The sequence below is a fragment of the Electrona antarctica genome (assembly GCF_951216825.1).
Source record: "Electrona antarctica genome assembly, chromosome: 6".
In the NCBI taxonomy this organism is placed as follows: Eukaryota; Metazoa; Chordata; class Actinopteri; order Myctophiformes; family Myctophidae; genus Electrona; species Electrona antarctica.
The window spans coordinates 18,041,352-18,113,440 of NC_136811.1; the positions used below are offsets into that span (position 1 = coordinate 18,041,352).

The 72,089-nt window shown below is 43.0% G+C and overlaps 2 protein-coding genes across 2 annotated transcripts; both read left to right on the forward strand.

Annotated features, from left to right (window-relative positions):
* Positions 1-9,726: 9,726 nt before the first annotated feature.
* c4b (complement C4B (Chido/Rodgers blood group)) lies at positions 9,727-36,803 on the forward strand (the record flags this gene model as incomplete). The annotated part of the gene is made up of 41 exons (XM_079502845.1): positions 9,727-9,824; positions 10,516-10,705; positions 11,297-11,489; positions 11,914-11,984; positions 12,068-12,156; positions 12,285-12,373; positions 12,539-12,626; positions 13,246-13,369; positions 13,620-13,761; positions 14,767-14,879; positions 15,022-15,183; positions 15,332-15,502; positions 16,015-16,206; positions 17,822-17,968; positions 18,796-18,928; positions 20,115-20,192; positions 20,528-20,743; positions 20,856-20,967; positions 21,213-21,283; positions 21,382-21,521; positions 22,347-22,562; positions 24,070-24,124; positions 24,312-24,401; positions 25,163-25,375; positions 25,466-25,541; positions 26,060-26,249; positions 26,352-26,471; positions 27,578-27,746; positions 28,631-28,842; positions 29,621-29,782; positions 29,904-29,963; positions 30,144-30,231; positions 30,502-30,685; positions 31,404-31,494; positions 31,618-31,692; positions 32,441-32,543; positions 33,317-33,406; positions 34,265-34,351; positions 34,453-34,536; positions 35,493-35,625; positions 36,479-36,803. 41 exons carry the CDS (start codon positions 9,727-9,729, stop codon positions 36,618-36,620), a joined length of 5,259 nt encoding a protein of 1,752 aa, XP_079358971.1. The 3' UTR covers positions 36,621-36,803.
* Positions 36,804-43,271: 6,468 nt separating this feature from the next.
* On the forward strand, positions 43,272-54,333 carry tnxba (tenascin XBa; the record flags this gene model as incomplete). The annotated part of the gene is made up of 14 exons (XM_079502846.1): positions 43,272-44,388; positions 44,534-44,662; positions 44,795-45,862; positions 45,966-46,088; positions 46,280-46,423; positions 47,306-47,425; positions 47,786-47,941; positions 48,423-48,535; positions 49,470-49,602; positions 50,394-50,545; positions 51,281-51,377; positions 52,505-52,666; positions 53,082-53,245; positions 53,800-54,333. The coding sequence occupies 14 exons, from the start codon at positions 43,272-43,274 to the stop codon at positions 53,896-53,898; spliced, it is 3,777 nt and encodes a 1,258-aa protein (XP_079358972.1). The 3' UTR covers positions 53,899-54,333.
* Between the last annotated feature and the right edge of the window lie 17,756 nt (positions 54,334-72,089).

Sequence of the window (72,089 nt, forward strand, 5' to 3'; positions counted from 1 at the left end):
TGTGTGCGCTCGTGCGCGTGTGTGCGCGTGCGCGCGCGCGCGCGCGCGCGCGCGTGTGTGTGTCTTCAAATTCGACACACGCGTTCCACACCCCCGCAGGGAGTGCAGTGCTCGGTCGGACCCACGGTTGTCCAGAACCACCACAAAAGGCTCTGGTCAGGCTTTGCCAGTGGGCCTAATCAGCCTAAATCCCCTCACCTGTGCAATTTCCAGCCTCTGCCTCAGCCAATTGATTGCCATGGCAACCTCACACCTGCCATTTGATTACTTAACCAGTCCACATTTCAGGCACAGGTAGACAGAGAGATACAGATATCTCCATATATTATACAGTTTGGGCACAAAAGGGACACAGACAGATAGGCTAGTTAAAACGGGTGCTATGACAAGTTGACAACGGATAATATTAGGTTCCCAAGTTGCATCGTTCTCAAGTAGGCCGGTGGCCGACGGGCACATACAGGTCTAGTCTAACTATAAATGCGCTACGTCTCTGTCTGTCTGTGTGTACGGTTGTAATGCATGTAAATTTGCCCCACCGACTTCAAATTTGACACACGCGTTCCACACCGCTACAGGCAGTGCAGTGCCCGGCCTTGAGTCGGTTGCATACACCGTTGTCCAGAAACACCTAAAAGGCTCTGGTCAGGCAATAAATGAATAAATAAAAATAAAAAAACTGTCTCAGTCGGGGGAAAACCTCATGAGTCCAAATCTATTACTTTCCAGGATTAAAATTCAAAAATAGCAAAAGTATCAGATCTACAAGCTTGTGGATCGGCTACTTTTGATGCTTTTCAAGTCAGAATATGGAGATGAGAGGTTTCTGCCCGACAGCCAAATAGAAAATGTAGAATACATTTTAAGTGAAGGTAGAACTGCAGGTATGATAAACCTCTTTACAGTGAGGATATATAACAGTGTATAGCTTGGGGGTCCCAGAGCTACAAATCCTATCAAATGGGGGTCTGTGTGGCCTAATGCATATTAAAACTGCATGGGGGTATATCTTGAAAAAAGAAATAAAATAAAATATGAATAATACAATAACAAAGGTTGAGAATGACTGGTGTAAGCGTTGATGTGATGTGGGACACCATCACCATCCATTTGACATCCAGCTGCCGGTGGCTTCCATTGTGGGGAGCGGTTGAGTGTCATTGAATCAGTGACTCTCTCTCACGCAGCGCAGCGCGGAGCAGGAGCCCAGCACAGCGAGGACGAGGGGCGGGGGAAGACATTCACAGTCATGGGCAGCCCACTGATGTGAGAAACATTGATCTGCTCGCCTCTGCCTTTCACTTCGGGGTGACTATTTGCATATTGACCCCCCGGGCTGGGCCTCCTAGATTGTCTTTCTGGAGACCACCGGGCTGGGGGGGGTGGGAGGGTATGTGGGGGCTTGGGAGTGTGGGGGTCCAGACTGCCTGCTGCCCCCAGCTGACCTGACCTTCACTAGCAGCCACAGGGAGGACAGGGTCTGGTCTGTCCATCATCATGGTCATCAAGTAAAAACCTGCAGCCGCTCCAGTCAAAACCACCGGTGCAAAAGTAACTCGGTGCTTGGGTTTACAATTATGAGGCCGTATTTCCATTTTCTGCTACTTTACCATTTATCTCCATAACTGAGCGTTTTTTTATTTTTTCCTTTTTCTCATAAATGTAATGCCCTACTTGATTATACTACAGTGTCACACAAATGCATCAAACGTAGCAGATTGTAGATCTGCTACTTTTGCTATTTTTGAATGTGAATCCTGAAAAAGTAACAGTTTTGGATGTATGAGGTTTCCACCCGACAGAGACCATATACTTCTACTTCTACATTTATACTACTCTTTTGTTAAAAACTCCATTACATTAAATGTGATGCCGTTAGTTATGTTGTACATTGAGCTCATCAATATAAAATATAGTCAACAGATAATTCTGAGAGTGTATACTGTACAACAATAAGTACACTCTCAGTGTAATACATGGATACATTACCACAGAGGATACTGTGGTACTAGGTACGTAAGTATAACAATGTTTATCAATCTGCATATTTGTTATTTTCCCAAACACAATGTCATATAACCACCAGGACCTGAAGTTTGAGACAGCAGAGTACGTATGTTGTTTTATACAATTTGTTCCATCAAATACAAATAAAAAGTAGATACTCGTTTGATGTTTAAAAAGTGTCTCAGTTCAAAGCAGAGACTCGACATCATGATGGGTTGCAGTCTAACTGTGGTGATTGAATGACAAATGAATCCAAGATCATGATTAAGGGACATTCTCAGTCTACTACCACCACACGAGTTCACCCAAAAACGACTTATTTTCTATCAATTACACACCTACAGTATATGAAGCCTTGAATTCATGGATTTAAGCCAATAATTTGATGACCGGCAAAGTCTCCAGTATATAGCCACCCAGTAATCAAATTATTGGCTAAAGAAAGACAAAAATAAAAATCTCCATTAATTCAAGGCTTCATGGGTGTGTAACTGATAGAAAATAAGTAACTATTCCTTTAAGAATAATATCAAATATGATAGTAATGTCTCAACAAGATAAGAAAAAGCATGTCTATGCATTCATCTTCAGTAGACTTGACTACTGTGTATGTCGTAATTTAATTAATTACATTTTCTGTTTTTTCTATTTTAATTCTTTAAATGTTGTTGTTTCATTACACAGTCGTAATGCTCTGTCTCAATATTGAAATGCTTAATGTTTTTTTGTAAAGCACTTTGAACTGCCTTGAACTATGCTATAAAATAACTTGCCATGTCATTTGCAAGCATAAAGAACAATAATCTTGCTACATTCCATGTTAATACACACCGGAAACACACCAAAACAACTAATAATGTGCAGTGATATTCATTTCAGAAGAAAAGTTCTCAATAATAAGATAAAACCAGGCTTGAGTCACCTCATCCACAGCTACATAGATGCTGTAAAATAGTGTAGATTTAACTCTGAGGGTCCATCTTTACCCTCAGGGTTAAATGGACACTCAGTATTTTGCAGTGCCATTGGCAGCAGTTTTTTTTTTGCATCTACAATGAGGGGCGTGTCACTTGTCAATTACCACGGACCATTAGACACGAGTGTGTCACAGCTTACGTTTCATTGGTCGGCTCGTCTCCCATCAGTTCAATGTTAAGCACTTAAACCCTATATACACTTTGTTGTATAGTCAACTAGCACAAAAAAAAGCTCACTGTCTGCAAGCTCACGATGCACCACAACGTGTTGTGAGCTTGTAGATCGGCTTTTTACGCCGAATGTTCGCTTATCATGAACATGTACAGAAAAGGGACGCCGGTTCATGTGGGTTTAATGTCCCATCAGGTCCGGTCCGGTCGGTCGGCCGGTCTCCCCTCCCCCTTTTCTCACCCTCGTCTCCTCTTGTGTGCTGTCCGGCTGGCTGTGACCTCCCGACCCCTTGACCCTCACTCCTGACCCTTGGAGACATTCCCACGCCACACCCTTTTGTGCCCGCCTTTCCATGGTAACCCGCTGGTCACTCCCCTCCACAGCTTGCGGAGATCGAAGCGCGCCAGGCGTTAATTCACCCCTCCCTGGGATCAGTGTAATGCAACCTAATTTGGCCTAATCCTAAATCACAAGCAAGCAATGCCATTAGGCTATTATGTCAATATGATAATATATAAATATATATATATTTTTTAAATGACAAACAAACTGTCTGCATACAACAACAGAGATTTGACGAGCTTTTGTCTATTTTTCTGGATTTGGAATTTGTTGGTGTCAAACCTAAACAGAAGCAACAACTTAAGACCAGTTTCAGATCCTTGATTATTTTACCACCTTAGTTTATGTACTTTGTCGTTGCGTTGGACGTATAGCAAACTAGCAGATCTATAAGCTTACAACGCGTCTGATGACAATGCATTGGTAGCTATTATTTGCTATAATTGAAGTTCTTTGTAAATCTTCTCTTCATTTGATTTGATTCATTGTAGTTTTGTGAATTCTTTTGAAACGTGAAAAATATTCCACCTACAATGGCATGCCCAAAATAGGGACGCCGGAAAGGTTTGAGAACTACTGAATTAGAAGGCATTTGTGGAATCGGCCTCGGGTCTTACTGGGTTAACAGACAGACATATTCTGTTGCCAATGTTCCTGATTCGGCAGCCTCTCAATGTTGCATAGCCCGTCGAAACCATGGAAAATATTACGTTTTAAGTTATCTCTCCACCTGCCATGTGCACTTCCATGTCTCCTTCTTCTCTCTCTCTCTCGCTCTCTCTCTCTCTCTCTCTCTCCCCCCCCCCCCCCCCCCCTGCACCCCTCTCTCTATCTGTAGCAGCTCCCTCCTTCCCCGCCCTCTGTCACTTTCACAGTTAATTGTAGCAAAAGAGATTTTCTCCATTGAGGCCCAGTCTCTTAGGTAACCCCAGTGCTGCATGAAATGAGATGACAGAGAGAGAAAGAGAGAGAGAGAGAGAGAGAGAGAGAGAGAGAGAGAGAGAGAGAGAGAGAGAGAGAGAGAGAGAGAGAGAGAGAGAGAGAGAGAGAGAGAGAGAGAGAGAGAGAGAGAGACATGAGAGGGGGACATGGACAGCCAGACGGGACACGCAGCTCTCCAGGACGGACGCGGGACACTGCGGGCTGTGCAACGACATGGGACTATATTATATTAGTTAGTCTAAAAGTTAGGTAGTAAAACCATTTTGTTGTCACATGTGCATAACAGAGCTATAGAGAACAAACCAACGCTTCTTCCGGATTATTATTGAGTATTATTGACGGTGCTACGAAGATGTAAGTATGAACATGGCCTCTGTGCAAATACAGAGTCATTCATTCATATGATGTTAGAATATTCAAATTACTATTGTTTGTTGAGAAAAAAAATTGTTAATCTGATGGAGAGAAACCTATATTTCTATCTCCCAAGGCACCAACAATATATATTTTTTCCTAATTTATGTTACAATCGTTTGTTTAAAAATGTGCTTTTCTTTGCTTTTAGCTTCCATTTAATTCACTGATCATATTGAATTTGACATTAAGCCCAGTGCTCAAGCAGCGAGGCAGAATCTGTAGAAGACATGAATGTATATATATTATATTATATATAGTGATGATTACAGTTTGTAAGTGTAAACCTTACAGCATGTGATATCTTCAATCTTCATCTCAGTGCTTCCATCCATTGCAGGACTTTTTGACAACCGGGGGTGAATCGATGGCCACGTATGACTCCCTCCATTCATCCCACACACCACAGGGAGTCAGGGTTTGATTGTCCAAACGCAATTCTTGTATTGCTTGATGCATATTCAGGAGTTGTGGATGGACATCATCCCCCCGGCCCTCTGCTAGCCCCGGGCCGACAGCCGCTGCTGAAATGACACAAGGACCATGATGGATCACACTGTGGAAAGTAACTAAAGTCCATTTACTTGAGTACTGCACTTACGTTACACATTTTGAGGTGCATTTACTTCGCAGAGGCAAATATTGTACTTTTTTATCCGACTACAATTATTTGGCAGCTTTAGTTTCTATAGTTACTACTTAATACAAAACTCAAATTAACAAATTAATTAAGTTTTATACTTTGGCTATTCAAAAATAGCAGCTCACAACGCATTGCGATGTGACACATTGTGAGCTTATAGATCTGCTATTTTCAAAAAGGTTTGGCACATTTTGAAAGATCTGATTGTCTTTACTTTTGGTGCTTGATGCCAGTAATATTTTACTCATGTAAAATGTTGAATTTATGTTTATATTGCGATATTATCTTGTACTTAAGTAAACCCATTTTGGGCGGGAACCCCTTTTGGTGTTAGCATTGTGTTATGCTTTAGCTATTGAAAAATAGCAGATCTACAAGCTCATAGCGCGCCACCGAGTGGCGCGCTACGAGCTTGTAGGTCTGCTATTTTTAAAAAAACAAAGACATAGAAACATAGATTTTTCTGAAAACTGTCAGGATGTAGAATACATTTTTAGAATCTGATCTCAGGTCAAAACTTTGGAGTACCTCTTCCACCTAATGGAGGGCCTACTCATGTGAATGGATAGAGATACATACTGTAGCAATCATTGACATTAAGCTATCAATTGAAACGTGATGTCACATTCTTTTTTTCCCCCGTTGTTGTCCAGCAGAAACCTCCTTATTTATTTATCTCCATATTTTAACTTTTTGTGTTTTTTTTGGAAAAGAATGCCCTGCTTCTTCTACTTTTGCTACTTTTGAATTTGAAAATTAACAGTTTTGGACATGAGGTTTCCACCTCCAATATGCTGGGTTATACTATTTTTACTACTTTTTTTTTTTTTTAATGTTTCTTTTTGTGGCTTTTATCTTAATTTTATATATTTTATGGAGGGACAGACAGTAGGCTGACAGGAAATGGGGAGAGAGATGGGGGGAAGACATGCAGTAAAGGCCATAGGGATCGGGAGTCGAACCCGCGGCACACTGCCAGACTGGATTACCAGCCAAGGTGCCTGGACCACTGAGCCATGGCCCAGGCCTTAGAGCATAGTTTTAAGCCCCTTTTTTCAAAACAATATATTTGTTATGCCAATGAATTCCTCCCTATACATGTGACACACCTGCCAGTGAGGAGACCCCACCGGGAGGACTTAAAGCTTCTGCCGTACTCCTCCCGTTCAACATTCCCTATAGTGCCCACAGACTCCATCCCCAGCCCGTAGGATTAGTGATGCTAATCTTGGGTAGAAAAACAACCTAATTCATGATTATTTGACCCGCCACAACCCACCTTGCCAAAAAAGTTGTCGTATCTTTACCCAATCTGCGGATTACAGGTCAACTTGTGCATTACTATTTGACCCGCCCTGACCAAAAATTCAACATTTCTTGCCGCTCTGGCCCGCGCGTAACCCGCAGGGAGCCGCGGGTTACAGATCAGCCCGTGCATAACTAGAGTACATTGACAAAGATGACCCTGGCCTGCCCGCCTGGCCTCGCTCCCCCGAACACGGACAATTTTGGGTTGGTGATCAATCTGGGAACGCATTTCAATATATCATCGCTGTCGGGCAGAAACCTCTTATCTCCTCATTTTAACTTTTTTGTGTTCTTTGGTAAATTAATGTCCTACTTGCTCATACTACAGGCCACACAAACATAATTATGAAAAGTAGTAGATGCACAAGCTAGAAATGTGGCGCGAAGGGACACGTTCTGAGCTTGTAGATCTGCTACTTTGCTGTTTTTGAATTAGAATCCTGAAAAGTAACAGTTTTGGACAGATGAGGTTTCCACCCGACCAAACCGGTTTCGAACCCCCCTAGACTGTGCACATTGGTGGACAGGTACTTTACCCCTAACCTGACTCCGCCAGATGGGGCAGCAGAGAGTACACTGGGTTCCCCCCTCCTGCTCCCATCTGGGAACTCTCAGGCAGACTTGATGCCCGGCCACAAAACGGCCTGGCCAATCAGCAGCAGCTAGAAGCTAGAAGCTGCTGCTAGAAGCTGCTAGAAGCTGCTGCTGAGATGGGAGCAGGAGGGGGGAACCCAGTGTACTCATCTGGCGGAGTCAGGTTACTTTACCCCTGCACCACCCATGCACCCATGTCATGCTACATGTTTTACATGTGTTAATACTGCAGGATTTCTACTTGATTAATCTCCCCAGATGTTCACATGCATGCGAAAAAATAATCTCTAGAGTTGCAGAAGGCACGGACAGATCTCTTGGTACCATCTTGCATTGTTTCTAGCTGACTTTGTCTGAGCACTAATCCTGTACAGTTAACTTTAGCGGCAACCTAACTACTTTAGTCCGAACAACACACCTGTTGACTGGGGTGCCTCAGGGGTCTGTACTTGATCACTAACATGATAGTGTTGTGAGCTTGCCAAATATCAAGTTCAAAAATAGATACAGTACACTGTGTGACACATGAATAAACATGCTAAAACAAAATATTTATACAAATATACACACATATACTGTGCAGTGTGTGCATACCATTTTCACACTGCACATAAGCCTACTGTTGTTGCTATTTTGTTTTTGATAATTTCTTTGTTGTGGGGTATTGTTGCAGCTACAGTGTTGAGGTAGCAACGTGAAATCATTAAAGAAATAAAGTCTCTATGTCTCAGATTTCTCTATCTTCATTATTGCAAGTTGAGGTAGAATTTGTGGGTGAACTAGGAAACAGTGACCCAGTATTTCTGTCAGTGGTGGTGGCAAAAGTACACATATTTAAGTATCAATACTGCAATGTAGAAATTCTTCATTAGAAGTAAAAGTATTTAAATTTGACTTGAGTAAAAGTACAAAAGTTTTTAGCATCAACTAAATGTATAAAAATCCTTTGAAAATAGCCGAATTTGAAATAGGGCTGAAGTGGCTAGTGCATGTTTTGTAATAATAATCAAAATCTTTACAACATAACTAGTAACTAAGGTTTTTGGATGTTTGAATTGGAGTCTAATAGTTGCCTCTTAGATGAAGTGGAGTAGAAGTAAAAGTACTGAAAATGGAAAACACTCCAGTAAAGTACCTCAGAAGTGTACAGTACTTGAGTACATTATGCACTTGGTTGCTTTCCACCACTGATTACAGAGCCATTTGGTTTGGTAAGAGTAACACACTGAGCTGTTTCCTTTCAGCCTGTCTGGGTTTGGCAGGAAGGCTCATGGTCAGCAAAGCTTGGCACTTCTATATTTGCTCAATTCCCTTTGACCCACAATCAGGCTACTATACAAGTACAAGATGAATTCAGCATGAATGAAGCTTTCAACGTGCATTAACTGTGTAGTCCTGTGTTATAAATGTCACAGTTAAGACATGTAGCAGTCTTCTTTTTTAAATGTTCTTGTTTTCTTCTTTGAATGCAAAGCACTTAGACTTTCTTGTTTGCATTATTGTAATCTGTTTTCTTTTCTTTTCTTTATTTTCTTTTTTTTTATCTCTAATGTAAAATGCTTAGCTGCATGTTTTATTTGAAAAGGGACTAAACATTTCATAGGTGAATCATTTGCAAATCACCCAGTTGTCCAACAGGGGGCAATATGGATTTCCTTCATGTCACATGATTTTGGGGAAATCGAAATTGAAGGGATTGTGTACTGATTGTGAAATGAAAGACATGCAGCCCCCAAAACAAATCCTGTATGCAAGGCACAGAGACCGTCTGGCCTGAGACTAGATCAGTGATTTTAGAAAACAAAAGCTTGTGCACATTCAACACCAGTAGTTCTCAAAGTTTTTCATGTCAAGGACCCCCACATTAACATGTATTTTGATCAATACAATGTAGACATACTTTGTTGCAAGTAAGAATCTAGAATTCAAAATGTACTTGAGTAAATTTAAGTACAAAAGTATTGGTATCAACATGTACCAAAAGTAGCAAGTACTCATTATGCAGAATGTCCCATTTCCCATTTTTTTATTTCTCAAAATTGTACGCAAGTACAGTACTTGAGTAAATGTACTTTACTTTATAAAACTGCTAACCTACAGGTACATCTGTTTACAAAATTACACAACAAGCTATGCAAACAACAAACACAAACATAGTGTTGTGAGAGAGAGAGAGAGAGAGAGAGAGAGAGAGAGAGAGAGAGAGAGAGAGAGAGAGAGAGAGACAGACAGACAGACAGACAGAGAGAGAGAGAGAGACAGAGAGAGAGAGAGAGAGAGAGAAACTTATAAAAGCACAGAGCTAAAACAAACGCCCACCACATCACATGAAGAGAACCTTTCAGAAGTTGGACAGCATGGAGGTTGCCATTGGTCCGTTACTGGTCTTCATCTTCACCCTGGGCTGTGTGAGTGCACAGGACAGGTAAATGTCCTTATGTTATCCCTTTGCAGTCTATTGTGCATGGCTTGTATTCACACGCTTGTGCATTGTTGTTGTGTTGGAGGACATGTTCAGGTTAGCGCATGCAGGGAGTCTGGGATAAATACATGATTTCACATTTGAATTATTTAGCCTCATATTGTTTTCCTGTTGGGCTATAGTCACTATTTACATGCATTTTAATATGTCTCTAGTTCAAGCAAAAACCATTGAAGCTGTAGTTATGTCTGTCTTTGATTATATACGCTTCACTATCCATATTGAAGCCTCTAGAAGCAGTCTACCACACTGCTTTACGCTTCACTATCGGCTTTTACACTCGTCTCGGCTGGCCTTCTCTCGCCGTTTGTAGAAAATAGCATTGTGTTTTATTCATAAGGCCCTGTGCGGCAAGCTCCCATTGTATTTTTAAAGCCAGAAACTATAGGGGATATCTAACGTGTTCACAGACAAACAATACACTTGACACTCCACAAATGAACAATGAAGGGAAACCTGCCTTCATATTATATGCCTTTTATGCAACAGAAAAATGGAATAAACTCCAGAAGTCTCTGAAACTGGATAAACTGGTCTCTATTGAGACATTTATGGTATTACTAAAATCTGTCCGCGGCACAAAAGTGGGTCCCGGCCCACTGCGAAACTAATCTGTTTCTGTCCAAACGTCCAGATTCTTCATCTCAGCTCCCAATGTGTTCCACCTGGGGGTCAAAGAGAAGGTCTTTGTCCAGATGGGAGGGTCCCTCCTGGACAGAGCGGTCACCCTCTACCTGGAGGCAGAGATGGATGGAAGACGGATGTCTGAAAAAGTGACCACCTCCTGTTCTAAGGATGGGGAGATCAAGACAGTGGAGCTCATGGTATCAGAGACCACCCACAATGCATCATATGGACACAAACACACACACACGAAGGCACGCACGCACGCACTTGCAAAATTGCATATTGGATCCTACTTAAATCATTCAAGCAAAACTTCTTGTTGTCATCATTGTTTCTCATGATTGTCATTCATTATATGTATGAAAGGTGCTGACATAACACCCAAATATGATCAGTCAGCTCATACAGTATATGGAGCTTGGTGACATAAATGTGAGGGCCAAGTAGCGGCCCGAACTCTAGATGTGAGGGCCGCATCGGCCCAAACCTCTAGTATATCTTAATTGTGAGCTTACAGATCGGCTATTTTCGAACAATTTTGAAAATGCCTGTTATGACATGTCCAGAATTGGGACGCTCATACACATGGTTGAATTAAGAGCAGACACAGTGTCCCTACATGGCTTAAAAACAGTTAACGCACCGACCACATGACCACTTGTTTGGGGTTCGATTCCCATCTCTGTGTTGGATGTGTTGTTCCCATGTTTCTTTTCCCTCCCTCCTCCAGTCGCCGTGCCTTGTCCTTTTCAAAGTATCCACAGAAAGGTAATGTCTTGTCTGTATAGATAGACAGTGAGCAGATGTCAGAACTGGCCCCCTTCAGAGGAACCCCTCCCTACCTCATGCTGGTGGCAGAGAGTAACTCCTTCCCTGCGACCAACGGGAGACGAGTCAAACAAACCAGGGTGTTAGTGTCCAAACACAGGGGCTACATCTTTATCCAGACCGACCAGTCCATCTACACCCCCATACAGAAAGGTAAGGAAATAGAATGAAAAATGACGTAAGATGGCACAACCTCGAAACCAGTGTCAAACTGACTATTGGAAAAGGTTCCCCTATAGAGGGTCATTTGTATGATAGGATAGATAAGGGAGCTTGTATGTATACTGTATGTTGCTGTTAGGACAGTGTTTTGTATTCTAATGTATTTTTAACTTATTAATCTGTTAACTGTGAGAGGATCTCAATAGCAATAAGTCTCAGGACTTTCTTGAGTAATCCTCAAAATGCTGTACCATTGTGACTTCAAATAAATCCAATCAAATCAAAGGTTTGATCAATAAATATACAGTAGGCCTACAGTATGAGCAGGTTGGTGCCTTGCAGCCTCTGCCACTGGTGTGTGAATGGCTGAATGTAATGCACATAAATGCACCGTTTACCATTTTATTTATAATAGTAAGGTACAGGATATTCACTCTGGACCACACAATGAGACCACACCAGGAATCTTTCCACTTCTCTATAATAGTGAGTACAGTACATTTGTGCACTCTTTGGTTCACAGTTGTGATAATTTCAGTAAAGTTGAGCTGATCTGACATTTCTCCCAGAATGCGGCTGGAAACAGAATAATGGAGACCAATAAGCTAGCTAAAGGAGGGATACTGAGTGACTCGTTCAACATCCCTGATGTGTCAGAGTATGTTGATTACCTATAACTGCTCTGATCGCAGGCCACATTTTACCTTACAACACGACCGCACTGATCGTAATTTCTGTGTGACACAGTAATACAATGATATCAATGATGTATGGTTTGTTGTACAGAATGGGTACATGGAAGATCCAGGCTCACTATATTGACGATGATTCTAAATCAAACATTGCAACAAGAGAGTTCAAGGTCCAGAAGTTTGGTGAGTATAGACAGATTTGGTATCATCTTCACCACACACACACACACACACACACACACACACACACACACACACACATACACATACACATACACACACACACACACACACACACACAGTGAACACGTAGGTAACATTGCTCAATGTTTTGTCGTTTCCCGTCAGTGATGCCAAGTTTCGAGGTGAACATCCAATCAGAGCAGAGCTATGTGCTCCTGAACGCAGAGCGTCTGGATTTCACCATCACAGCCCTGTAAGCACATCTCCCTGCTGGGAAATATGACTAACAAAAAAAATGCCCCCCAGGGCAAAGGTCTCCACCAGGGCAGTTCAGGTTGTGGCCTCCTGGTGGCGCTATAATAGGCCAATGTGAAAAGGGTGCCATTTTTTCTTACGCCTTGGATGGCAATTGGATGATTTGAGGCATTTTGTTCCAAAAATGTGTTTTGCAAAAATCCACCTGTTGGTGGCGCTATAACAGGCCAATGTGAAAAGGGTGGATATATTCCTCAGCCTAGTAGGAACGTCTGTGAAAGATTCCATGTAAATTGCACGCTGTGTTCATGATTTGAGGCTTTTTGTTCAAAACGGGCCAATCCTGCAAATTTTGAAAGCCAATATTAGCCAATTAGGATGGAATATGAAATATCGGACAGATCTGTTTTGAGCAATATCAAAAAATGTGTTTTACAAAAGTCGACCTCCTGGTGGCGCTATAACAGACCGTTCTGGAATATTTGGGGCAGAGGTTCATCGTTGGCATCCAGGGAGTGTGTGTGCAAAGTTTGGCATCGACTGGGTTAACTGTTGGGCTGCTATAGTTTTATTCTCATGCCAGTGTGGACAGTGTTTAATAACATGTTTACCTCCAGGTACTCGTACGGTAAGAAGGTGAAAGGAGCCTACCATATCCGTGTTGGAGTGATAATACCAGGCTCCGATGAAGGACCAAAAGTAAAGCCTGTCTTCATCAGAGGACTGGAGATGGCTGGCTCAGTGAGGAAAACTAAACTATAAACACAAATAAATATCTACACACTGAAATCTCCTGTTGGTTTATGAATTAGTCTGAATCATGTTTATTATCATTCACACTGTATACATCTGCATGTATTGGAAACACGTGTAATCACGTGTAATGGGTAATGAAGGGAACTGTTTTTCTAGAGACTCTTAATCTTGCAATCTTGGTAGCCTGTGTTCAAGTGACTCCTCAATGTACTTCATTTTAAAACGTTTTTTACAGATCCAGCAAGGTGGAGCGAGATACAATATATCGACTGCTAAACTGAACGAGCATCTACAGAGACAAGTGAAAAAGGAACTGTCTGACCTGGAGCAGAGCGGAGCACAGCTTTTCTTGGCCGTGTCTGTCACTGATATCTATAGTAAGGCCCCAGGGCACAGCACGGCACAGCACGGCACAGCACGGCACAGCACGGCACAGCACAGCACAGCACAGCACAGCACAGCACAGCACAGGCTTCATACACACTCATAAAGAACAACTGTTCTGTGCTCTGCCTGTGTTTCATGGCCGCCCCAATGCTTTTCGAATGGAAGTCACGTGGTTTGACCAAACAGTTGTGTTTGATTGCCCCCCTCCCCCCATCACACACAACTGTTTGGTCAGGCTTCGTACACACATAAAGAACAACTGCGCTGTGCTCTGCTTGTGTTTCATGGCCGCCCCAATGCTTTTCCAATGGAAGTCACATGGTTTGACCAAACACTTGTGTTTGATTGCCCCCCCTCCCCCCATCACACACAACTGTTTGGTCAAACCATGTGACTTCCATTGGAAAAGCATTGAGGCGGCCATAAAACACGGACAGCACAGAGCATGTTCGTCTGATATGTGCGTACGAAGCCTCAAACCACGTGGCTTCGTACGTACACATAAAGAACAAATGTTCTGTGCTCTGCCTGTGTTTCATGGCCGCCCCAATGCTTTTCCAATGGAAGTCACGTGATTTGACCAAACACTTGTGTTTGATGCGGGGGAGGGGGGCAATCAAACACAAGTGTTTGGTCAAACCATGTGACTTCCATTGGAAAAGCATTGAGGCGGCCATGAAACACGGACAGCACAGAGCATGTTCGTCATGTGTGTACAGGGCCGGCCACAGCACAGCCCAGCACTGTCACTGATATCTACAGTAAGGCCCCAGGGCACGACACAGCACAGCACAGCACAATATATTTTGGTGTATTTATTTTGTAACAGTAGATTCCAACCTGGAGTCCGAGCCTCATAACATTCCTTATCTAAATCTACATAATTCCATATCTGAATCTACACTGTCAAATCCTTTTCATTTCATAGCTGACAGTTCGCACAGAACCATATGGAGCATATTCATAATGTATTTGTCTCTGCATTATTTCCACAGGTGGCGAACTACAAGAAGCAGACATTTCCCTCCCCGTCGTCTCACACCGCTACACCATTGATCTGTCTCGAACCCGCTCCCACTTCATTCCTGGCGTCCCGCTAGATGTGGTGGTAGGCATGACAAGTCAAAACAAACTGATGGGCTGGTGTGGTTGGCTATAAGACTATTCACCATAGGGAAGGTTCAAGGGTTCAAGGTTCAACTTTATTGAATGTTTCTGTGTGTGTGTCAATATGGTAATATTGTCGACAGGTGGTGGTGCGTCTCCCAAATGGTTCCCCAGCAGCTGGAGTGACAGTGCGTGTTAATGTGCCAACATCTGGGGAGATGACTCGTCAAGCAGAAACAAACCAGCGGGGGGCAGTGTTTTCCATCTTTAATCTCCAAAGTCCCACTTCCACTGTTGCTGTTGAAGTCAGTGCAGTCAACTTTTTATACAATGCTTTTAAACTCTATGCTTTATTTACTGCTGACAGTTTTGCTTCAGTGGCCTTTTTGATTCCCTCACTTCCTTTGTTTTATAATTATTACATTTGTTTTATTTCCCCGCTGTTTCTAATAGGTCACAGTAGATGGTCAGCAGGAGAGGAAAGTCATCGGACGAGCCCCTTCACAAAGCAACAGTTACTTGTACCTGAGCATCAGCAACGACATCCACTCTGTGGGCAAAGAGCTCAGTGTTACGTTCCAAGTTATTAACGGGCAGCCACAGGATAAAACTCTATACTACATGGTAAGACTGGTTAAAGGTAGGGTACAACAAACAAGGTTAAAACAACGTTTTTGTCAGAAGGTTAAAGTGTTTCTGGTTTCAGACTAATCATCGCTATAGAGTGTTTGTTTGTTGTGAAAAATACATGTTCAGGTGCATTGCAAAATTTCAGCCAATCGGAGAGAAAACCATCAGCTCCATTTTTACATAGTGTTCCAGTTCCAATTTTGTCTGCTCATATCTTAGAGTATACTCTAAGGCTCATATGTGTCATCACTTCCAATTGCACTTTGTGAGTTCTCTCTCTTGATTGGATACAATTGGTACCCCGAGCTGAAAAGAGACCCCTTTTACTGATCAAAATGTTTTTTTTCTCCAAATAGTTTTGTAACATGTGAAATGTTTTTTCTTCTAGAATAATTTATAATAAACGTGTGTGTGTGTGTGTGTGTGTGTGTGTGTGTGTGTGTGTGTGTGTGTGTGTGTGTGTGTGTGTGCGCGCGTGCATGCATGCATGCGTATGTGTGTTGCAGGTCATTAGCCGAGGGGTGCTCGTTAAACATGGCTCCCTGTCATCCGGACTGGCATCAAGAGAGCAGTTGCTGATCACAGCCGATATGATCCCATCCTTCCGTCTGATTGGCTACTACTATCACTCCAACGGTGACGTCATTGCTGACTCTGTGTGGGTGGATGTCAAGGATGAATGTGAGGGCAAGCTCAAGGTGAGAAGACTAGTTAAAGGACGACTTCACCCATTTTCAACCTATGTAATTGGTTAAAGATCATGATAAAATGGTAAAAACGAATTCTCTCCGTGTGTCATGGGAGGGCTGTGGACACTTCAGAAACCCACCTACCAGTGCCAGTTCTTTTTAAAACAAGATTACAATTTTTATTTATAATTTTGCTTCCATTATAGCATGCTAACTCTCCAGGAATATAAAGCCTGCCGTTTCAATTAGCTTTGATTCCCCAACGACAATGTCCACAGCCCTTCTCTGAGACACAGACCAAAGCACCCAAATTGGTATCATAAGTGTAATGGGCATTAGTGAGGAGCAATGATAGGTTGAAAATGGGTGAAGTCGTCCTTTAAGTACATTTACTCAAGTACTGTACTGTAATTTTAAGGTATGGGTAGGCTATGTTTTACTTGAGCCAAGTTGAGCGTTTCACTTAATACTTATACTTAATACTTCTATTCCACTACATCTCAGAGGCAAATTTGAGACTCAAGAGACTTAAAGAGTCTCCTCCTGAATCTCCTATTGTCCCGCTCATCAAATTATCGGCTCAGGAATGCGACAAAAACTAAAAAATCTCCATGAATTCAAGGCATGCTGGCATGGGGTGTGTAATTGATAGAATAGAATAGGCCTATAAGTCATTTTGTTTGGGTGAACTACTACTTTAAGTCCAAAATCTGGGTACTTCTTCCAACACTGGAAAAAGAAGATTTGGGGACTAATTGGAAAAGATTATGACCACTGTCAACAGTGGTCATCTGAATAAACACTCGGTATGCTTTTCCTGAAATGTAATGGTTTTGGTCTCTGTATACTGTATGCCTGTCTGTCTGTGTGTACGTCTGTAATCCACGTAACTCGAGAACCGTTCGCCCCACCGACTTTCAAATTTGAAGCCGCGTGTTCCACACCCCCACAGCGAGAGCAGTGCCCGGTGTCGATTCGGTCGGACCCACGGTTGTCCAGAACCGCCACAAAAGGCTCTGCCCGGGCTCTGGACAGGGCCCCTTCCCAGTGTCCATATATGGAGCTGGCCTGTTCTGACATCACAACACTCCATGTTTGGACATGCCTGACATCACAACAATCCATATTTAGGCATGCCTGACACAGAACTCCATATAGGGACACAGAGAGAACTCCATATAGGGACACAGAGAGAACTCCATATAGGGACACAGAGAGAAATAGAGAAATGTTCAAACAGTATATGGTAATAAAAGGGACACAGACACATGGGTGGAACGGGTACTCTGACACGGGTACAACAGGTATTGCATAGCCGGGTGGCGCATGGATCTCCAACTTCCATCGGTATCGACTCTGTGCTCTACCTGTCTAGTACTAAATTAAAGATATCAACAAGTGACTAAACCTAGCTGTGTTTGTTGGTGCAGTTGTTATTTTAGATAACTGCATTTTTATGCATGTGCATGCATGTGTGCTTACAAGTGTTCACGAACTTCACGTGGACATGTGGGTGTTATGCACACATTGATCATTATCAATGTGTGCATAATACCCACATGTAAAATGTATATTTTCATTGTCATTTTGATTTAATTCAGTGCTTGCACTCAAATACATGCAGGTCACTTCAAGTCAACATACATTTGCACCTGGGAAAATGGTAAAACTAAAGATTGACTTAGAAGGACAGAGGGCCAAAGTAGCCTTGCTGGCTGTGGACAAGGCCATGTATGCTCTCAAAGCCAACAACAAGCTCACCGCCAAACAGGTAAGCTATGGTGTCAAGTTCACTTAATGGCTAATCATGAAAGGCTCAGTGTATGCAGGTTGTTATTCCAACCAAACATCAGGTGACAAATATCCCATGTTTAACGTTTCCACCTATTTAAAAAAAAACATACAAGCTCGCAACCCTTCAAATCGATTGCAGCCTGTTGTGAGCTAGTAGACCGGCAATTTTCACTATGAAATATAGCTTGAATTCATACGCATTTGTGTAAGCTTGGATCCTGGGGAGAGACCACATTTATCCTTTTGCTGTTGAAGCAGCATGTCTATCCACAATTAAAATAATCATAACTCTCAACCAATTTTCAATAGTGATGCACAATGTTAGCAGTAGCATATCTATATCGGCCGATATTTCATTAAAAATGCAAAACCGATATTTCAGTTTTGACCCTGATCGGCCAACATCTAAATATTGTGCATCTCAAATTTTCAAGCAATTTCATTTGTTACAATTGTCATACTGTACATGTACAATAGACTGCAACAGTAATGATTATAAACCAACCAAAAAAAGGTCTCGGGTACAACTCTACTGTTTTGTCTGACTGGAAAGGCTTTTCTACACTAAATGGAATACATGCAGCCTTAGCAGTTAGCACCTGTGAAGGAAGTAATATTACACAATTAGTTCTATGTCATATATGGCTGCCTGAAAAAGTTTTAGCAAAAAATACCTGCAGTGTTCAGCTTGAATAAAAGCCTGCATATACCCTACCATGGCACAGACCTGATTTGAACTACACTGACACTGCACGCACGTGCGCACATGTGTGCGTGTGTGTTCATTGACTCTTGTGTGTCCAGGTGTTTTCCTCTATGATGTCCTATGACCTGGGCTGCTCATATAGCGGAGGATCGGACCTCGTTTCAACATTAAACGATGCAGGCCTCGCCTTTCTCTCCCCATCTGCGTCACAGCAGTCAGTAATGAGAAAGGGTACGGGTTGTATAATTCTCTGCATTATGTTTCACATTAGTATTGTTCACTTAAAGCTGCTAAAACTATGTGGGCCCTTCCAATGAACAAGGAGAATTGTGATAACAAGCCGCTGTGTTCCAAAACAATTCAAAAACAAAACATATATAACGAGTTTCAGTTTAAAGTTTAGATATTTGTCTGATATTATGTTTCAGCAATCAGCTTATAGTTCTTTTAGTTGAGACATCTGGCTAAAATTCAAGTACAGAGCGAGGGAGAATGAGTGAATAAATAGGGATTTAAGTGTCTCGATCAAGGACATTGGCTAGGGAAGCTAGGTATATTGGACTGAACCCGTGATCCTCCCCATACAGAAAGTTTTTTGTATTTTTTATTATACCTGTATATTTTTTATAAATATTAATATAATATTATATTATATATATGATCTTCAAACAGTAGGCTATTTATGTAAGCATGATATGATACATAAATAAATAGTCCATGATAATCTATGCGTGTAAAACATTTTTTCCCCCCTTGGAAATCTCCTTATGTCTTTTTGAAGCTGATTTGTACGTATAGGGGAAGTATTTACCATTACCATATTATGTCTTTCCCAGGGTTTGGTTGTGAATCACGCCCTACACGGAATAGGCGCTCGTTGGACCTACGACAAGCATTTCAAAACTTAAGTAAGTAATGCTCTGTTTTTCTTTGTGAAGCAAGGTTCCGCTGTGGTTCATAATGTGAAAACTGAGAACACAACAAACAAAATGTCGATAATAATAGGCGAGCACCAATATGAGCAGTAACAGAGTTGCAATGTTGCAATGCTGATGGAGAAAAGGCAAATTCAACACTTTGTCATACAACAAAGTGTCCTGCAACAAAGAATGAACTAGCCATTAAGTTAGATCATACCATGGCTGGGGCGACCCGATAGCTGAGTGGTTAGGCCTCACTCACACCTAAGACACACTTGTGTCCTTTTCTGTGTGTCATGGCCGCCTCAATGCATTTCCAATGGGAGTCACATGGTTTCATGACACAAGATTGTTGCATGGCTGCCCCCCCCCCCCCCCCCCCCCCATGATGCAACAAGGTTGTGTCTTCAAACCATGTGACTCCCATTGGAAATGCATTGAGGCGGCCATGACACACAGAAGACACAGGACACAAGTGTGTCCTGCGTGTGTCTTAGGTGTCAGTGAGGCCCTAGGACGCGTACCTCATGGGCTCAAGTACCTGACAGCGAGTTCCCAGTTCGATTCCGGGATAAGTTGGAAACATGTGTTCCATATTATTGACTCCATGTGTGACTGGTGTAGGCAAGTGTATATACATGAGGTTCAAAATATAGAGCTACAGTACACGGCCCACCATCGATCCGACCCTTATGTCTGAGCCATAGTGACAGGGCCTTTGTCAGAGTACCCATTGTACCCGTCTGTCTGTGTCCCTTTTGTGCCAATGTCTTTTCTGAGGTCCTCCTAACAATATCCATAGACCATTCTGCTTACTGTTATAAAAATATACACCGGCTTGAACAAAACAATAAACAAAACAAAATGTATCACCACCACGTATGTTTCTCCCATGTGTTCACTACTACAGAGTCAAACTACACTGATGAGACGATACAAAAGTGCTGTTCCAGCGGTCTCGAACGCATTCCCATGAAGCGAACGTGCGAAGAAAGAGCACAGAGAGTTTCTCAGCTCAACACAGACGCAGATGCCTGCACCGAGGCCTTCCTTGAATGCTGCCGCCAAGGAGAAAAGCTGAGAGAGAGGAGAAGGCAAGAGGTCGCTCAGAGAGATTTTTCAAGAAGTGAGAATGATTTGTCATATCACAGACGTTCCTTTTTAGTTTTTGCACTTTAGAGCTCAACTTGATAATTAAATGGAGTTTAATCACAGACCAATATCTCTTTGTCCCTTAGCTGCAAGTGAATCGGACATTGAAACATTCTTTGACGAAAACACTGAAAACATTCGGCGACATTTCCCTCCAAGCTTTGCATTTACAGAATTTGATGTAAACGGTGAGACAAGGTAGGATGACACTTTAAGTTACAAAACATAAGCAAAATGATATGAATACAGCAGTTTGTTAGTTGTAATATGAGTGACGTTGGGATTCAACAAGCTTCATTACTTTCACAGTTGTGCACCCACAGTAGCACTGCTTCGTAAAATAGTTTTAGTAAAGCAGTGCAGCAAAGGTCTAAAATATCAAGTTATTCACAATTGATACCAGAATCACTATTTACACAAGAAAAAAATTACATTCTTTTTAGTCGCTCTTGGAACTTGCCTGACTCCATCACCACATGGGAGATACAAGCTGTCAGTCTGTCTGCAACTCATGGTAACCATGAATTCCCCTTTATCATCATCAGTTGGATCTTTGAATCTTGAAATGATTCCCTGAAATTCACTGAATGATTCACCCCTGCATCTCTTCAGGATTTTGCGTAGCCGAACCCTACGAGATCAAGGTTTTTAAGAATATATTCGTGTCACTGAGACTGCCTTATTCAGTGACACGATACGAGCAGATAGCCATCGAGCCCATCATCTACAACTACGGTGACGAGGATGTGCAGGTACTTAATGCCAACGTAGATGGAGAACAGTGTCTCTCTAACCTTTTCATTTCAACCACCCCCAGGTTGATATGCACAGTATTATAGGGAATATAGGCCACAGACCCTCATAACTCAGAGAGTGTATACTTTCAGAGTTACAGAACTGTATGGGTCCATTTTGGTTCCTAATTCATTCATTCATTTAGCTGGGGACCGCCTGGAACCCCCTCAAAGGACCCCATTTTGAGAACTACTGATGATTGCTTTTTTATGGATACCTGTAAGAACAGCTCTTTTTGGTAGCAGACTCACTTTACTATACAGTGTAGGTCATGGTCATACACAATAGCATACAGTATACTATATATTCAATATCCAGACTCACCATGTTTGTTTTTTTACTTCAGGATTGTTTAATTTATTTCTTGGCCACAAGGTTGTAGAGACCACAAGGTTAAAATGTAGTTCAAATTAAATTAGCTAGGCTCATTGTTGAACTTTGGGGCGAGGCACAACATGCAGCACAAGACAGGTCCCGATGGAGGCAGATCATCAAAGTCTTACAAGTATGTCCCAAGTAAGAAGAGGATTAAGAGAATATTGTTTAACTGTCATGCTAGAGTTCCAATGTGATGATCATTATTTAGACATTATATTGTTTAGACTGATCCTATGGTCTCGGTTTACCTGTGATCCTATAGTTTACAGAGTAAGAGGCACTACACTGTCTCTATGCATTTGATGTACGCGTTTACCTTGCTTATTGTAAAGTCACTCTGGATAAGAGAGTCTGCTAAATGACTAAACTGTAAATGACTCTAAAATACTTGCCTTTCTTTGTAGATAGCGGTGCACATGGCTCAAACCCCAGGTCTCTGCTCTCCAGGCTCGGCCACCTCTACAAGTTTTGTTAACGTCACAGTGCAGCATCAGTCCTCCCAGCTGGTCTCTTTCTCCGCTGTCCCTATGGAAACAGGGGAGATACCCATCAGAATACAGCTCTACGGTATATCAGATGAGTGGGGCCTAGATGCTGTTGAAAAGATGTTGTTGGTTTCGGTAAGTAGCTCGCACGTTCCTCAATTCATTGTTACGATAAAAGTAAAGGGGTTAAAAAAATATATTTTTGGGGGCCTCACAGCTAGAAGGTCCTGGGTTCGATTCCCACTGTGGGCGCTGGGGCGTGCTCTCTCCCCCGTGTCATCAGTGCCCATACCCTAGGCGGGGTTGGCGAAAGGGCCTTTCTGTGTGGAGTTTGCATGTTCTCCCTGTGTCCCCTAGGGTATCTACCCTCACAAAAAACATGCAGTAATTCTGGTCACTAAACTACCTCCCCCTGGCCAGCGGCACAAATCCAAACAAGAGTACTTTACACGGCAAAGTCCATACAAACATGACAAATCAGTCCGACCACAGCAAACAAACCCAGACAGCGAGAGAAGGCACAATGACTATCCAATAAGCAGGGAAAAATTATATAAAACAAGATAACACATACATAAACTAGAAAAAGTGCCCCTCGGCACATGTCTCCACCAGGCCAGGTCAGGTTGTGGCCTCCTGGTGGCGCTATAATAGGCCAATGTGAAAAGGGTGCCATTTGTTCTTACACCATTGATGATGGCAGTTGGATGATTTGAGGCATTTTGTTCCAAAAATCCACCTGGTCAGGTTGTGGCCTCCTGGTGGCGCTATAACAGGCCAATGTGAAAAGGGTGAGATATATTCCTCAGCCTAGTAGGAAAGTCTGTGAAAGATTTCACGTAAATTGCACGCTGAGTTCATGATTTGAGGCTTTTTGTTTCAAAAGGGCCAATCCTGCAAACTTTGAAAGCCAATGTTAGCCAATTAGGATGGAATATGAAATATCGGACAGATCCATCTTGAACACATGACTATAGAGATAGAGATTTTTGGACAGAATCTGGAGGAGTAATATCAAAAAATGTGTTTTTCAAAAGTCGGCCTCCTGGTGGCGCTATAACAGGCCGTTCTGGAAATTTTGGGGAAGAGGTTCATCGTTGGCATCCAGGGAGTGTGTGTTCAAAATTTGGCATCGACCGGGTGAACGGGGCCGGAGATTAGCTGTACACAGACGGACGGACGGACACACGGACACACGGAAGGACGGACGTAGTGCAAAACATACTCTCTCCCCATGCCTTCGGCCTGGTGGAGACAACAAAGGAAAATAATGGAAATACAGATACTGTGGGTATAGCTGTAGAGTGATGAACACACCGGGTAGATGAAAGACAATCTGGCAGAGAACAGAGGGAAATGGGCTGGTAATGTACAGTATATACTGTATACAGTAACTATACAAGATGTAATGATAACTTATCTAGTGGCATGTGGGTCTTCGTCAGGTTCCACACAGGTCGAAACGTACTCATACATGTGATAATCCTCCCATAGTTTTATACACGCTGGCCCGACTGCATCAGATATCAGAATAATATGTGATATTCTTCTATCCAATGAGTCAGTTTTTGAAGGCTAGGAACCTGTAGAAATACACACAACCACGAAAAGACCAATTCAACACTTTTCTCTTATGTTTTAGACAGAGGGAATAGTGGAGAGAGAGGAAGTTGGAGCTAAAACGGTAAAACTGGATGGTGAGATGTTTAAATTTGTTTGTCAGTTTATATGTATACGCACAGTGTGTACATATGAACATATATTTGTACGTAATGTAATTAACTCATCTTTCAGTCGTGCTTTAATAGTGTCATTGTTCTCTCCCAACAATTGAACAGTGCACTTCAATCACCTACAATCTCTTTCTCTCCATGGTTTTGGCAGGGAAGAGGTCTTCCATCATCACCATAGATGGACGTCTGCCACGTGAAACTGTCCCTGACTCCTCCTCCAACATCTTCATCAAGTTGGAAGGTGTGTGTGTGTGTGTGTGTGTGTGTGTGTGTGTGTGTGTGTGTGTGTGTGTGTGTGTGTGTGTGTGTGTGTGTGTGTGTGTGTGTGTGTGTGTGTGTGTGTGTGTGTGTGTGTGTGTGTGTGTGTGTGTGTGTGTGTGTGCGTGTGTGTGTGTGTAGTGTAGTGTATGCGCATCCTGCATGCGTTTGTGCGTGCGTATGTGCATATGTGCATACGTGCGTGTACTATGTGCGCAGGTCAACTCTGTAGATTCTTCTAACACCGGGGCTCCACCGGGCGCGTCAGCGTTGCATCTCCGTCACCGTCAGGGAATGTTCCCTGTTTAATCAATGAAGGATGGCTCCGCTGCCCGCGTTGTGTGACTGCATTAAAATTGCCCTGGTATTTTTTTGGACGCACACGACGGAGACGCAACGCGTCCGGAGGAGCCCCGGCGTTACTCTCCATTTACCAAAAACACATCATGTATACTTTTGTGTGATTTCACCACATGAACCCATGTCCCTATTCTTGGCATGTCATAAACAGGCAAACTGTCTGAGAGAATAGCAGAACATTCAGCAAGAATAGGCCAACATTTTGTGAAAATAGCAGATCTACGACCTCAACACTCGTTGAGCTTGCCTTGTAGTAGATCATATTTGACGTACATCGGAGTATACAGCATACTGTCTAAGTGGTTATGGTTGAGGAGTTAAATCACTGAGGTTGAAATTGACCATAACTGTATGCTTCTATATTCCCGGCTCTCATCCAATCAGGGACAGGGGATGGCTTTGGTGAGGCTACTGCCCGGACCCTCCTCTCACCTGAGGGTGTTTCTGGTCTGCTCAGGCTGCCTTATGGTTGTGCAGAGCAGACTATGAAAATGTTGGCCCCTACGGCCATAGCCCTCCGCTACCTTGATGCTGGTCAACTTTGGCATCAGCTGCCTCCGGGCACCAGAGACAAGGCCTTTCACACTGCAGAGCAAGGTGAACGTTTGGGGAGACACGTTTCATGGGATTGTTTTAAAGTGTTATGTGGGGAAATCGGACAATGACAATTACAATTCTCTTCCTCAGGCTATATGAGAATTTTAACTTTCAAAAAAGGAGATGGATCTTATGGAGCATGGGTTACGAGGCCGTCAAGTTATTGGTGAGTAAGGTTGCTCAAAGTAGCTAAGTGGCTTTCAAGGTGGGGTCCCCCAGGGGTCCTTGAGGGGTTCTAAAGGGGTTCCCAGCCAAATTAGTTAATATTCACAATCAGTTCAACCACTATAAATATATTTACAGGCTGCTGTGTTTACGGATCCGAATATCGGAGTGATTTCCGGGTGCGCCTTTTTTTCTCAGTTTTTCCGAAAGTTTTGCAGTTTGCAAGCTCTTTCGCTATACTTTGACTGTTAAAAAATAACAGATCTTCAATAGGTTATTATAATTTTTTAAACATTTAAAACATTCTTTTGGGGGTCCTTGACTGTTTGAGTACCACTGTTAAGGTCTTTGCAGACTGGACGCGTTTTTCGGAAAACCGATGGAAAAAACGCTGCTAAAAATCCGAAAAACGCAGCAGTGTGCAGGGACCCTTATGCTCTTTTCTCTACAAAACCTAAACCCAATCTCCCCATTTCCTTTCTCCCCCCCTCTTCGTTTGCCTTTGCATGCGTCCCGCAGGCTCACAGGCCTTGTAGTTAAAGTTCTCTCCATGGTGGCAGAGCGCCAGACAGTGAAGGTAGCGCAGGGGAGGAGGACTTGGTTTGTGTCTCCAGAGGAGATCACTCTCTCTGCCAGGTACCTGGTCTCTGTGCAGAGAGAAGACGGCTCCTTCAGCGACCCACATCCCGTCGTGCACAGAGAGATGCAGGTAACAGAAACATACTGTACATGTGTGGTGTGATCAAGGAACATACAAATGCCAGTGTGTGATGGAGGTGACATGACCCAATCTACCTGTTTTTTACTGTAGGGAGGCATGGGAGGCAAAGAGCAAGAAGCATCCATGACTGCTTTCATAACTATTGCACTGAAACGGTCCCTGGAATTCATACATTCATACAATTCATCGGCGGAAGAGAGAAGACATGTGGTGAGCTCAAACACCTCCATGAACATGATGCCGGCACAGTAATGATGCTTTTGTTAGTGGTTTTCTAATACTAAATGATATGAAATCTACAAATAGTACATACATAATAACTACATTTTACATCTGTTGTCTCCCTCTCCTGATGGAGAGAGGTAACTGCAACAATGTCCAAACTAAAATAAAGATGGACTCAGGCACATCTAGGGCTCCATTTCCATTCGATCTTTCTAAATACACTGTTTTGGGATTTAGCAGTGGGGAAGGGGTGTTCCCCCACTAAAGTTGGTATTTTGGTTACCTGTCTAAATCCCTAAAACACCTCCGTTACCCGTTGTATTATGCATATAGGTGTGGTTTGGGCGTTACAATAATTGAACCAATCACCAGTCCACGTGCCATTGCCTTTAAGAGATCCCATATCCGTTGCCCAGTTCTATATTGCTTCATAGCCTTACGGTCTATAGACCATGGAAGAGTGATGTGCTGCTGCCTGGAAGTCAGCAAAATAGCAATTATGGGGAAAGCGTGCCAACACGAAAGCGTGCCAACACGCCCATGACCACACCTCTAGGCGTAAATACCGATGTCGGCTAAATAGATAGTGGTTGACCCTGGACCAAAATACCATTAAGGGACATAGCAAGCTCCTATACTCGTCATTTTCGGACCGCGGCTGCATTGCGGGCCGCGTTGCGGCGACGAAATTGGAGCCCCTAGTGTCCAATCTGGTGGTACCGCGTCATTTCCGATCCTGCCGCAAAATAACAAGGAGGTGCGTTCGTTTTACCCCGCCGGCTACTACTAGTAGGGGTAAAACGAGCGTGCCTCCTTTTTCTATTGCGGCAGGATCCATAAACATGCGGTGGTACCATCTGCTTCAAATATCTTTATTGACATCGTCGACCAATACAGTATGTGTCCTACCAGACACCAGGGTCAAATTGTCTTAATGGAAGAGTAGGGAGACCACCTTCAACCGCACATGTACTATTTATATTGTTTACAATACTGTACCATACACATGGGTTAAAATAATGTTTTATTCATTAAAACAATAAATCCTGGATTGTGGCTAAAAGTCATTTGTTTATGCTGTTTTTCATTAGGAGAATAGCATCTCTCAGTCGACGGCGTACCTCCTAAGACACATGGATGGACTGCAGAGGCCCTATGCTGTTGCCCTCACAGCCTACTGCCTGTCTCTCTGCCTGCCACACACAGACAGAGATGCTGCAATCGCCTGGAAGAAACTCCAGGCATTGGCCACGGAACCAGGCACGTCCCATCTGCAGTAAACAAACCCACGCCGTAATTAGCCACTTGGACCCCAGCGTCCCAATAGGCCTATCTCACAGCCCGCTTTCCACGCCCACTTCCGGTAGATAGTGGTGTCATTTAACATTAGCATTTACACGTTTTTTTCTCTGGAGAATCTAAGTACATTTTCTAATGTAAAAATGTGACAGACCGATATTATTATGAAGCAAACAAGATGGTAAATCAGCTCGAACAGATAGAACAAACCTTACCTTGAGAAAACAAAAGTTGTAGACTTCTTAAATAACCTCTGTTAACATGTAGTGTCTATGGAGTGACGTCACGCTATCACCACTAGCCCCGAAAGGGGGCGTAAAAAGGGGGCGGGGAAATTCTGTGAGATAGGCTTATTCTGGCGGGAACCTTTGCCAAAAATAGCAGATCTAGACTGACTGTTGCCGAAGAGGTTTGGTGTAGACGGAAAAAAGCAGTCCAAGTACAGTTGTAAGTCAGATCGGCTTTACTGAGAATAGAGGATTTAAGTGGTTAAACTCTGTCCTGTTAATGTTCACTCGGAGCTGATGGAAGGCATGTCGCTCCACCTCAGCAATCCATCTCCCAGGGGTCTAGCGCATTGTAAAGGGGACAGACTCCCCCACGTGTTACCGGCTGATACCAACAATAAGCCACTCCCGAACCTACTGTTTTAATGTGACCAGGCGTCCCGGTTCTGCAAGCTTTCAACATTCAATAACAAATTATCCTGGTTTTCACCCACAATTGAAATAACAACACTTGTTTTTTGCAGATCTATGATCTCTTAACTCGCAATGCAAAATAATAATACATACATAATAAATAACTAAAAATCATCCTAGTTTTTGTCCGTTTCCCCTCACCAGATAAAGATGGTTGTAGGTCATGGACAGCCAGTGCTGCAGCGCTGAATGAGGAGGGGGCCGGCCGCACGCCGTCTGCCGAGGCCGTGTCTGTGGAGACCACAGCCTATGCCCTCCTCACAGCAGTGGCACGCCAAGACACCGCATGGGCAAAGAGCGCCGCCTGCTGGCTGACTTCACAGGAGAACTACGGGGGAGGCTTCAAATCAACACAGGTCATTTGAATGCCAGACTGAATGAAAGTGGCAGAGCCAGTTCAGTGAGCTGTAAAGGGGCAACAAGTCATTTTCTATTAATCATTGCTATGATCTGTAGTAAAACAGAAAATGCATTTTCAGGTCGGGATACCAATTTTATCCAATCAGGAGAGTAACAGGATAAAGGATAAACAAATTCAATTGGAAGTGATGACACATAATGGGCAGACTCAATTGGAACTAGAACAGTGAAGCGGATACATGAGTAGTCTCTCCTGATTCGCTCAAACTGGCTACCTGCTTGAAAAATGTTAGACTTGACTTATTTGGAACTATAGACAGCATTAAAGTTTAAGGCTCGAGTCGCTCGACTCGTCTTGAGAGCAGAAATATGATCAGATTTGCCCCAGTAAATCCACAGACGCTGAGCAACAATATGCACATTCCCATGTATCACTAACATGCTTATAGTTACTGTAGCATAATGCTTTATGCACAGTTCTGCTTTTCTGTACAAACAATGCCATGGATATTTAATTAATTATGGGGAAGGGCTGTAGACTTGATTTGAATGGGACTTGAAACTGAAATTTGTCTAAAATGACCTGTAAATGTGAGAATTAAATCAACTATGTATGTACATATTCATTTGATGTATTACCTTGTGTTGTCCTTGCTTACTGCAAGTCACTGTGGATTAAGAGCGTCTGCTAAATGACAAAATATGTACTTTCAAAACAACTGTCTTGGTTCAAAGGGCTACTGTAACTTATAACTGCACAAATACTGTGTTTAGGATACCATCATAGCCTTGGAGGCCCTCTCAGAGTATGATCTGTCCAGAACCACGTCCCCAGAACCCACCAACATGGACATAATGTTCTCTGTCCCGGGAAAAAGTACAGTTGTGGAGCTGGCACTGAGGAATAACAACGATAAGTTGGAAACAGAACTGAAGGTGACACCCATAGCAGTCCTGTCCCATCCTGTTCACATACACTGCCATCACTTTGTGTTTTTTAAATAAGTCGTCTACCACTTGATTTGCATTCAATCTTTTTCTCTTGCTCTATCCTTAGAAATTAATGGGGAACCAGATAACTATGCAGCTAACAGGAGTGGGGGAAACCAAGATAAGGGTGAGTGAGGGTTGATTAATGTCATGTCTGTGCAACTCTTTATCATGGAGATCAGAGTGTAAGCAGGTCTTCATTCAAATCCAATCACTTTCAGTTATTATGTATTGTAGTTGCATGCAGAAGTTATTGAAAGTGCCTGTCATAGATAGTAGTACAATTAATAAGCCGTCTTTCTGGCAGGTTGTAAAGGTCTACCATTTAATGGAACCCAAGAAGTGTGAACTCCTTTTAATCCAAGTCAAGGTGAAGGGAAAAGTGCTGTATAGTGGTGAGTATACGGGTTAGGGCATTTTATTTGACTTTTTCATTCTCTTGTTTTTTCTCTCTTTTTTTCAAAATGTGTCAAATTAAACAAATTAGCTGCAGTTATATCAGCTATTTTTAGCCCATATTTTGTGACACTAATGGTGCCATTGCCTTTTGGTTTCAAACTTTCAATACATTTGCATAGAAAACAATCAATATTTAAACAAGAATAATGAAAATTATGCAGGCAAGATATTCATTTTAAGACCCCCGACTGGTTTATTCTCACCAGCTAAGATCGAGGAGAACTACGACTACTACGATGATGGAGACTATCAGAGTGATGGAGGTGTTGTGGGAGAGGAGCCTGTCCCACAATCAGCCATCGAGTGGTTCGACGCTCGGACCAGACGCAGGAGAGACACACAGCACAGCCTCAGTTCACTCAATGCTGTGGACTATGAAGTGTGCATCAGGTCAGTTAACCACTAAAAACAGGCAGCACCCGTATCGTGGGAAAAGCTGATAGCCGATCGACAAGCTCACAATGTGTTAAAAGCCGGTCGACAAGCTCACAACCCAGCTAAACCTTCCCCTGCACAATAACAGAAAACGGAAAATATACTAGCATAGAACCCTGAGGGACTCCGCTCAACCTTTTGGGTTTAGGTGGCTAAACACAGAGCCTCATCGCAGCCTCCATGAGTGCACGCACCCTTGCCTTGCACCCAGCTACACACACATACACACACCGTCTGTCTGTCTGTCTTTCTGACATAAATTCAATCTATGTGACTATATCATAAATGCACGTTTGTGCAGGACTTAAGCCATCTATATTGGCGTCTGACCGTGTTTCCGGAGCTAATCTCACAAACTGATCAGCAGATTTCTTCAGTACTAGGCCACAGACAGAAGTACCTCCACAATGTATGTTCTGTCTGTCTTTAGTGCCCTGCCTGCACTATCAACAATAACATGTCTGTCTGTCTGTCTGTCTGTCTGTCTGTCTGTCTGTCTGTCTGTCTGTCTGTCTGTCTGTCTGTCTGTCTGTCTGTCTGTCTGTCTGTCTGTCTGTCTGTCTGTCTGTCTGTCTGTCTGTCTGTCTGTCTGTCTGTCTGTCTGTCTGTCTGTCTGCCTGCCTGCCTGCCTGCCTGCCTGCCTGTCTGTCTGTCTGTCTGTCTGTCTGTCCAGTCATAGTCTGAGTAGAAACCTCACAGGAATGGCCATCGCAGATATCAGACTGCTAAGTGGCTTTGAGGCCCTAACCACAGATCTGGAAAAGGTGAGTCACCATCGTCCTCTTCCATCATCATCATTGCTATTAGGGTTCTCCTCGATCAATACTTTTAAGGAACCAGGACTTGGACTCCCCCATGCTGAACTCTTGTCGCCTGTGCTTCCACAGCTGAAAGATACACCAGAACAATACATTTCACATTATGAAGTCATCCAGGGAAGAGTGGTGCTCTACTTTAATGAGGTAAGACATGTACAGAATATATGAACGCTATTGTGCAAATTTAAATGTCTTTATTTTTACTATGTTGGTTAATAGCCTACATTTTTGCTAAAGTATTTCAGAAGGGAATTTTTTTATGTACTGCACTGGCCAATAGACACTGCCCAGTGTCATTGAAAATTAACAAAAAAGTATATTGTCTCTGTCGGGTGGAAACCTCACATGTCCAAAACTGTTACTTTTCAGGATTCAAAATCAAAAGCATCAAAAGTAGCAGATCTGCTGCTACGTGAGCTTGTATATCTGCCACTTTTGATGCTTTTGTGTGACGCTGTAGCATGATCAAGTAGGGCGTTAATTTATAAAAAGAAGTAACAAAATAAGTAAAAAAGAAAATGGAGATAGGAGATTTCTGCCCGACAGCAATTAATGTTAAAGGGGCATTCCACTCATTTTCAACATTGTACCATGTCATTAACATACCTTAGAGCTGTTGTGTGGAAATAATACAAAAGTCCCCCCATGCTGTGTTTCCTAGTATGAAAAGTATGAAAAAAAGCATTAACATGGTGAAACACATCTTGATGACATCATCAAGATGTGTTTCACCATGTTAATGATTTTTTTCAGACCTCCAGTTCTAGGAAACACAGCATGGGGGGACTTTTTATTATTTCCACACAACAGCTCTAAGGTATGTTAATGACATGGTAAAATGTTGAAAATGAGTGAAATGCCCCTTTAAGTGCTTTTTGTACTTCCATGCTAGCTCATGAGCCCCAGAGAATGCATCACATTTGGGGCAGTACAGCATGTTCCTGTTGGCCTCCTACAGCCTGCCTCAGCCTCAGTCTATGACTACTATGAGCCAGGTAAGCACTGCTGGAAAGTAACACTTAGTCAAGTAAAGTACTGTACTTTTTTTTTTCTCCCTCTTCTTTTTTTACTTTACTGGAGTTTTCTTTTTTTTTATTTGTACTCCACTACAATTATTTCAACACTATATTCTTTCAAGTTACAGGACCTAGACAGAGTATTTCTACATTGTGGTATTGATAATTTTGCTTAAGTAAATTAAATTGAGTACTTCTTCCACCACTGCAGGTAAGCAGTATGCACACAGTTTTTTGTTTGTTTGGTTGTTACTGTTCAACCCTAAACTAATATGTTCTGAATATATAAGTCACTGGCTGGCTGTATCTCCATAATGCATCCTTTTACTTATTTATTTATTTATTTCTTCACAAATGAATGCCCTACTGGCCTACTTTATACTTTGTTGTATGACAAGTGTCATGCTAAAGCAAAGCAAATAGCCAAATTACAAGCTCACAATTTGCATCGCGATGTGACGCCTGGATGTACTAATATAGCTATTTTTTACGTAAGATAAATGTGCCTGTATGGCAAATCCAATATATAGGGATGCCAAGGTTTTTATGTAATGATATTTAACCAGTGCAAAGTATTAACCAGAGCTTGTGACTAAAAATACTATGCATTAAATTGACTGGAACACAAGCTTTCCACCAGACAGCAACGACAGACTGTATGTTCTGGCTCTGTGAAATCACCTTTAAGGGACTCATCTGTGTTTCATTTAGCAGGGACTACACTGCGCCTCTGTGTTTTCCTTCCTCCACAGACAGAAAGTGCACTGTGTTCTACTCTGCCCCCCACAGAAGCAAGATGGTCTCGAAACTTTGTTCAGGGGATGTGTGCCAATGTGCAGAAAGTAGGCCTTTTTATTCCAACCTCTATCCTCACAGACACGCACAGGCGCAAGCACGCACGCACACACACACGCATGCACGCACACACGCATGCATGCACGCACGCACGCACACACGCACATGAATGCACTCGTCACGTTAACTTGCCGCAGAACGTTCTATAAGTTCATGAGACCAGAGAGCACATCTTTCCAGTTTTAAGACTGGCTTGTTCTCACAGGGGAAGTGATCATAAACTTTATATTGGCATGAGAAAACTTACATTTACATTGCCAAAGCTAGTGTAAAAATATAATAACAATTTAAGAAAATGGGGATACAGGATACAGTTGGAGTGGGTAGCATTGTGTTTAACAGAGCTATGTCACATTGCGTTGTTACAGTATATACATGTTATATACAGTGTATAAAGCTTTTTGCAGTCACTTTTGGGACAATTAGCAGCATTCTTCTCAAAACTATTGAAATAGTATACAACAAAAACATGTCATATTTAAAATGTTTAAAGGTGGCAGCTCATCTTTTGCGCTGCCACTTTTGCGCCCCAACAGTAGTAGTTTGTCATTGCCACATATTTGGCTGTCCCACATCCACTCCCGATAGATCCCACATGAAGATAAAGTTCACATCCGGGCCTTTGGACTGTACTTGAGTGTACAGTACTTGATCCCTGCGGGATAAAATAAAACTGTTGAATCCGGACAGTACTTGGGCAGCGACTGATGACATTTCATAGGTTCACGAGAACATAGTTCTCAGATCATCAAGTACATACAGATCATAGTCTGAAGTAATAGCATGCATATACAGGGTTTGATGTTTTTTTTTCATACATTCATACATTCTTTTCCTTTCTCGAGGACCCTGCCATAAGGAGAGGAGTACATTTCCAGCAGAAAGAAAGGTCCGCCAGCTACATGCTTGTTACTTCCCTACAGTGGATTATGGTAAGTATACAGCAAGGAAGGGTCCGAATAAAAGCCCTAAACGATACATAACAAAAATTATAGTCATTAAAAAATATTCTTTGTATGTTTGTTTGTTTCAGGATTCATCGTTGAGGTCAGCAATGTCTCTGTGAAGAGCAACTTTGAGCTTTACACCACCAGAGTGCTGGAGGTGCTCAGGGCGAGTAAGTAATACTAATAATTTCAAGGACCCCCAGTTTGATATGCATTATGTCAGGACTCTCATTTCAAACCAGTTCAGAGTGTCTCCACTGAAAATGAATTGATTGTCCTGAACTGAGAACCGTTTCACGGACGGTATTGTGCAACCACCAAGGTTTATTTGGTGGTTATTTTGGTGGAAAAGGGGCCTGAGAGTGTACAAAAAGGAACCACTTGTCCATTTGGTTCAATTTGAGTTACAGACCGGTAACATCTCAATTAAGGACCTCTGGGAGTCCCCAGACTCAAATACTATGTCTATTTGGAAATACAGACTGAATTCCCACTCTATGGGGCTGTATTTTGCGTGGCTTAAGTACCAGGTCTTATTACTTAACTTAAGACCTGCCATTTGGCTATTCTGAGTGGCCAAAGAGCATTGCCCACGCCTCCAGGTCTTAAGTTAAGTAATAAGACCTGGTACTTAAGACACGCAAAATACAGCCCTATATCCGTTTGCATCTAGAATGGTCGTTGAGTTACTGACAATAAATTGTCTTCCTTGAAACATCGAGATTCAACTACATATTGTTGCTGTTGGGCACAAACATCATTGTGCCGAATATTTAAACTTTATATAAACTAATTTAAACTTTTTTTCATCAATTAAAGCCCTACCTGATCACACGAAAGCATCAAAAAGTAGCAGATCTGCAAGCTAGAGCGTTTGAGCTTGTAGATCTGCTACTTGTGCTTGTTTTTTAATTTGAATCCTGAAACATAACAGTTTTGGACATAATATGAGGTTTCCACCCGAGGTACGGCATCTTAGCTTGGCTAAAGCCAGACGCGAATCAGCCGTTGGCAAAAAAAAATGCCGCCACGACAGTGTGATATTAGTCTGGCTTAGTAGCCAGGCTAACGACATCTATGTTGTGCATAAACGTACAAGGCCATCATCGCTTTTTGTGCATTACAGACGAAGACGTGCTGGTGAAGGTGAACGACACTCGCGTGTTCGCCAAAAGGCTTCAGTGTAAAGGGAAGCTGGTCACAGGCAAACAATATCTCATCATGGGCAAGGATGGCAAAACCACAGACTCCAACGGAAAGTAAGTGTCATCGACGGGGGGGGGGGGGGGGGGGGGGGGGGGATAATTTGTCACATGCAATGCATCGTGCAGACAACACAATGGCATCCTCTGGTGGTGCTCTGTGATCACACGGTCCATTTTAAAAATTGCAATCCTGTGTGTAAGAGCGCCGACTTCTCCTCCCATCCACTTGCATTAAGTTGCTCAAAAGCGCATGAGGCGATTTCACTCCTCCTTCCTTGTAGGAACAGAGTGCATTCTGGGATTGATTGGGCCAAACACATGAACGCGCTGCCATTGCACTGAAACCGCGTTCACGTGTCATCATGAACGTGCGCAATGATAGTCAACGGACCAGCGGGTTCATGTGTTTGGCCCACGCTGCAATACCAAATTCGGCCACTATGTCCATTGCGCCTCAGGGTTTCCTCCGGGTGCCGTCTCTATTCATATATACTCTAAGGTTCACATAAGTGTGAATCTTTGGGCTTTTCTGCCTTTGATAGGACATAGTGGAGAGAGACAGGAAACAGGGAGAGAGAGACAGGGACTGACACGCAGCAAAGGTTGTCAGGATCGGGACTCGAACCTGCGACACGCTGTCAGGCATGCGTCTATTTGTGGTATGCGCCTGGACCGCGAGGGCAGCAGGCGCCCCAACACGGAGTGTTTTTAATTGAACTATGAGAGACTACAAATGGATAGGCTACATTAACAATGTCTACCTAAAATATAAAAAGAAAAATATATGAATACTGTATAACTGGATTATGTAGGCTATTTTAGCTTATTTTCATATTCTATATTGCTCTCTCTCCCCCTCTCCCTCTCTCTCTCCCTCTCTCTCTCTGTCTCTCTCTGCTCTCTCTAGGATGCAGTATCTGTTGGAATCTAACACTTGGATTGAACAGAAGCCTGGAACAACAGAATGTACAAAGACCTCAAACAAACGTTACTGCAGATGGTTTGACGACTTTGTGTTTGAGTACCAAACAGACGGCTGCAAACAGTGAACGTTCTCCCATGCTTTGGTAGAACATCATCTTCCAGAAACGCTTAGCGCCACATCCATGGTAATGGCGTCTTTAAACTTGCAAATGCCACATGCTGCCGATATATATAGTCTGGCAGAAACCTCATATCTCCAAATTATAACTGCTTCTGTTGTTTTGTATTTTTTGTAAAATGAACGCCCTACTTACCTCACATTACTTAAAAGTATTTTAAAAGGTGTACTATAGGCACTGTGGAGCTGCATTTTATATTCAAAACACATTTCCGTGCTGATGAATAAAACGAATAATGAAAAAAAAAAAGCCATCTTGTCAAACTCAGTGGTGTTGGTATACATATCCAAGCAGTACACACAGTAATCACTGTGATCTGATATATACAACACACAACATAATATTTGAAATGGAACAGAAACCGTAGCCCACTTTGACACAAATCACTCGCTCCTGGCTATGCTCAAGAACAGGCCAGCTAGCTTAGCGCTGCATACTGTATGTGTATCACTGTATCAGCATTCAGCACAGCAGCAGGGCAGAGCTAGAGAACATCCACAAACATGGTGTCTTTCTTTGATGTCCAGCCATGCGGAGAGTTGAGATCCAGTTGGCTTTTTTACTGGTGTGATTTAGCTTTCCTACCAAAATGTGTTTATTTTTTATGTTGGGATTTTTTTTTCTGTTGCTGGCAGTGAGGGATATGAGAGAGGCCTCTGTACTGAAAGCACCCCCCCCACCCCCCCAGCTGCGAGATGAGGACGAGTGGTGGTGGAGGCCGGGGTGCAGGATCAGTGTTGCCAGATTTTGCGAGAGAAGTATAAGGAACCATGGGTCTATATGAGAACAAGCCCAAAAGAAGTGTCTGCATTATAGCACTTTTAAACCTATCAGCTACTTATGCGACGTGTTGTGAGCTTGTAGATCGGACTCCCTAAGAGCCTGGCCTGAGATGAGATGCTTCTAGGTGGAGTTATATAGTGACAGGAAGAGGTGGAGTTACAGAGTGACAGGAAGAGGTGGAGTTACAGAGTGACAGGTGGCCTCACAGCGACAGGAAGAGGTGGAGTTACACAGAGTGACAGGTGGCCTCATAGACAGGAAGAGGTGGAGTTACACAGAGTGACAGGTGGCCTCATAGAGACAGGAAGAGGTGGAGTTACACAGAGTGACAGGTGGCCTCACAGCGGCAGGAAGAGGTGGAGTTACACAGAGTGACAGGTGGCCTTGTAGTGACAGGAAGAGGTGGAGTTACACAGAGTGACAGGTGGCCTTGTAGTGACAGGAAGAGGTGGAGTTACAGAGTGACAGGTGGCCTCACAGCGGCAGGAAGAGGTGGAGTTACACAGAGTGACAGGTGGCCTTGTAGAGACAGGAAGAGGTGGAGTTACAGAGTGACAGGTGGCCTCAGAGTAGTCTCGCGTTACCTGACAACTATTCCACAATCTCTGAATGCTAGAGTCTGGGCCCCCATGAGCTGAGTAACGGAAGCTGCCATTTCCGTTCACGGAAATATATTTTTTATTTCGGAGGCAACAGTCTGGTAACGCGAGACTAGCCTCAGAGTGACAGGTGGCCTCATAGAGACAGGAAGAGGTGGAGTTAATACAGGGTGATAGGTGGCCTCGTAGCGACAGGAAGAGGTGGAGTTAATACAGGGTGATAGGTGGCCTCGTAGCGACAAGAAGAGAAAGCATATCGTCACCATCGGCCAGAAACCTTATATCCATATATTTAACCATGTGCTTTTCATAAATGAATGCCCTACTTGATCATACTACGTCACACTGACTCACACAAAAGCATCAAAAGTCATCTACAAGCTCTCAAAACGTGCCGCATTTCAAGCTCGTAAAAATTCTGCTACTTTTGCTACTTTTTAATTTGAATCCTGAAATGTAACAGTTTCGGACATATGAGTTTCCACCCGACAAGAGGTGAAATGCTAGGCTACTCTCACATATCCTTCTCAGCACAGTGGACCCTTACATTTGGTTCCGTTTGTACACTGTCTTCATAGTTAACAGTCCCAGGGATTAAAAAAATAAATAGACAAAGAAAAAAGAAATTGCATCAAATGGGGGTCTGTGGCCTAATGCATAGCAAAGTGGGGGTCCTTGAAATGAAAAGGGTTGACAATCACTGCTTTAATAGATAGCCAAGATAACCAAGATATACATACAGTATGTATACAGTATACAGGTAACCCTAAAGACAGTCATTATAATGAGAAGGAGGCAACGTGAGGTTGGGGGAGCAGTGGGCTAGGGGCCGAGCAGAGTGGAACAGGCCGGGGCTTATGTGGGTGTATTATTCTAATCTGTGAAGCCAAGTCCAACGTAAGCAACGAGGAGGAGCGACCGTCACTTTAATCACAGGCTCACTCAAAGCCCGCACTGTTTCAGCCTTTACCATTAGACTTCTCATTAAATTTGAATCAATAAAGGGGGCAGGCCAGTCCGCTGCCTTCAACGTCACACTTCTCAGCTCAGGAGACCTTAGCCGACACCGTCAGCGCATCACAAGTTCTTCACTTCTTTTATCCGTGTGTGTGTGTGTGTGTGTGTGTGTGCGTGTGTGCGTGCGTGTGTGTGTGTGTGCGTGTGTGTGTGTGTGTGTGTGTGTGCGTGCATGTAAGCACCTTTAATCGCTGCGGTAAGCGGTGCTTGTAAATGGTCTCCTATTGCGCTTATACACGAATGAGGCAATTATGGACTGCAAATCTTCTCACCGTTGTGATTCTTTATAATTTACTACATTTCTATTTCCACCCAATAATAATGGCGCTGCATGTCATGGTAATGTAAAAAATATGACATTGACAAAGAAACTCGTATATCCTTTGAGAAATTGATTGATGAAGGAACGCAAAATGCCAATATCCAGGGAATACAATTCTCAGCCAAGTTCAAATCATTCTTCAGTAGAGCTTCTGTGAATTGTGGCTAACACGAGATGTGCGACCGCGGTGAAATCTGTGTGCCCGTATAACGTTCTATAATGTGACCGTCGATTCGTCGAAGGTTTGACACCCGCCATTTTTCCCCAAAGGCCAAGGCAGGGTCAGTGGTGTGATGGTGGTCGTCCGACTGTGCATAGAGGGGGGAGGGGAGAGGGCGGAGCTGCTCCTCGAGGCCGCCACCAGATGTCGGCGCTAACAAGATGGGACCACCCACTCTGAAGTCCGCAGCGGAGTGACAAGTGCTCTTTGTGCCGTTTAATCTCAGCGTAAAGTGTACTTGGCACGTCGCTCGCATCACACGCCCAGCGGGATGCACTACCTTATCATGCCTGTAGGGGACATGATAGGACACATTGTTTTCCAGTATTTTTCCACTTTCTAGCACGGGTCACAAAGTTTACAGGGGGGCAGCTTCTGTCAACAGCCGCATGGCTGGAAATCAAACGTGATGAAAAGATACATGAAAGTAAATAAAGCAAAAACACACCGAAGAAAGAAAGACTAAATGAAGCTGGCTCTGCCGCGCGGCGTACCGCTATGAATAACGTTTGGACAGGTGAGAGGTGAGAGGTGTGAGTGTGCGTGCACGCGCGCGAAAGGTGTGCGTGCGGTAGGCGACGTGGGCACATCTGCGCATGCATAATGCGTATTTGGACACGTGCGTGCATGCATATAGTGTACGTGTCGTTGCCCATATGGGCTGGGCTGGGCAGGGTTGTGTGTGTGTGTGTGTGTGTGTGTGTGTGTGTGTGTGTGTGTGTGTGTGTGTGTGTGTGTGTGTGTGTGTGTGTGTGTGTGTGTGTGTGACACGTACAGTATGCATGAGCAGTGTGTACTTATCTTCATGTGGTCTACAAAAGGTGGGCTGGTGGGTGGCCACTGGGTCCAAGACGCAACGCCCTTCACAGAGCATCCGTTAAAGGCTGCTGGATATTTGGTCACTTACATAACTCCCACGTAGTTACATCTCATTAGCTCCAACAAACAGCCGATTCATTATGGAGAGAGGTTCCTGTCCAGCAGGGCCGCTGGTGAATACCTGTGGTGTGGAGGTATGTGTTCCAGCTGAATCATGCTTCGCAGACTACGGGCTTTATTCAATCAAAAAGCTGCCCCGAGGTGTTAGTCACGTTACTCCCAAACTGATACAGGCTGTAGGCCTACAGTACACTGAGCGGATTCACACTGTTCCCTTCATGTTCATGTTCTGTGACAAAACATCGTTGAGTGAAACACGCATGCATGTCGTGCAGCTTTTTATAAAAGAATGGGACATTCCACAAACATTGCACTGAGCAAACTTATTGCTAAAACGTAACAGGTCTACAAGCTCACAATGTCAGCCCTTCAGGGCTTGTATAACTGCTGTTTTGGAAAAGCAAAAGAATATGTTGTGTAGTGGCCCGGGGAGAATTTATGGTTTGAGTTTCTGGCTCAGTACGTTGCACTTCGAAAGCCATGTTTTGAACCGGCAACCCTCAGATTCCAATACGGCCACTTTACCCATGCTACTCAGCTATGACGGCTCATTTCACGAAACACTATTGACACCAAAATGATTCATCATTAATGTTAACCGCAAATCTCTGCTTTGAGAAATGAGAATTGATCAGTTGTATGACTGAATTATGATTTTTTTTAACCCATGTTCTGCGGAAACACTACCCCCAAAAAAAAGAATAATAAATAAATAAAAATGTATAATAATTTAAAAAAAATCAATTGTCTCTGCTGTGAATCAAATTTAGCCTACTGCACGGGATTACATTCGGACAGAGTGCTAATCTATGCAGAAATGCCACTGTTCTGACCTGTCCAATACAAATATTTTCTGTGGTGGCTGAGAGTAGCAGAGAGTTGGGAACCAGTAGGGGTGGAGGAGGAGGAGGAGGAAGATGAGGGGGGGTCCTTAAGTAGGAGCAGACTTTTTCACTCGCCTCCTTTCTAGTGGTGGTCCTTTCTCCTCTCCTCCAACACGTCTACAAGAGCTGCCCCTGTCAGATGGAGGGAGCAACGTGCAGGTAGACAGAAAGACAAGTATAAGTCAAGAGGGGGGAAACAATCCATATCCAGGTGAGTTCAAGATCTTTTCTATTATGTGTTATATATAGGCTGTTACAGCAATGCTGTCCCTATGGTTCAACTATGGATCAACTGAATCAATGCACTGGTCTACTGTAATAAAACCCTCAGTTTTACTTGTTTTTTGTAAGACTGAGAGACAATGAAGGGACTGCATGTGAAAAACACAAATTTTAACGATTTCACTGTAGTGTGTAGTGAAGTTTTCTTGTTAAAAGCAAATCTGACATTTTGGAGAAATTATGACAAATTTGACAGATTTGAATAACAAATTGTTAAACATTTGGTCTTGGACTCTGACTTAATAACCTACAATAGGAATGGGACAATAATTTCCAACAATAATTTGAACCCAATTTTATTTATCCAAAAGCACTGTTGCTATGCAATGATGATGAATGTATGCACCATAGCTTATTTACATAATTGGATGCGAGGTAACAAGCTTTATAGTTTTATGTTTGTTGAAATATGTTATGCAATTGTAACTTTGACTTCATATTTAGATTATTTTTTTATTTGTTTTTCACATTCCATCACTGTGGTAGTGTGCCCATTTCCAGCGGTAAAGTGAAGCAAAGGGTGACTAGCTGTAATTCAGCCATAAAACTGAATTAGCCATTAAGCCCAATTAACATAAACAACCCCCTGCATGCGTGGGCTCAGAAAATATTTGCTTGCTAGATGTTAGGAGTTCCTTCATGGATCTCCAACATACTACCTGATTTATTTAATTCCCTGAGAGATTTAAGGGCCGAGACGGCAACATATTTCTCCCAGCGGTTTTCATGATATGTGGGTGCAGAGGATTATGTAACTGTAGGTCTGTATAGTCAAAGACATACAGTGTGCCGCCAGGCCATACAGTACAGCTCTGTTAGCACTCTGCACACCTTCCCACAGCCAACAGCCTCTCCACAGCACAGGCACCACTCTCCCTTCCTGCTTGGCCCTCTCTATTTCAAACAACTTTTATAAATCCCCCCCCCCCCTGCACAATTTGTCACAGTTTTTCAAAAGTATAAATATTAGCAGATAGAAGATTGGCATTTTCTTTTTTAATATCCAAAATATAAAGTTCATAAGTGGTTAATGTCAGCTTCACTGAGGGTTCATTGACTCTACCAGGCCATTCAATTAATCTTCTTAGTTGACTTGAGCACTCTATTGTATTCACGTATTGTATTCCTCTTTTTTTTAATTATTGTAATTTTTTACCTGATATAGCTATTGACTGTACATCATCTACACAACTTCAAGGGTTCATTTCGTCGTGATACAGAGAAAGAATTATAAACAACGAGTGTGCTTTTAAATACTGAGCTTCATATATAATGTGCCACAAACATTGTGGTATATGCCCTCACTGAGATATCCTTATGTGAAAACAGCACAGCCAAACCTCATCAGTGGCTTGTACTAAAGGTTAAGCAATCATCCGAGCAGAGATTAATCTTCGATTTCTTGTGTTTTGTTTTTCCTAGGAAAGGACCTAACGTCCTGGTCTCTGGCAAGTATAGGGAGGAGTTCATACTTTTCCTACAGCATACTGTACATACTGTACACATCCTCCAAAAGGCTGTTCCATCTCAGGTTACTACTGGCCGGTGAAAATGTTGTTTACTCTAGGCCTTCTCCTCCTGCTCACCCCATTCCCCTCCCTTCAAACCCCGGCCAATGAAAGGAGAAACGCCACAGGAAGTGACATGACCAAACCCAACGTCGCTCTCACCCTCACTAAACCAAAAACCACTGTTACTATTGCCAGACAGAGTCCTCGGGCCACCCCAAAGCCAAACACCGTTAATCAGACCGTTTCAGCCACCCCGGCCACCAACCAAAAACCTCCAGTGGTCAACGCTGCAAAGACCACCAAAATCAAGCCCATGCCAACAGTGATTCAAACCGTTCTCTCAAAGCCTGCAGCGAGCAGCAGCCAGAAGATCGTCAAAGACAAGAACACTCCCACAGTGGTCCAGACCGTTCACTCCACTCCTTCCAAGGCTGCCGCAGCGAGCGCCACTACGACCAACAAAGACAAAGCCAGCCAGATGGCTGCCGCCAAGTCCCCTGCAACTGATGAAACAAAGACCAACAAAGACAAGTCCGTCAGCAAAGACAAGAGCACAGCCAGTGTCAGTCAGACCCAGACAAAGCCGGACACAAAGGCCGCCAAAGACAAGGTTCAGACTGTTCTATCGACCACCACAAAGCCTGCCACAGGTACCAGTGACACCACTGCCAAAGACAAGGTTCAGACTGTTCTGTCGATCACCGCAAAGCCTGCCACAGGTACCAGTGACACCACTGCCAAAGACAAGGTTCAGACTGTTTTGTCGATCACCGCAAAGCCTGCCACAGGTACCAGTACCACCACTGCCAAAGACAAGGTTCAGACTGTTCTGTCGATCACCGCAAAGCCTGCCACAGGTACCAGTACCACCACTGCCAAAGACAAGGTTCAGACTGTTTTGTCGATCACCGCTAAGCCTGTGGTGGCCAAAGACAAGCCAGCCCCAGTGCAGCCCATCCAGGTCGTGATCAGTGGCTTTGACCCCAGCCAGACCAAGGAGCAGGAGTTCAAGCTGAAGCCTGGTGCTCCTCTGGTCATGACACATAAGATCAGCCTCGTGCCTGGATCCTGCACCGGGAACTGCTTGGGGGAGATGGCCGCACTCAAAGGACGCGTGGCAAGGCTTGAAAGAGAGATGTCCACCCTGAAGATGAAATGTATGATGTTTTTTATTGACCATTTAATTCATGAATACACATACATACATTAAATATGAGGGTTTAGGACTGACATGATCCACAACACTATGGTTCATAAGCAACCTCTCTTATCGAGCTTTCTTTTGTCTGTGCCAAGGTCTAGGTTGCTCACTCAAATGTCCAAATGAGTGCAGTGGCAATGGCAGATGTGACAAGGGGAAATGTGTCTGCCAGAATGGATTCCTAGGTCCGGACTGCAGTAAGTGTGCCCCTGGAGTCGACTGTAACAAAAGTAAGTGTCCATTTGTAGCTCAGAAATGCATTGCAACATGGTAGAGCCGGGGAGGGGTATCAGACAGGTTTCTGTGCTTTTACATAATCCCATGTATCTTCTTCTCCCAACCTCTGCTCTGTTCAATTCCAGAAAGCGTTAAAGAGAAGGTAACCGTGGATTCCATGACACTGCAGGTGAACCAGGAAAGTAACAGCATGAGGGACACCACACAGAAGAAGGACCAGAAGAAGGCCACAGAGGTCGACACCAAACTGAAAGTCGCCACACATGTAAAAGTGGATCTCGTTAAAACGCAAGAAAAACAGCTGGCCTCCGTTAGCAAAACAACTGTTAAAGATTCTGCAAGTGGCAAAACAACCCTCCGCCCAACCGTTGGCCAGGTTCTTTTGAAACACGAGGGCAGAAAGCATGAGGAGGCCCGCAAAGGAAAAACCACAGTCCTGACTGCTAAAACCTTTTCCAAAACTGATGTCAAGCTAGTTAAAGAGGGAGCTGCAGATAAAGTCAACGCTAGAACCAGCCAACTGAAAGACCAACCTCAACTCAACGTGACTCAGAGCGTGGTGAAGAAATCCAATGGTACGGCTAAAGTCCTGACCATTCTGACCAAGGCTACCGGAGCATCCAACAACAAGACCAGATCAGGGAAGGAGGCCTTTGAACAGTCCACCTTGGCTGAGAAGACAGCTTCTGGGAAAGGGAAAGTCGTACAGAGGAGTCAGTATCTAGTGAACGTGAGTCATGCAGAGGCAACAAGTGATGCCGCCAAGAGGGCACCAGCAACCGGCCTCGGCTCTGTCAAGGTCACAAACATCACTTCCTACACCTTCACTCTGACATGGGCCGCCCCGCAGGGCATGTTCAACTCCTTCACCGTCAATCGAAGGGAGTACAGAGCAGAGGGTGAGGAAGATGAAGAAGAAGAGGAGGTCGAGGAAGGGCTTGTGGACGATAAGGCCAAGAACGCTACCGACATCCAGGTACACGGCGGCGACAGCAACAACGCCACCGCTTCCATCACTAAAGTTCCTGACACCAGAGGCAAAGCCGAGAGCAAGAGATTCTCTGTGATTGTTCCTGGAACTGAGCGTTCTGTGGAGTTCACTTCCCTCCGTCCGCTGACCCGTTACTCTCTGCACATATTCGGTGTCGGTGCCGTGCGAAGGTCCAAGATTCACAGAGTGACCGTGATGACAGGTAATCAAAAGTTCATATTTTTTTAAACTACTTGCAGATTTACTTAGGGATAGTGAATCCACTCTAGTTCATGCTGCCTTCGTTTCTCTCTTTCTCACACCAGGACCTGAGCCTGTTACAGAACTAGTGTTCAGCAATGTGACAGAGTCTTCTCTGGCCGTGTCCTGGACCAAATCAAAGACCACGCTCACAGGCTTCAGAATCACCTACACTCACTCCATCACAGGTTTGCCACCACTATCTCATGTAGGCTACCTATATGAGCGCTAGCTCCTATACCCACTCCCACAATTTAAATACGCAGGGCATATGGACCATATTACTTAGTGTTCATTTCATTTTTCATGTACTGCAGCAAGTAAGTATAGCTTATTGGTGACATTTGCGATGCTGTGTGCATATCACCCAATCATGCAGGCCAAAGCAGCTTTGTGAGCGTCGACCCCGAGCAGTCCCATGTGGTTCTGTCCCAGCTGTCTGCTGGGGCTTCCTACGTGGTCAGTGTCACTGTCACACAGGGCAAGATCCAGAGTGATGCCCTCACCTCCACCATCACCACAGGTACACACAGCCAACTGCACACGCTAATCTGCTAATCTTTCCATAGTGGTCTATGCATGCAGATCCTGCTACCTGCAACAACTCCATTCCCCTTTAGGGGTCATTAAAGTCCTGTGTGGTGGTAATTTCATCACCTTACCTTAGTGTGCCTTATGGGCTCTTTTATGTATGTTATCACTTAATAAAAGTAAGTAAAATGATTTGGGGAAAAGGACTAAAGCGAAAAAGTTTGCCTAGCTATAATTATATGCCAGGTTGAAAGTGATTAATACATGTAGGCCTATGGTTGCAGATAATAAACACGCAAACAGAATGTTTGGTGGAAAATATGCATAAAATAAGTTAATTTGATATTAAATATGGGGGTGAAAAACTAGAGGGTGGCAATTTCCTCCCCTGAGCTCAGTTTTGGGTCCAAGGAACACCAATGGTCAACGGAAAATCTCAACGCACAACTGCATTCATGTGCATGAAAAATAGCCTAACGGAAAATACAACGGGTTAACTATACATAATAGTAAATGTTTACTTTTATTTACTAATGCCAACTCAAAATGTTACTAGGCCTACTTATGACCTATGTTATATAGTACTTATATACTCAAAAATCACACCCATGTGAATTGAGGGGCGCTCTTATCATCATACTGTACAATGTACAGTATGGAAAATTTGTAAAAACAATCAAAACATACAAAAAAGTTTCCACTATAATGACACGCCCTAAATAGCGATGCTGGGTTATAATTTATATTTTTAGGGTACAGAATTTGCTTGACGGAACACCAATGTTCTGATGCACACACTGATCTAGGTGAGCACTGACAGTGACACACATGGAAGAACTTCAAGACAGTAACATGTCATGTTTCCTGCTTGCAGTGCCCGCCCCTCCAATGCTTCTCCAAGTGGTTAACATCACAGACACCAGGGCCGTGCTACAATGGACCCCCAGTCTGGGGAAGGTAGACCGCTTCATCATCAGCTACGAGTCCTCCAAGAGTGAGTGAAGCATTTTTGTGATATCCCAAAATGCATCCCGAAATGCCTTGAAATAACCTAATGCTAATGACTAAAGTATGGTCCACGTCCATCGCACGACGGTGTCACAAACTTAAAGTAACCGACCTTCAAGCTACACTGCATTTCAAAGACAAACATTGCGCCTTTGACTCCACTACTTGTATAAGAAAGTAAAAAGTACATTATCAACAACATTTCAAATAGTGAATATAGCCGACCTACAGGCTCACTATTTTTGGCAGGCAACACCATCGTGTGATGGGAGTATGAATTGGGCTTAAAATGTACCTCTTCCCTTGTTTTGTTTTGTTTTGTTTTCTCCCTCCCCACACACTGCAGCTCCGAACGTGACGGTGACTGTGATGGTGTCTGGAAACTCGGTGGAACACCACCTGAGAGGACTGCAGCGAGGCACTCTGTACACAGTCAAAGCCCTGAGCCAGAAGGACAGCCTGCAGAGCACTTCCATCTCCACCACCTTCACTACTGCTAATGGTGAACAACATACATGAACACATGACTGTAGAGGGCTGATTTGAAAGCCAATTTATATTGTGTCGCAAGACCCTTTAAAGGTGTGTCAGATGCAACACTTTACAGCTGAAAACATGTCATGTTTGTTGCTGTAGACGCCCCGGTTTATAGATTTGTTTGATTATTGAGGATTGAGCCTACACTGAGCCTACATTGAGCCTTGATGCCGGTGCCAGGAGCTCCAAACTCTTTAAGTGGCGCACAGTCCGACATGCGTGGCCGGTTAAGACACATGCGTCGCCGGTTAAGACTTGTGTGGTCAGTTGGGGTATAGGTTAGGGTCTGGGGTAGGGTGTCGCAGCAGTCGGACTATTGCGTGCTGGACTGTTAGTATGTCGGACCAAAGATATTCTCCCATGACGAAGGACAACCTGAACAGCTTGGGGGAAACAATCTGTAATGAGTGTTTGTTGAACATCCTGCTTAATGTTGTGTCCCACAGCGGTTAAAGCCAGCGAGGTGTCTGCTCGCTCTGCGGTGATCGCATGGAGAGCACCTGCTGTTCCTTTCCATAGCTACAGAGTGACGTACCAGGTGGCAGGAGAGGAGGCCAAGGTCAGAGAGTCATCTGAACATTCACACTCGCCGTTAGTTTGTTTTCCAGTTCAGGTTCAAAACTGAAGCAGAGCAGAAACATGGCAGAGCTACTAGTAAGCTATGCAGCTGCAGTGATATACAGTAACATTAATAATGGTTGTGGCCACTTAGGTGTGACCAGAGCAAAGGGGTGTGCAACTGGTCAATGCTTGCACGTTCACACACCTATACATCTACACTAGTAACACGCCCATTATTAATCTGATTAGCTGCAGCTATGTGTGTTGTTGTCCCTGCCATGTTTTACCCTGCTGTAGTTTTATAAGCTGATCTAGAAAAGAAACAACAAAATCAACCCTGGTTAAGTCTGAATGTTAAAGCTACAACCTGGGATTTAGTCCTACTTCTAATAAATGATGTGGTGTGTCAGTGGTTGGAGGTGGTCTCCCTATCTTCCACTGTGAGAACCTGGTGTCTGGGTAGGACACCTACAGTACTGGTCAATGGCAGTAAAGTTATTTGAATCAAATTTGTGTACACCACCACCATCTTTCATCTTCATTGCAGTTCAGACATTGTAGCAGTTACCTCGCTCTGCCAGGAGAGGGTGACAATGGACATCAAACCTATAGAGCCTCGCGGTCCCGCCCCCTTTCATGAGTGGTCCGGAAAATAATTTCCCATTCATTTTTCCCATAGACGTTTCCGAAAGTATTTATTGAAAGACTTTATGAAATGGGGAAAATGTATTGGAAATTGTCTTCCGGGCCACTCGTCGGGGGCGCGGACTGCGACGCTATATTGTATTGTAGATATAATAATGGTTTGACACATTGTGTGTGTGTGTGTGTGTGTGTGTGTGTGTGTGTGTGTGTGTGTGTGTGTGTGTGTGTGTGTGTGTGTGTGTGTGTGTGTGTGTGTGTGTGTGTGTGTGTGTGTTGTTGTTGTTCAGGAGGTGACCTTGGAGTCCACCATCACAGAGTATAAGCTGACAGGTCTGCTGTCTATGTCAAAGTACTTTGTTCTGCTACAAGGAGAGAGAGATGGACACTACACCTCCATCATCACCACAGAGTTCATCACAGGTACAACATTACAGTCCTTAAATACATTGGCACCAATGCACATATATCAGAGCTTCTACCTCTCAAAAACACCACAAGGGTCTTGGGTCTACTGATCCAGTTTAGTTTAGTTTAGTTTATTAGTCTACACCGTAGTGGAGACTATTCTTCCTGGGGTCCTACTGATCCAGTTTAGTTTAGTTTATTAGTCTACACCGTAGTGGAGACTATTCTTCCTGGGGTCCTACTGATCCAGTCATTTTAGGATAGATCATTTTCCGCTGTAGTGCCCAAACAGTGGAACTATCTTCCACCCCATAATGTTTGAGCATCTCATACCTTGCCTGTGTTTAAATCACGTTTGGAAACTTGCTTGTAGCCTTCTCCTTCGTTAGGCAATGTGTTGCACTTTCTATGTGTTTTCCTCACGTTTATTGTATTACTATTAACATTTACAGCACTTTGGTTACACAACAGTGTACAGCACTTTGGTTCAACACCGTTGTTTTAAATGTTCACTATAAATAAAGTGTCTTGGATTGGATACAAGTAGTATTTTCTTGTCATCCTAAAAGCCTATACTATTTCATGCAACCAAAGTCCCTCGCTGAAAACAAGAAAGGTAGGTGAATAATGAAGTGTAGTTGAAAATGTATTATTTTTGTCAAGTGACGCAGTCATGGTAGGCTACATCATTTATTTTCAGCTTTACCCTCCAAAGATGTATCTGCTCCAGCAATAAACCTCATTGCGATTCTTTCTTAGCTTAGACATAGAGTAGCTGAGCGCTATAACTTACTGTCATGTTGCAGGGAAGCTGCGTTTCCCCTTCCCCACGGAGTGTGCTCAGGAGCTGCTGAACGGAGCTCTGCAGTCCGGAGAGGTGGACATCTTCCCGTACGGCAGAGAGGGAGGTCCCGTCAGGGTCTACTGTGACATGGAGACAGACGGAGGCGGATGGACGGTGAGGAGGCTCATCTTAGTGCAAGGGTTCCCAAACTCTTCAGGCCGTGACCACCCTGAAATAATCATATTTGAATGATCCCCCAAAATAATCATATTTGAACTGGGGACCCACCAAAATAATCATATTTGAACTGGGGACCCCCAATACAATCATATTTGAACTGGGACCCCCTAATATAATCATAATTATTTGAACTGGGGACCCCCCCAATACAGTCATATTTGAACTGGGGACCCACTAATATAATCATATTTGAACTGGAACATGGGCACCGCCCAAAAATAATGATATTTGAACTTGAGCTGGGGACCGGGACCCCCATCCCCCCCTTTAGATACCCTTATACACTTATAATACTGTATGTCGTTTGTTTACTACTGAGTGAAAAATCAATGTTGCATGTTAAGTTAATCATCTGGAGCCCCTCCAAAATAATCGGTTTGGTGTCCCTAATAAACCCTAGAACACTAAACCCAACTTTTGTCACACCATCACTAAACCTGGATATAGTTGTATATTTCACAGAGAGAGAGAGAGAGAGAGAGAGAGAGAGAGAGAGAGAGAGAGAGAGAGAGAGAGAGAGAGAGAGAGAGAGAGAGAGAGAGAGGAGTGACACAAAGGTCACTGGGCTCTGGAATCAAACCTTGGCTCCAAGCATTGGAGCCTGTATGTGGTATGCACCTTAACAGCAAGGCCAATGTCTTACTTTGTTGTGTTGTGATCATTGTCTAGGTGTTCCAGAGAAGGATTAACGGAAAAACAGATTTCTACAGAACCTGGAGTGAATACGCCACTGGATTTGGAAACATCAGTGAAGAGTTCTGGCTCGGTACAGATGGGGGCTCGTCCCGGTTCTTCTTACATCCTCTGTTAAAAAAATAATAACTTTGTGTGTTGGTGTACATTAGTACATGGTAACAGCTAAATGATTGTCCAAATGGATCCTTATGGTTGTGTAAATCTGAGATCCTATACAAATGTAATCAAAAGCACCCTTAGACATTATGTCTGCTCTATACATTATGTCTGCTCTCAGAGTTAATGCACACCTGCAGGATCAAACCCTTAAAGATGGAGTGCCATGATTTTTTCCACCCTAAAACATGATCATCAGATATTATTATAATATAAGGAGGAAGAACTTTTTCCAAAAAGTGTACAGTATTTGTTAAAATCATGCTTTTAGTTCATTAAGTATGCCTGGTTTGCCTGGTGGGTGGTGATGGGTGGTGATCCACCTGAACTGAAGCCACACCCACAGCTGTAGTTGTATGATAAAGGGGGAGGCGTTAGGGGAGGCTGATAGTGTGATGTCACTATATTACTGTTTATTTCATTGGCACGTTTGACTGTCAAGGGTTCAGCCTCCAGGAAGAAACCCTAAATACAAAGTTAATACACCATTGCACATAAGAACGACTCCAGGGTGTCTAATGAAGTACTGTCACCTCATAGACACATGAAAAACTGGAAAAATACAAAAGTTGTGGCACAGTTGTGGCACAAAAGTTGTGGAGTCCCGTGATTTTTGTTACTCTGAGTCTAATAGACCCCCAGTTGTGGTTATAATATTCAAATATGTCTTCCCTGTGTATTTTTGGTTTCTTCCTGAAAGCTGAGAGCCAAAGGCTCAATCGAAATACACCACTTTAGTGGTGGAGAAAACCAGGTATACTTAATGAACTGGTGGGTGTGGCCACATTAAAACATAATTTTAACACTTTCTGTACACTTAAAAATCTTCCTCCTACTATAATCATAGTACCAGATGATCATGTTTTAGGGGGGAGGGGAATCACGGAACTCCATCTTTAAGTATTTTGTTCGGAAGAGCCGCCGATAATGCTTAAAATGTTGGCATCTGTGAGTATTAAATTACTTTTAAAAGAGTGTTTTGTACAGTCATTTCGCAAACAAATTAAATTAAAGCGAGTTTGTTCTCCATCCCGCCATCAGGAAACGGGCTGCTGCACAACCTGACAACCATGGGCGCTGTAAGTCTGAGAGTGGACATGACGTCCAGACCAGACACCGCCTACGCCCACTACGCCAACTTCACCGTGGACTCGGAGGACCATCACTACGCCATCACGCTCTCCGGCTACACCGGAACAGCAGGTGCAGTAACATTAGCAACTTTTGATTCATTCTATAGGGCTTTACACACCTGGTGGCGTGATGAATATTAGACAATAGTAAAATGTGAATTACTGAATGTTTAGCATCAAAACTACGCGTATAGTCGATGACTCATTTATACAGGGTGATATCTTTATTCTCAGGGTAGAAGCAAAATAATAATAATACCCAAAACAAAAGATCACTCCATAGAAAAATGGCATTTTATATTTGCATGCCATTTAGTGTGAATACTCTCACAAATATATTTTCAGGTTAAATAATTACACGAAAAGGCTGTCAAACTATGCTTTGTTTACTACTGGATAAAAGGAAAATTCTGCACTGCCTGTGTCTGATCATTTCCTGCATAAGAATAAGTCGAATAAGTCGTTTTCATGTTGCTGTGCTTTAGGTGATTCTATGAAGTATCACAACGGACGCCCATTCTCCACACGGGACAAGGACCCAGACCCTCTGGGCATCCACTGTGCCAGGGCCTACATGGGTGGCTGGTGGTACAAGAACTGCTACAAGACCAACCTCAATGGCCTCTACGGCATGAACAGCAACAATCAGGTACACATATACAGTACTTAATTTGTGTTGCTCTATAACAGATTGTGCACTGCTGGTCCCAGCTAAATAGCTAGGGCTCTTAAAAAGGGGATCCGGGACCCCTAGGGTATCCTCAGAGATTCTGTTTGGGAGCCGCCAAATGTTTGTGTGATAGGGACTTCATTTTATTTTTTACATTAACCACTTGAACCGTTGCATGCCTATTCTGGGGGAACATTAGCCGGAAATAGCAGATCTATACAACTCAAGATCGGTGAAGAGGTTTGGTGTACAGGGAAAAAAAAGAACAGAACAAGTACCGAGCCAAAGGTCAAGTGTACAAAGTATTGAGGGTATAAGTGGTTCAAATAATCATAATATCCTTTATCCTGTATGAGTTCTCTCTCGGATTGGATAAAATTGGTATCCTGGGCTGAAAATCCATTTTATGTTTGCTAAAGAGCTGGAAAGACAAGGAGAGAGCTGTCCTTGAAAAAAACAAACAAACCAAAAAATGTGTAGTACATACATATTACCAAATGGTAATTTCTCAACTGTTTTGTCTTACAATGCAGGGCGTGGTCTGGATAGACTGGAAGGGCAAAGACTCGTCCATCCCCTTCGCCGAGATGAAGATCAGACCAGCTGGCTTCTCCCCCGCAACCCATGGCTAAAGATGTTCCTTTCCCTGTATGACATCTCCAGCCCTAAAAAAAATAACCTTGCGTTTGAGAAACGAGGAGAATTCAGGACCGTGGGAAGTCCAGAGGAGAGGAGATCACACACCTGCTGCATCTCACTTTCCAAACGAACTTGTGCTCGTGTGTGTGCAGGTTTCTCACGGCTGTAAAAGACGACAGCTGGTCACAGCGAGTCGTTAGATGAAGTGCCGACAGTTTCTGTTCTGTTGTTTTTTTCTCATGTATCATCAGCTGTGTTGATATGAAATGTAACAAGAGTGAGATATTTTTGATTGTGACATTTTGGATTGTATTGTTCTCTTCCGTCCGACCCTTCCATCTCCACACACTCTCAAACACCTCTGTAGGCGTCAAGGTATATGCCACCCCACTACTACTGTAAGTAAAATATGCACTGTCTCACTCTATTGGAATAAATGTGGCTTAAGTGGGTCTCAAGTGTGTTTTTTCTTGTATAATAAAATATCAAAGTTTGATACCATACAATCTGACAAATTGGGGACACACCAGGATGAGAAGAGATGTGATTACACTACAGATGCGTAGACACCGCAAAGAAACTAGAACAATGTTTACATACATAAATGATATGACAATTAATAAACTGGCGGTCTGTTTGCAATGAATCCAATGCTGGCCTATTTAACATTGGATTCATTGCAAACGGACCACTAGGGGGCGAGCCCAACTCGTTTGCGATGTTTTTTAAAAACCTCATGCCCATACCTAACACCATGCCAAAAATCAAAAACTTGTCACCAAGTGCATAATTGTTGTGATTTTTTATGTATTAAATCCCAGTTTATAGGCATTTTAAGCTTACTGAGGCCACCGTGGACGCCATCTTGAAAATGATGCCTTTCCAAAAGTTATTTTCACCCACATTTTTAATATGTTATTTAGCATTCCCAATACTAATAGAATCCATTGGAAAATCTATTTTATCAATTATTTAGGTTTTTAACCAAATACTTTAATATTTGATTCATTGCAAACAGACCACTAGGGGATCTGCGATGGTTTTTGAAAACCTTATAATAGGCCGTGAGCCAGGACCCCAAATCTGGGGTCATCTGTACCGATGGGGTGAATAAGTCTCATAGTGATTTTTGGGAAGGTATACATCCCTAGTGCTAGGAAAAATGTGATAGCATTGCATCTGTGGTAGCTTTCTGTGTGTTATCACTCCATTTATAACCACATGCCAAAACACAATTTTCTAAATCCGAATGGAGCATTCTACTTCAAACTGATGGTTCTCTCCTATTATTGATCATATATCTTTGAAGAATGGTTGGGATACAGCTCAGACTATATATTTCTCTGAAAAGTTGTTAAAATTAGCACATCTAGAAATGTTATCTATTACAGGAGAGACAACATATAGGGACTATATATTACATGAGACGTACTTCTGTTTTCATGAAAGATGCAGCACAAAGGTTCCCTCTGTAAATAACTGTAAATATTTAAAACCATCTTAGAACATACATTCTAATGAAATGTTTTATGAAATTCAATAAACTAAATATAGTGTAAGTGTACAGTGTAAGTAATGCATAAGATAACTTTCCGTTCACCATTACATCACCTTTTAGTCCATTTGACACTTCTATCTGTTCAATACCAAACCTAATAATGCTGTTTCATATTACGTTTTTGTTGTTGATTTGTATTTGGGGACAATTTTAGCTTGGTTGCCCAAACTTTGGTAATTGGCATAATCAAAAAGGCCTTTATATCAGGTCAATCTCACATGTTAAAGGTCTGGTCAATGAAACAGAAACAACTATTTCTATTTCTATAACAACTTATACTTATACATTTGTAATAATAGCATAAGAAAATATGATAATATTTATCTTTTGCAACTACATTCAATATCTGTAAGCTTCAACTCATAATCAGGAACATAAAATCAACCCACCACATCCCCCTAGCCCTCCTGATTGGCAGCAATATCTTACCCAAATCCTTATCTACCTCATGGTCAAAAGTATATCCTCTTTATTATCAACATCACTTCTCATTTGTAGCTTCAACATCTCATCAGGAGTCAGGTCACCCTTAGCAAAATGTGGATCTCCCATCCAAATTGTGTGACATCACCTGAACTTTCAAATTGAGCTTGGTGGTCTGCCACATTCCACTTGTATATGAGTACAACTGTCGTGGTACAACAGCAGCAACAGATTGTTACATTGTGACACCCAACTCACCCAGCACATCAGGGTAGTCTGGGAAGTTCCCTGCCAGCAAAGTATTTTGTGCTCTGATCTTGCCTTTGCACATGGATATGAGGTTGCACAGGACTGTCCCATTGAAGGTCGTTAATGTCAAGGCAATTATGTTTATGCACTGTCAAATAGGTCTACATCTATTCTATGGTAACATATAGCTGTATAGTCATATTATCCTGCTCATTACTGTGCACAAATGTATACATCTTTGTGTTTGAGCACAAATGCATTTTGAGAACCCCCACATTTTCAGTAAAGCGTGCACGCTGTGCGGCCCCCACACACCATCATTCTACAGTTCAATCTAGTTGAATACCCCTGCTGTAGGTTACAACAACAAACAGCTGCATATCAATGGTAAGGTGAATACTGTGCATGTCAACCAGTGACCATACTGTATCTGCTGTATGCTTGGACACACCTGCTTATGAGACAGACATTGACCTGACCTTTAGCACATAAGATTGACCTACTAAGAAATTGATTTTATGTGACAGTTATTCTGTTCATTTTGTAATTGTATTGTTTTTACATAATGCAATACAATAGAACATAATTTTGGATTTGGCAATACATAATTAACTAGTGATGGGAGATTAATCGGCAAACACATCGGTATCGGACGATTTGAGTTGTTTTTCAATAAACTTTTCCCTACTCCTTTTTCGAACATAGTAACTGCGAGAGTGAGGTCTAGCCAACACCAACTCGGGATTCCTGGATCGCTGCCCTCCACAATGTCCTATCCAACATCAGGTTATTGAGCTCTGCAGTGTTGTTAGCCAAGCTGTCGCGCCGCAGCACGTCTACATAGGTGGTACGCTTCTTTCCCCCCCTTGGCTTTGCCCTGGGTTTGGCTCCCATAGTCAATTTACTTGCCTCAAGTTCTGGGTACCTGACGCAGTGCCCTGCCAGCCTCATCCTTCTCTCTCTGACTTTGTCCGTGACCCGTGGTAGGTCCCCATAGAGGTCCACATTTCTGATGTGACACCTAGTGCCATTCGTAGCATTCTTGTGTAGACTCCATCCAGGGATTTACCTGTTGTACTGTGAGGGTCCATGTCTCGACAGTATCTATGAACAGCCGCCTCTTAAGGTCTTCTCCCATGTCTGATTTCCACACTCTCCTCATCCCGTGCAAGGCTTTCCAGGCAAGTGCTCGCCGAACCTTCAGATCCTTTTCAGTTGAGGCAGTCCAGGCCCCGAGGAGGTACTTGAAGTCCTCGACTCCCTCGAGCACCGTCCCGTCTGCAGTGGCAATGGTTTTGTCCTCTGTGTTGACTGTCATTACCTTTGTTTTCTTGGTATTGAGCTTGAGGCCGAACTTGGACCTTGGCTCGAGTCTGGCTGTAGCTTGACTCTATCATCTGGACCAACTTTTCTGGAACTCCGTAGGCACGTAGAATACTCATGAGTTTCCCCCGGTGGATGGTGTCGAAAGCCTTTTGGAAGTCAATGAATGTGATCACCGCTGACAGGTTGCGCTCCCATACCCCTTCCAATATCCTCCTCAGTGCCAGTATCTGCCCGACTTTCGAACATAAATAAGTTAAGGATTATGAAAGATCATTATTATTATTATTTTTGGACGTTTATTTCCTTTGTCTTTTCTCATTTATATTTTAACATGTTTGGAATAAATAAAAAAATGAAAACAATGATTAAAGAATTAATTAATCGGTCTGTCTTTACAGATAAACAAGCCCAAAGTAACAGTTTGAACAGATCTACAAGCTCACAATATTATAAAGGTATTTAAGTTAGATGTGACTTGCCTAAGCCTGCAGTGCAGACACCCTGTTACATGTATTTTTCAGAAAAGACAAAATTATAATCTTTCAATACAGAATGAGATCGACATTGGTAATATTGGTTATCGGCCATAACAGCAATTAATTATATCGGATATCGATATCGGCCAAAATGTCTCATCGGCACATCCCTATAATTAACTGATCACTTTCACTGATTCAGCCACATTCCTTTAGTCCTAAACCCCCAAATAATGATGAATTAGTATTAGTTATAGCCATTTTAAGCTCCTGGCAGCCATATTGGACGCCATCTTGAAAATGACGCCTTTCCAGAACATATATTTTCCTATATTTTCAGTATATTCTTAAGCATGCCTAGAGGTACCAGAACCAATTGGAAAAACCTTTTCTATCATTTTTTGGGGGGTGTATTACTATTTTTTCTCATATTGATCCATGCAATTTTCGCCTAGTGTTATAAAATAAAATGCATGATAGCACTCATAAAGCTACCACGGGTGCAATGCTATCACATGTTTTCTAACTCTAGACATGTATACCTTCACAAAAATCACTATGAGCCTTATTCGGCCAGATGGTACAGACCAACCCCCCTGGCTCACGGACTATAACCATACCTAACACCATACCAAAAATCAAAAACTTGTCACCAAGTGCACGATCTTGTTGATTTTGGACGAATTGGGACCCAGCTATGGTGGATTTTCATGAAACAAAAACTAATTCTAATTCAAGCTTTCCGTAGGCCTACAGATGCAATGTGGCTGAGTTGTTTAATACAATACATACTTTTCTGTTTGGATGAATGGGCTGTCAATGGGAAGTTGCACCTTAGCACCAGTGGCAAGATGGCTGCGGTCTGAATATATCGTCAATTGCGTGCACTGGGATTTGTTGTCTGTTGGTTGGTGTGCCAGTATGATCGGTACGCCTGAAACGTATCCAGTGAGAAAGTGGTTCTGTAGCGCAAAGACTATTAACATGCATATTCTTTTTCCCAGCCCTACTTTAAATGTCTCGATGAATTGAATAGGGCTTTTTGTGTTATCCTTTTAGCACCATTGCATATTCGTCCCAAGGTACTATTTGCACACTGTTAATAAAGTATTCAATCAATCAATCAATCAAAGCTCTGTCATGAGATATGACTCCAGCGGTCAGATCTACTTTAGACGGTTTCAACTTTAGATTGATAAATGAGGCTGCGGTCACCTGTTGGGATCTTAAGTATTTATATAAAATGTAAATATAAGACGCACACACAGCACATAGGAAGACTTCACTGTACAGCCAGTAATGTCACTATCCCGGATTTTGAACAAGAATCGAGTACCTGTCTCGGTGTGTACTCTGAGGAAATCAAAAGATACCCAAATTAGAACATAAGCAGCTGCTTGGATACAGGATTAGTCACAAGAAAACACAACATGCTCTTCATGTATGTTTTCATACTGTGCAGCAAACACCTAAAAGCAGAGTCCTCTGGTGAAGACATTGCTGGAAAAAGAAAGCTGTGCTATTCATGCACGGTTGCATGGTATTGATGCAGATATGTGTTGGAGGTCTGGGACTTTCCATTTTTGGTAAGTTGGTTTGATATAACCAAAGTGATTGGCATTTCATAATGTCTTGTGTAATGCTCCATGTTGTGTGTTCTCTTGTACTTTGCGTGGCTGTCTCAACGAGGTTGTTGTGTGAGACTTGGATATGGACTCTGGACTCTGTCCCAAATTTGCCCAGAGCCAGTGGACACTCAGTGATCGACTTCCACAGCAGAATTTAGCCACTTTCAACCCATCAATCAATCAATCAATCAATCAATCAATCAATCAATCAATCAATCAATCAATCAATCAATCAATCAATCAAAGTATATTGATATAGCACATTTACATTGATCGAAGACAAACCAAAGTTGAACAAGAACATATAAAAACAATAAGTGAAATAAAATAGCAAACAAAGTAAAAAGTGAAAGCAGAAGTACATACATACATGTTATAAGAAGGGTATATGCGTAATCAAACAACATTAAAAGCCAGGGAGAAAAAGTGGGTCTTTAGAAGAGATTTAAAAATATCCAGGGCAGAGCGAATGGGAAGAGGCAGGGCATTCCACAGTGTGGGGCGGGCCACAGAGAAGGCTCGGTCACCTATAGTGAGGCATGAGGTTCCAGGCACAATCAAAATAAGTTGGTCAGCTGACCTCAAGGGTCTGGCTGGGACGTATGGATCAATGAGCTCGCAGAGGTAAGAAGGGGCAAGCCCATTTTGGGCTTTAAAAACAAACAAAAATAATTTAAAATCAATTCTAAAACGAACTGGAAGCCAATGGAGGGAAGCAAGGACAGGTGTAATATGATTGCGCTTTTTCGTTCCAGTAAGGAGGCGAGCAGCAACATTTTGGACAAGTTGAAGGCGCCTGATAGCAGAATGATCAGAATGATGGATTCCTTTGGTTCGAGGACAGGGGGCAGGGGCGGAATCTTTGGGGAAGTTACACCAGTTTGTGCAGCGCAGCTTAAATCAGATCTTACAATAAATGCACGTCTCTGTGTGTACGTACGCATGTACGTCTGTAATCCACGTAAACCGAGGACCGTTCAGCCCACGACTTCACATTCCACACATTCCACACCACCACAGTGAGTGCAGTGCCATGACGTAAGCGGAGTATCCGGAACTGCCGTTTATATGCCTCTGCTCTGCCTGTACTCTCTGACGTCACTCACTTTACCTCTGCGTTTTCTTTTTTTTTCTATAATTTTTATCGGACTTGAACTCATGCTTCCTTCATGCCTGAGTGTCCAAGTTGCTCCTTTACACCTGACAGGGGGGAGTATCCCTGGTTGGATGTAGCGCGTGGAAGGAACACGTTATTCCAACCAGTTCCTTTCCCCTCCATCAGGCACCCCGGCTGGCCAGGGGGAGGCAGTTTAGAGACCAGGATTACTGCATATTTTTTGTGAGGGTACCTACCTATAGGGGACACGGGGAGAACATGCAAACTCCACACAGAAAGGCCCTTTCGCCAACCCCGCCTCGGGTAACCTCTGCGTTTTCAACTGAGTTTCTGCAGTTTCAGTTTCCGTGCTGCGCTTGCAGCTTCCGTTTCTCAAATCCGCCATTAGTCACTGCTCAGAAGCGTTAAAGGGCCACTTCACCCCTTTTGCAACCAGATCTTATCTTAATGATCTTTAGGAGACAAGAAACACTTTCCTGGGGCATTTATGTGGGTAATATGAGTTTTTAGATATTGTAGTATTTCAAAACCAAATTGTGCTACTGATATCTACTACAAATACTATTAACATTGAGTGAGAGGAGTTTCTTCCAGCGGTGAAATGTCCCATTAATATTGTAACCTCGACCCAGCATAACATCAGAAATGATCCCAGAACGTCTGCGTTGTGTTCAATCACAGTGGATATTCCGCCGACATTCCAAGAAAACCGCCTTATAAAACGGCCCAGAAACAGGAACTGCAGTGTTTCCTTCTTCCGATTGGCTACAGCCGATCGCGTGTCGACGCAGTGCAAGGCATGCTAGGTGATGGGAAGCCGAGATGTATTAATTTATTTATTCTCAGCTAGATGTGAGCACGCCGAAGGCGCATGAACCTCTAGCATAGCCATATATAAGGACAGACCGATATAGAGAGCTCCATATATTATGGGAATAAACGGGATACAGGCAGACAGACAGATTCAGAGATCCCCATGGCCACAAAAGGGACACAGAGTATTGTTTAGCCTACTACTAGGGTGGGGTATGCATTCCCGATTTTTATTGTTCTTGCATCGTTCCCAAGCAGGCCGTTGCCCAACGGGCACAGGTCTAGTTTAAATACTCTGTAGTGCAACAGTATTGCTTGCTGAAAAGAACAGGTTTTCAAGCTAACAACACATAATTTTCCGCAAGCGATACCATCCTGCAAAGGAGTACTGTACATGATATAAATTAAGCTTTAGGAACACTGTGATCATTCCCAGTCCGTTCGGAGCACATGCACGCACGCACACGCACGCACGCACGCACGCACGCACGCACGCACGCACGCACGCACGCACGCACGCACGCACACACACACACACACACACACACACACACACACACACACACACACACACACACACAACTTCAAACCAGTCCTGGAGGGAGGCGAGCCATACAGTACATTCCTTTCGCTTTGCTCAGCACATTTCCAATAAAGCCACTACTCTCTTTCCTAGCACTTTGTGGAGGGAGGGCCGAGTGGTGATGGTGGGGGAGTTCAGCTGCCCTTCGGAGGAGGCTCTCGGCTGTGTGCCTTGGGGACTATATTGCCAACATGGAACTCTTTTTAGTTCCTGCCTGCTAACTAAGAGCACCCCCCCCAAAAAACAAAATATGTTCCTCCTGAAAATATGGCCTCTCTGCTTGATTCAAGAGGAGTTACTTGTGGTGCTCAAGGTTATATTTGACTTAGGTGGCATTCACACTGGTCAGCATGCTATACTGCGATTAAAACTAATCAAGGTTCAAGGTTCAATTTATTTGTCATTTCACATGTTTGCACATATAAAACGAAAATCGTAGGACCAACAGTGTATATTTAAAACAAAGTGCAGTGCATTAAAAAAATAAAAAGTTCCAGCATTTGTCTTCACAGTAAGCTGAATTATAAAATGTGTGAATGGAGTTTCTAGGTGAAAGTGATTTTTTACGTGCCATTGAGCCCCATTGTAAATTTCTAAAACTATGAAACATTTCAAAGATTTATTTTCAGGCAAACATGTCCACCGTAAGATGAACCTAAATAGGTTTGAATGGGGTTTCTAAGTATGTAGGACTAGTAGCATGCCAAAGTTTGTGCTATTGCCATTGAGAATGCATTGGGCGTTTAAGTTAAATACGGGGAGGACATATGACAGCAAACTGCCTGTCATATTTTCTCCCTATTCCAAAGCCCCCCCAGGTACATTATATATTTAAACTATTTTCAGCAATGGTACACTTATTTTTTCAGTGGGTAGATCTTGTTGAGCTGGTTGAAAGTAGATCTCACGTCATAAATGTGTGGGCACCCCTGTTCTAGACCCTAGGAAGACCCGAGGCCCACCACTTAAAAACCACATGCTACGGTGCCCAAATCTGAATTTAGGTGCTCAAATGAACTCAAACTGAAGCAATTCAGTAAAGAGTGGAGTGGTAGGCCCTTGGATTGACCCAGGACCATGCAGTGATTAAATGTACCCCACTGAAAAATAGCAGATCTACAAGCTCGTAGCGTGGCACTCGGTGCCGCACTACGAGCTTGTAGATCTGCCCAAAGTTGAAGGGCTTCAACCTTGGGTACTGGGTAGCTGAAGTTGAAGCTCTGCCCTTCAACTTTGGGCACTTTTACATGTAGGCTGACCCAAAGTTGAAACAGTTGCAAGGGGGACATCTTTGGGCATGGGGTCCTCATCGTTGGATATGTTGTTCCCACAACCAAGAAGAGTATTTTACCCTTTACTGGAGGTCCTAGGACCTAAAATGACCCCATGAGGAAGCGTTGACCTTTACTGAATTGCTTCAGTTTCAGTTCATTTGTCCACCTAACTTCAGATTTGGGCATAATTACTTTTGGGCCTAAATACCTTCTAGCGGCTAGAAGGTCCAGGGAAAGTCCTACATTGTAGGACTAGTAGCATGCCAAAGTTTGTGCTATTGCGCCATTGAGAATGCATTGGGCGTTTAAGTTAAATAACTCAGAAACTACAAATCATTTCAAAGTAAAAAGTTCCAGCATTTGTCTTCACAGTAAGCTGAATTATAAAATGTGTGAATGGAGTTTCTAGGTGAAAGTGATTTTTTACATGCCATTGAGCCCCATTATAAATGTATCAAATTTGAAAGCACTATATTTCTAAAACTATGAAACATTTCAAAGATTCCATTTCAGGCAAAGATGTCCACCGTAAGATGAACCTAAATAGGTTTGAATGGGGTTTCTATAGGTGTAAGTATGTAGGACTAGTAGCATGCCAAAGTTTGTGCTATTGCCATTGAGAATGCATTGGGCGTTTAAGTTAAATAACTCAGAAACTACAAATCATTTCAAAGTAAAAAGTTCCAGCATTTGTCTTCACAGTAAGCTGAATTATAAAATGTGTGAATGGAGTTTCTAGGTGAAAGTGATTTTTTACGTGCCATTGAGCCCCATTATAAATTTATCAAATTTGAAAGCACTATGTAGCAACTCATAATGTAATAACTGCTCATAATGTAATACGGGCTCATAATGTAATAATGTAAATGTAATAAAAACTCATAATGTAATAATCAGCTCATAATGTAATAAAAATATGAGCGCATAATGTAATAATGTAATAATGTGTTACATTATGAACGACCACATGGCAGTTCATAATGTAATAAAAGTTCATAATGTAATAATGGCCCATATTGGTGAGAAAAGTCTTACACTGTCATATGTATTACTTCTGTTGACAAATGTAGACTTTCTTATGGCCCATATTGTTGAGAAAAGTCTTACACTGTCATATGTATTACCTATGTTTTTGTTTAGTGTGTTACCTATTATTTGTTTGGTCCAAAATATTGTGTTTATTGTCATGATTTGCCACGACGCTCTATATTGAATTGAATTGAATTTAATTGAATTTAATTTAATTGAAATTGATTCAATTCAATATACTAGCCATGATACTGTCCCGACCAGCTCCGAAACTCGACTGGCCTGACCTCCCCCCTGTTGGGAGGTCACCCTCGTCCACCCTCTCCAGACCCCTTGACCTCGGCATGTCACAGAGACACTGTTACTCCTACAACCAAGGCCGACTATAGGAGGCCTACCCGTCCTACTGGACCCTCAGCCTCCTTCTCTCCCCTATCAGCCATGCAGGCTCACCGAGACTACAGCTTCCTAGACCGCCCCTCTCTTCGGAGCCGCAGGGAGGAACTAGCCTACAGTGAAGATGACTACTATGACGCCGCCCGGCCCACTGGGCCCCGCTCTCGACCGTCCCCTACCCGAGGATGCCCCGGCCCAAGCGACCCCCGCCGCCGACCCTCCCCTACCAGCTGACGACAGAGAGCTGTTGGATCTTTTCCGCCAGGCCCCGCTATCCGCTGCAACAGAACCTGGCCTGAGGAGGCCTCACCACCGGTCCAGGAGGACGAATGGCCCGGTATCAAGCCAAAGAAGCCGGTCCGCATGATCCTGCTTCCCCTGGCCCAAGGTTTTAGAGCACACTACACGGCTAGCTGGAAGTAGCCCATGGCTCCTCTGGCTACTCCGTGTCGCTCTCATGTCCCTCTGGACACGGTCGAGATGCCCTCCCAAGGCTTCGACAAACTGCCAGCCATTGACCACATAGTAGGAGCCTTTCTCCTCAACCCCACCTCCCCCCGAGTCACGCCATTGACGCGCGACCCCGTCCTTGACAGAGAGGTCGCATCGGCAAACGCCAAACACTACACCCTCGTACTAGCGTCCGGCAAGCATCTCAATGCTTCGGCCCTACTCCAGGGTTCTGTTAGGAGAATATTAATTCTCCTCTCGCTAATATCGCTAATATACAATTAATTCTCTATCAATTTTCATTTTAACATGTTGCTCTCATAATGTAAATGCTGACTGCAAATAGCTCTCCAGTGGGCCCCTCGTATCATAATTAATGCCATTTGACAGACACACACTCCCCTGCCTTCTCCAAGGTCAGAGGCTCTGAAAGAGAACGGGCATCTGCCGAGCGTATAGTATTCGGCTAGGCAGACTGTACCTTTATCTCAGACGCTTATCTTATCAGGTCGGAGACTCCCATGCTACAATTCATCAATGGGTCACTGTCTCGTTCCGGCCTAAACTGCACTCCTTGCTGGAAGCAAACCAGTTGTTCTCGTGTAATTAACAACTTGTCATATAGGACCACCTCTTTTTGCAGATCCTGTGTGTTTATATACTCAAACCAAAGTGCATTTGTTCATGTTCGTGCGAAGTCTCTGTTTGGGCTTTTTTCATAATTTTTCGCTAGAAAGGTCAAAACGCCACGATGCGCTTTTTTCACCTTTTGACTTTTGACCTTTGACCTTTTGACCTTTCATCGCTAGAAAGGTCAAAACTTTTTTCATCATTTTTCTCTAGAAAGGTCAAAACGCCACGATGCGCTTTTTTCATCATTTTTCGCTAGAAAGGTCAAAACGCCACGATGCGCTTTTTTCATCATTTTTCCCTAGAAAGGTCAAAACGCCACGATGCGCTTTTTTCATAATTTTTCGCTAGAAAGGTCAAAACGCCACAATGCGCTTTTTTCATAATTTTTCGCTAGAAAGGTCAAAACGCCACGATGCGCTTTTTTCATCATTTTTCGCTAGAAAGGTCAAAACGCCACGATGCGCTTTTTTCATCATTTTTCGCTAGAAAGGTCAAAACGCCACGATGCGCTTTTTTCATCATTTTTCGCTAGAAAGGTCAAAACGCCACGATGCGCTTTTTTCATCATTTTTCGCTAGAAAGGTCAAAACGCCACGATGCGCTTTTTTCATCATTTTTCGCTAGAAAGGTCAAAACGCCACGATGCGCTTTTTTCATTATTTTTTGCTAGAAAGGTCAAAACGCCACGATGCGCTTTTTTCATCATTTTTCGCTAGAAAGGTCAAAACGCCACGATGCGCTTTTTTCATCATTTTTCGCTAGAAAGGTCAAAACGCCACGATGCGCTTTTTTCATCATTTTTCGCTAGAAAGGTCAAAACGCCACGATGCGCTTTTTTCATCATTTTTCGCTAGAAAGGTCAAAACGCCACGATGCGCTTTTTTCATTATTTTTTGCTAGAAAGGTCAAAACGCCACGATGCGCTTTTTTCATCATTTTTCGCTAGAAAGGTCAAAACGCCACGATGCGCTTTTTTCATCATTTTTCGCTAGAAAGGTCAAAACGCCACGATGCGCTTTTTTCATCATTTTTCGCTAGAAAGGTCAAAACGCCACGATGCGCTTTTTTCATCATTTTTCGCTAGAAAGGTCAAAACGCCACGATGCGCTTTTTTCACCTTTTGACCTTTGACCTTTTGACCTTTGACCTTTTGACCTTTCACCTTTTGACCTTTGACCTTTCATCGCTAGAAAGGTCAAAACTGTTTTCATCATTTTTCGCTAGAAAGGTCAAAACGCCACGATGCGCTTTTTTCATCATTTTTCGCTAGAAAGGTCAAAACGCCACGATGCGCTTTTTTCATCATTTTTCGCTAGAAAGGTCAAAACGCCACGATGCGCTTTTTTCATCATTTTTCGCTAGAAAGGTCAAAACGCCACGATGCGCTTTTTTCATCATTTTTCGCTAGAAAGGTCAAAACGCCACGATGCGCTTTTTTCATCATTTTTCGCTAGAAAGGTCAAAACGCCACGATGCGCTTTTTTCATCATTTTTCGCTAGAAAGGTCAAAACGCCACGATGCGCTTTTTTCATCATTTTTCGCTAGAAAGGTCAAAACGCCACGATGCGCTTTTTTCATCATTTTTCGCTAGAAAGGTCAAAACGCCACGATGCGCTTTTTTCATCATTTTTCGCTAGAAAGGTCAAAACGCCACGATGCGCTTTTTTCATCATTTTTCGCTAGAAAGGTCAAAACGCCACGATGCGCTTTTTTCATCATTTTTCGCTAGAAAGGTCAAAACGCCACGATGCGCTTTTTTCATAATTTTTCGCTAGAAAGGTCAAAACGCCACGATGCGCTTTTTTCATAATTTTTCGCTAGAAAGGTCAAAACGCCACGATGCGCTTTTTTCATCATTTTTCGCTAGAAAGGTCAAAACGCCACGATGCGCTTTTTTCATCATTTTTCGCTAGAAAGGTCAAAACGCCACGATGCGCTTTTTTCATCATTTTTCGTGGCGTTTTGACCTTTCTAGCGAAAAATGATGAAAAAAGCGCATCGTGGCGTTTTGACCTTTCTAGCGAAAAATGATGAAAAAAGCGCATCGTGGCGTTTTGACCTTTCTAGCGAAAAATGATGAAAAAAGCGCATCGTGGCGTTTTGACCTTTCTAGCGAAAAATGATGAAAAAAGCGCATCGTGGCGTTTTGACCTTTCTAGCGAAAAATGATGAAAAAAGCGCATCGTGGCGTTTTGACCTTTCTAGCGAAAAATGATGAAAAAAGCGCATCGTGGCGTTTTGACCTTTCTAGCGAAAAATGATGAAAAAAGCGCATCGTGGCGTTTTGACCTTTCTAGCGAAAAATGATGAAAAAAGCGCATCGTGGCGTTTTGACCTTTCTAGCGAAAAATGATGAAAAAAGCGCATCGTGGCGTTTTGACCTTTCTAGCGAAAAATGATGAAAAAAGCGCATCGTGGCGTTTTGACCTTTCTAGCGAAAAATGATGAAAAAAGCGCATCGTGGCGTTTTGACCTTTCTAGCGAAAAATGATGAAAAAAGCGCATCGTGGCGTTTTGACCTTTCTAGCGAAAAATGATGAAAAAAGCGCATCGTGGCGTTTTGACCTTTCTAGCGAAAAATGATGAAAACAGTTTTGACCTTTCTAGCGATGAAAGGTCAAAGTTCAAAAGGTCAAAGGTCAAAGGTCAAAAGGTCAAAAGGTCAAAGGTCAAAAGGTGAAAAAAGCGCATCGTGGCGTTTTGACCTTTCTAGCGAAAAATGATGAAAAAAGCGCATCGTGGCGTTTTGACCTTTCTAGCGAAAAATGATGAAAAAAGCGCATCGTGGCGTTTTGACCTTTCTAGCGAAAAATGATGAAAAAAGCGCATCGTGGCGTTTTGACCTTTCTAGCGAAAAATGATGAAAAAAGCGCATCGTGGCGTTTTGACCTTTCTAGCGAAAAATGATGAAAAAAGCGCATCGTGGCGTTTTGACCTTTCTAGCGAAAAATGATGAAAAAAGCGCATCGTGGCGTTTTGACCTTTCTAGCGAAAAATGATGAAAACAGTTTTGACCTTTCTAGCGATGAAAGGTCAAAGGTCAAAAGGTGAAAGGTCAAAAGGTCAAAGGTCAAAAGGTCAAAGGTCAAAAGGTGAAAAAAGCGCATCGTGGCGTTTTGACCTTTCTAGCGAAAAATGATGAAAAAAGCGCATCGTGGCGTTTTGACCTTTCTAGCGAAAAATGATGAAAAAAGCGCATCGTGGCGTTTTGACCTTTCTAGCGAAAAATGATGAAAAAAGCGCATCGTGGCGTTTTGACCTTTCTAGCAAAAAATAATGAAAAAAGCGCATCGTGGCGTTTTGACCTTTCTAGCGAAAAATGATGAAAAAAGCGCATCGTGGCGTTTTGACCTTTCTAGCGAAAAATGATGAAAAAAGCGCATCGTGGCGTTTTGACCTTTCTAGCGAAAAATGATGAAAAAAGCGCATCGTGGCGTTTTGACCTTTCTAGCGAAAAATGATGAAAAAAGCGCATCGTGGCGTTTTGACCTTTCTAGCGAAAAATGATGAAAAAAGCGCATCGTGGCGTTTTGACCTTTCTAGCGAAAAATTATGAAAAAAGCGCATCGTGGCGTTTTGACCTTTCTAGCGAAAAATTATGAAAAAAGCGCATCGTGGCGTTTTGACCTTTCTAGCGAAAAATGATGAAAAAAGCGCATCGTGGCGTTTTGACCTTTCTAGCGAAAAATGATGAAAAAAGCGCATCGTGGCGTTTTGACCTTTCTAGAGAAAAATGATGAAAAAAGTTTTGACCTTTCTAGCGATGAAAGGTCAAAAGGTCAAAGGTCAAAAGTCAAAAGGTGAAAAAAGCGCATCGTGGCGTTTTGACCTTTCTAGCGAAAAATTATGAAAAAAGCCCAAACAGAGACTTCGCACGAACATGAACAAATGCACTTTGGTTTGAGTATATAAACACACAGGATCTGCAAAAAGAGGTGGTCCTATATGACAAGTTGTTAATTACACGAGAACAACTGGTTTGCTTCCAGCAAGGAGTGCAGTTTAGGCCGGAACGAGACAGTGACCCATTGATGAATTGTAGCATGGGAGTCTCCGACCTGATAAGAAAGGTCAAAACGCCACGATGCGCTTTTTTCATCATTTTTCGCTAGAAAGGTCAAAACGCCACGATGCGCTTTTTTCACCTTTTGACCTTTGACCTTTTGACCTTTGACCTTTTGACCTTTGACCTTTCACCTTTTGAACTTTGACCTTTCATCGCTAGAAAGGTCAAAACTGTTTTCATCATTTTTCGCTAGAAAGGTCAAAACGCCACGATGCGCTTTTTTCATCATTTTTCGCTAGAAAGGTCAAAACGCCACGATGCGCTTTTTTCATCATTTTTCGCTAGAAAGGTCAAAACGCCACGATGCGCTTTTTTCATCATTTTTCGCTAGAAAGGTCAAAACGCCACGATGCGCTTTTTTCATCATTTTTCGCTAGAAAGGTCAAAACGCCACGATGCGCTTTTTTCATCATTTTTCGCTAGAAAGGTCAAAACGCCACGATGCGCTTTTTTCATCATTTTTCGCTAGAAAGGTCAAAACGCCACGATGCGCTTTTTTTTTCCACCTTTTGACCTTTGACCTTTTCACCTTTTGACCTTTGACCTTTTGACCTTTGACCTTTGACCTTTTGAACTTTGACCTTTCATCGCTAGAAAGGTCAAAACTGTTTTCATCATTTTTCGCTAGAAAGGTCAAAACGCCACGATGCGCTTTTTTCATCATTTTTCGCTAGAAAGGTCAAAACGCCACGATGCGCTTTTTTCATCATTTTTCGCTAGAAAGGTCAAAACGCCACGATGCGCTTTTTTCATCATTTTTCGCTAGAAAGGTCAAAACGCCACGATGCGCTTTTTTTCATAATTTTTCGCTAGAAAGGTCAAAACGCCACGATGCGCTTTTTTCATCATTTTTCGCTAGAAAGGTCAAAACGCCACGATGCGCTTTTTTCACCTTTTGACCTTTGACCTTTTGACCTTTGACCTTTTGACCTTTGACCTTTCACCTTTTGAACTTTGACCTTTCATCGCTAGAAAGGTCAAAACTGTTTTCATCATTTTTCGCTAGAAAGGTCAAAACGCCACGATGCGCTTTTTTCATCATTTTTCGCTAGAAAGGTCAAAACGCCACGATGCGCTTTTTTCATAATTTTTCGCTAGAAAGGTCAAAACGCCACGATGCGCTTTTTTCATCATTTTTCGCTAGAAAGGTCAAAACGCCACGATGCGCTTTTTTCATCATTTTTCGCTAGAAAGGTCAAAACGCCACGATGCGCTTTTTTCACCTTTTGACCTTTGACCTTTTGACCTTTGACCTTTCACCTTTTGAACTTTGACCTTTCATCGCTAGAAAGGTCAAAACTGTTTTCATCATTTTTCGCTAGAAAGGTCAAAACTAGGCCTGTCAGTCGATTAAAATATTTAATCGCGATTAATCGCATGATTGCCCATAGTTAATCGCCGATTAATCGCAAATTAATCGCATATTTTGTATCCATTCTAAATATACCTTAAATCAGTGGTTTTCAAGATTTTTCATATCAAGGTCCATTATGTATTCTGCATTTGAGCCACAGACCACCATTTGATGACATTTAGCCTTCCATTTGGTTACCAACTCTCCATCATTTAGCTGGGGACCACCTGGAACCCCCTCAGGGACCACTGGTTCAATCAGAACCACTGCTTTTCAAGTTTTAAATACTCTTATCAACATGGGAGAATGCTTGCTTTATTGCAAATGCCATGGAAGAGGGAAACAAAATCATAAACTCAACTCAACACAGTCTCACACACACACACACACACACACACACACACACACCCAGGCGAGAGCTCTCTCTCCTGTAAGCACGCACGCACAGTCAGGCTGTCAACATTAGCTTTAGCATTAGCATGGTCTGTGTAGCATCACGCTATCACAACTGACTATGTTTGTCAACCAAAACTGCCAGACTTTTGCTTTTGCCCAATGCCCAATTCAAAGAGCTTCTGATCTAACACGTTGTGGAGCAAATGAATTAATAACAAGCCCAACGAACGCGACGACTCGAGTGCTCACAGCTCAATTGCCCAGCCCACACTGGTAGGCTACACTCGATCTGCGCACCGGTCCTGCACAGGCTGACGGACGAGTCACTGGGAGAGAGAGTGGGGAGAGAGGCGGGGCTCACTGACTGCCTGCATTCACATGAATGCGTCTCTCAACTATTCTGTCAAACTTC